The following is a 72,089-nucleotide window of genomic DNA, read 5'->3' on the forward strand; positions in this document are numbered from 1 at the left end:
TAAATGTCCAAAACCCCCCTCCAAATGTACAGTTTCCTCCCCCTCGTATGTATATATTTTCTGTTAGGATCTCTGTTTAACAGTACTGTATATTTGCATATCTTGTTTGTCACAAATGTAACAGTACTGTATATCTGTATGTCATGTATGTCATAAATGTCATGATATATATCTGTATATTGTGTATGTCATAAATGTCAAGACGAAAGTCTTTCTCTGGGTCTGCATCCCCTTAACAATTGTGTGCATTGAGATGTACTGTACTGTACCCATTCTGCAATCTGTTAATAAACTTTTCAATCAATCAATCAATGCATTGAGCTGTACTGTATTGTACCCCATTCTGCAATCTGTTAATAAAGTTTTCAATTAATCAATCTCTGAGGAAGGGAGCTGCCATTTTGTTTCGAGGAAGTGGCCAGCTTATCCAGCTAACTTAACTAAACCTGCGCTGGAGCAGGTTAAAATTTTTCGATCTGTTGCCATAGTGATTTAGCCAAACCTGCTTCGTGGAACCGAAAAGCCTGACTTATGTCAAGTTATCCTGAAGATTATCCGGCTAACTCAGTTAGCCACGTACGGGGAACGGAGCCTTGGTCCGCTTCCAAGTGAACCCTGGAGCGGTTCATTTGAGGTGTGAAAGCAACTGGACCAAAAGCAGGAAAAGACACAAAAAAAGCACACATTTATTGAAGCTGATTGGGCAGCTTTTGTTGACATTTCTCAGATATTTACAAACGTGCGGTTTTTCATCATCATAACATAGTATTTCATAACATTTGTGCAACAAGCCAAGGTGGAGACCACATGATTATTTTCTGGTCCTTAACACATTGGACGCCAACAACGTGATAATTCGTTATTGCCCGCCATGCGTTGAACGCCTCAATACTGCCGCCTGGTGGATGATCGGGCGATTTACACTCCAAGCCAAACCGGAAGTGGCGCTGGTGCATCGAGGAAATTCCTCTGGCAGTAATATCTTGTTACGTGGATCCAGACAAACACTCGAGTGCATGGGATCACTTTCGAAACGCAATAATCAATATGATTTCGGCGTTTATTGCGTCATACAAACGGGAAATGGATCTAGCAGATCGACGTCAAATAATTGAAATATAACGTTATTTTCGATTGTTTATTCATTTCACGGCAATTCATCTGATCAACATATCAACCCATACTAAATAAAGCCGTTACTGACGATCAAGGAATTATAAACGACCCCCCCCCCCCCCCTTTCCTTCACGCATGATGAAGCATAATGTATATATACATCTGGATTTTTTAATATAGCAAGAAACGCCAATCGATAATCTATCATATGCTTCAGGGCCTATAACACGCGTTTTTGGAATTACAGCAGAAAACCTTAAAAACATACGGTAGCACTTTATAATAACACCCTGTTATAATACATTTATAAATTTGTAGATAATGAACTAATCATGAACAAACCATTTATATACATTCATAAATGATTATTAAATCATTTATAACTATATTTTTATAACATTTACAAAGTATTTATAACGCATTAGTGGATAATGAACTAATCATGAACAAACCATGTATATACATTGATAAATGATTATTAAATCATTTATAACTATATTTGTATAACATTTACAGATTAGTTCTACATTATTTATAACTCATTATCAACATTGTTTGTACTTGATTTGTTCATCATTAAATAATGTTGTTTAATGTGTAGTAACACATTTGTAGATGCTTTGAAAACTAGCCTGATACAGCCTGAAAATACAAATAATTATTACTCTTGTGTGTCGTGTCATCATCACATACCGCAATATACTGAGCACTGAGCACACATTAGGAACAAATGTAACGTTAGCGCCCACCACATAAAGTACGTCTACACAACATATAAGAGTTGTTTGTAGGTTAACCTGCTCATACCTTATTAAAAGCGTGGGGCAGGAGCAGCACGGATAACTTGGTTCTGCATGTATCGTGCTTCCATTCAAACAGACGGCAACACACGTGACGTCAAGTCTCACTCGCGTGAGACTTCCTCTACTCAGGCGGCCAGCGTACTCCTGGGTCCTAGTGCCCCCCCAAGTTACACTATATGTCATGCACATGTATTTGATATGTTAATAAAATTGCATTTATCTTTAGTCCTAATTCTGTCACTGTTTGATGTCACAAAGAAGGGTGTATCCGAAAGCTGTTTACAACATTTGTAACATGTGATGAAAAAGTAAACAAATAATTAACTGTATTAGACATTTGTTAATGATGAATAGGCTTCACTTTAGATTAGGGCACACAATAGCATCTGCAAATGATTTATAGATGTTTTATGAATGTCTTAACAAATCATTTGTTGAACATGAAAAATAAATGGAGATACAGTATAGTCGTTTTTTCATATCCATTTTTCAAAGCATCTACAAATGTGTTACTACACATTAAACAACATTATTTAATGATGAACAAATCAACAATGTTGATAATGAGTTATAAATAATGTAGAACTAATTTGTAAATGTTATACAAATATAGTTATAAATTATTTAATAAGCATTTATGAATGTATATAAATCGTTTGTTCATGATTAGTTCATTATCCACTAATGCGTTATAAATACTTTGTAAATGTTATACAAATATAGTTATAAATGATTTAATAATCATTTATGAATGTATATAAATGGTTTGTTCATGATTAGTCCATTATCTACAAATACCTTATAAATGTATTATAACAGGGTGTTATTATAAAGTGCTACCAAACATACTTATATTCTTGACGATATTAACACAACAATGTATGAATGAAAAAATATAACGTTCCCACATCCGGAACGATAGATACCCGATGTTGAATGGGCCATAGTAATGTCGATATAGCTATAATATTTAAAAAGTTATAGCCCTGCAAAGAAGGTAAATATCTCCATAGGGTTACAGCGCTGGCAGACTGGGCATAAGGATGGGCATACTGCGTGGCAATCAAAGTGTTAAGTCCATACGTGCCAACACAGTTCATCTCCTGTTTACCCTTAATCGTTTTTAATTGAGTTGTATAGTGACACAAATTAAATTGGGTTTTGTCTGGGGGATATGTTTTGCCAGATTAGATTGAGAGACTAATCTCCCTCATAGACTACACTAAGTATTCCTAAGCAACCTGGATACCTTGAGGAAACGTAGGTCTACAACTTCAGTGCCTGTGAGGACAAAACCAAACTTTTCTCACTGCTTAATGTTGGCAGTTATGGGATTCAAATGTCCAGTAAAAGGCTGACCTGCGTGTTCACATGTTTAGAATGTTTGGTTAATTTGTGAATTGACAATGTGAAACATAACCAAACAAATAAAACTGTGTTCTTTATAATGCGTTCAGTAGAAAGCAGTTTTCGGCAAACACATAGGTCATCTGATCATATTAATCCAGTGTGAATCACAATCTCAGTAAGTCAGAGTCATCATTTCTTTTTTGGAGTAGCCTAGTATAATCAATACATGATTGATCTCTGCATGATTCCCTTTTTGCATAAAGCAGTGTTAGCTAATTCTGGTATCCCGTTCCCACTTTATCCAATTAGGAGAGAGAGAGCCCTAGATATTTTTAGTTTCTTTTTACTTATTTCAAGCAATATTGCCAAGCCATATTTGCTTACTGCACTAGCAGAGCATTTGACTAGTTTAAAGCCCATATTTTCTTAGAACTAGTTTTTATTCCTTATTTTTGTCAGACTCTATCTCCTAGATAAAACAGATTATGTATATACATTTGTATTGCAGATGTTACCAAAGTTTTCTGTTCGGGACATAATTTGCAGTAATACATTGCAATATATCACAATATCATGATATTACACTATTGTGACTCTGGTATTGTGATAATCAGCCCATATTTTCTTAAAACTAGTTTTTATTTCTTATTTTTGTCAGACTCTCTCTCCTGGTTGGATTAAGTGGAAATGGGATACCAGGAAATGTATTTTGTGTTTACTGCAGACTGCAGAGAGGAGGGACTGTGCGACCCATGTTACTGACCAAACACTCTATATCAGTAATGGCTGTTGCAGTGTAGAGCTATTATTTTTAACATGTAGACCACTTATTTTCACACAAGGAAATACCATTTACAGCCACTTTAAACAAACAAACAAAACCAAAAGGTAGCATGTCCATCCCCATCGCAAATGAAAGATGCTAGCTGACAAGTGGATGACACTGAGGTAGACCAGGAAGACAGAAGCATACCAGACATGGAGGAAGACATATTTAATACAGTTGCCCGTTGCAGCGATTTTTCATCCTTTTTAATCTACAGTACAATACATCCCTGACAGCCGATAACTTTGCAGTTTTAAAACTCTGATCTCTGAAAGAAAATAATGCGTAACAGTGCTACCCTAAATGGGCTGCAAATATACATCTAGGTTTTGGTACATCAACACGCCAGACATGAAAACATAATCAACATAAATAACTTTTTGACATGTTTACTCTGAATGAGAACAAACAATTATCATTTTTGGAATCATCAATATTTCTGTGCTGCAAATATAGCATGGTTCCATTCCATAAGGGACTTGTGCTAATAGTACAGCACCATGTAGCTTTCACTGATTTATGACAACGAGGATGAGAGTGAATTATGAGAATGAGGAGAATAGGATTGTCCAAAGGTTGTATGACTGGCTATGAGGTTGACCGATCTACAAACTACTGCTCTTTCTTAGGTGTTCCAGTCTAGCAGGATTTTTAAAGGCCAGCTGTAGTGTACTGTTAAGTTACGAGTTAAGCGGTGTGTGTGTGTGTGTGTGTGTGTGTGTGTGTGTGTGTGTGTGTGTGTGTGTAACCCTACAGCTAACAATTATCATCCTTGCAGTATTACATTCTACATTACATGTATACAAACCAATATGATGTTGCTATCACAATGTGTGCTTTTATGGTATTGCAATGTGCAGTGGTCAGCACTGTTGCCTCACAGCAAGAAGGTCCTGGGTTCAAACCCCAGCAGTGGTTAGCACTGTTGCCTCAAACCAAGAAGGTCCTGGGTTCAAACCCAAGCAGTGGTTATATAGCATACTTGGCCATCGCGTCCCGCTCTTAAGCCTATCGAGATATACCTCATCTCATGTACCTATTGTACTCCACCAACAAAAAAACAAATCCGCCCATCACCTGCCGGGTCCCGCCCCTATGGAGGCGTAGCCTATAAGACACTAGGCATGGTCATCAAACACTCTTCCTCTATTTCGTTTCCATCATAATGGTCGCAATGCGCCTTATGTAACTAGTTGTTATGAAAAGATTAGAGAAATTGCGTAATGTTGAAAGCTTACCGGAGGTTTGCTTACCCCTGGAATCTTCGGGGCATGTTTCAGCGACACGTCGGGCCTATGTTGATGTTTCCTCGTCTGGTGGCAGCAGACCAAGGAGCAGCGTGCAAGGTTTGGCTATCGAGCCGGCTTGTACACAGGTAGGCCCTGTGTCATCAGGCATTGATGTTGGTGTTAGTAATGCTGTGAAGTGTGTTTCGGCGCCAGGGCCGGGGTGGCTTGGTGAACGTTCCACTGCAGTGGACGATTTCCTGGCTGTCCTGGAGCATGCTGCTTACACTAATGCTACTAATGCTACTGCTAATGCTAATGTTGATGCTGAAATGGGTTGTTGTTCTAATATTCCCCGCCGCGGGACGTTGCCGCTTTTCCCTCCTCTTGCCCGGTTCATTGATGAAGGTCAGTCGGTTGCTAATGTGGGGGGTTTCGCTGAGTCTTATTTACCTTTTTTACGGGTAAAAGGGCTAACAACAGGGTGCAGGCCGGGTGTACCGTGGCTACGTAGCCAGGTAGCTTTGTTCCTGTGCCCCGGCGGGGATGAACGATGTCTCACCCGGCCGATGCTTGAGAGCGAATCGGCTCGGAGGGTGGCAGTATGGACGGATGAGTGGTATACTGCTGCAGGATGGTTTGTAGCGGCGGCCAGTGTTATGGCTCAGCTGGCTAGTTTCCTATCCACATTGGCGTCGGGTAGTGGGGCTATGTGTCCAGCCGACATTGTAAACATGTTGCATGTTTGTGGTGTTATAGAGATCTTGACTCAGTCGCAAGCTATAACTGCGGGGAGGATTAGGATGCTATCAACGTTTGTTGTTAGGCATGTTTGGTTGGAGCACTCTCCTCTTGGGGAAGAGGATAGGTTTTCTCTCCTCACAACTCCTTTTTCCACGGAAAGACTTTTTGGTTGTTTTGTGGAGGCGCAGGCGGTTGTTGATCTGGGTCCCACACCGCCTCACGCTGTGCAGCCAGAGGTGGGAGCACGGCCTCGTCAACGACTGTGGCGAGGCCCTCGACAGGCGGCTATGTTTCCCCCGCCAGTGGTGCCCTGGGTGGAGAGTCAACAGGGATCCACAAGGCCGACAGCCTTGGCGGCCGAGGGATCGGCCATTTTGGGTGTATTCGGCTTGGATAAAACAAGCCGTCGTCATTCTGCCGCGAGCAGCCCGCTCCCCGTTCAATCCTCTCTGGATGCTGTCCTTGGTTATCTCCAGTCTCTCCTTGGTAGACTGTCGGCTTCGACGGTGAGGGAATATGCAGCAGCTATATCCTCCTATCATGAGGGGTTTGAGGGGGATGTCTTGTTCAGCCACCCTCTTGTGAAGCGTTTCCTGCTTGGCGCTCGACGCGGTAAGCTGGTGCAACGCTCTTTGGCTCCGAGTTGGGATCTTCAATTGGTCCTCGTCAGTTGTCCTTGGCCCCGTTTGAGCCGCTTGAGCACGCGCCGTTGGGACAGCTGTCTTTCAAGACCGCGTTCTTGCTGGCTGTCACCTCCGCTAAACGCGTGGGTGAGCTCTGTGCTCTTTCGGTACGTCCAGAGTGCCTGTCTTTTCGTTCCGATTGCGGTGCCACTCTGCGGCCTAATCCTGCTTTCGTGCCTAAAAATATCCGGAGTTCCTTCCGCTCCAGGGATATTGTGGTTCAGGCGTTTCATCCGCCTCCTCACGCTAGTGAGTTAGATGCGGGCCTTCACCTGTCATGTCCGGTCCGTGCTTTGGGAATTTACCTCAGCCGTACTCAGGACCTCAGGGTTACGATCAGCTTTTTGTCTGTCACGGTGGTTCTCGTGCCGGTAAGGCACTATCGAAACAGCGCCTGTCCCATTGGTTGTGCGAGGGCATTGCCCTCTGCTACATGTTGGCCGGGCTGGATCCCCCTGGGGGCGTCAGGGCGCACTCCACTCGTGGGGTGGCTGCCTCTGCCGCTCTGCTGGGTGGGGCCTCGGTGGAGGACATCTGTGCTGCAGCTTCATGGTCCTCCTCGGGCCCCTTTGTAAGGTTTTACCTCATGGACATGACCGGGGGTTCTGTCTCCCAGGCGGTTCTGGGGTCTGTGGCCTTTCCTGCTTCCCGTCCTTTGGTAGGGTAGCAGGAGTGTGTGGGTATGGGCCACAGTGTGTTAGGTCACACGTGGTTCCGCCTGTGCTGTGTGTTCAAGGGGTTCTAGTTCCCTCTTGCTCGCACTCAGGTGGAGTTGACTGCGCCCCCCCTTCATTAGGAAGGATGGGGTGACGGGACTCCCCAACCCCTTGATGTGGGCTTACGGGTCCTCGGGGGGTACATCTGTCGGGCCTCGTGTCCGCTCTACCCCATATCTCGATAGGCTTAAGAGCGGGACGCGATGGCCAAGTACGCTATATAACGACAGGTTATGTATATAACCTAGTTATATGAGTACTGGCTAAGCGTCCCGCTCTTAGCGGCCCTGAGTTCCCTTTTGAGGAATCTTTTCCTGGAAACAGGTTTTTTGGCGAGGAAGAGTGTTTGGTGACCATGCCTAGTGTCTTATAGGCTACGCCTCCATAGGGGTGGGACCCGGCAGGTGATGGGCGTATTTGTTTTTTCGTTGGTGGAGTACAATAGGTACATGAGATGAGGTATATCTCGATAGGCTTAAGAGCGGGACGCTTAGCCAGTACTCATATAACTAGGTTATATACATAACCTGTCGTTAGCACTGTTGCCTCAAAGCAAGAAGGTCCTGGGTTCAAACAGGGGGGGCTTTCTGTGTGGAGTTTGCATGTTGTTTGCATGGGTTTCCTCCAGTACTAAAAAGACATGCATGCTGTTGATTCCTTGCCATCGCCCTTGACCAAGGTACTGGCTTCACAACTGGAGTCGGTCCCCGAGTCCTGCACTGTGTGTGGCTGCCCACTCCTCCTGAAATAGTTAGGATGGGTCAAATGCAGAGGACAAATTTCCCCATGGGGATTAGCCTAATAAAGGTTCAACTTAACTAACTTAATTTATCCTCCCTTGCATATTATTTTCTTTCTTTTTAAGTGGTTCCTCAATATGTATGTGAATCTGTATTCTACATGTTTCTGTTTTAGCATGTCATGTCATGTGTCTTGTGTCATTTGATGAACTTGAAGGGTGAGTGTTGGATGTTGAGTGTTGGATGTTGATGTTGAGTGATGGATGTTGATGTTGAGTGATGGATGTTGATGTTGAGTGATGGATGTTGAGTGTTGGATGTTGATGTTGAGTGATGGATGTTGATGTTGAGTGATGGATGTTGATGTTGAGTGATGGATGTTGATGTTGAGTGATGGGTGTTGATGTTGAGTGATGGATGTTGAGTGATGGATGTTGATGTTGAGTGATGGATGTTGATGTTGAGTGATGGGTGTTGATGTTGAGTGATGGATGTTGAGTGATGGATGTTGATGTTGAGTGATGGATGTTGAGTGTTGGATGTTGATGTTGAGTGATGGATGTTGAGTGTTGGATGTTGATGTTGAGTGATGGATGTTGAGTGTTGGATGTTGATGTTGAGTGTTGGATGTTGATGTTGAGTGATGGATGTTGAGTGATGGGTGTTGATGTTGAGTGATGGATGTTGATGTTGAGTGATGAATGTTGAGTGATGGATGTTGAGTGATGGATGTTGATGTTGAGTGATGGATGTTGAGTGATGGATGTTGAGTGATGGATGTTGATGTTGAGTGATGGATGTTGAGTGATGGATGTTGATTTGAGTGTTGAGTGATGGATGTTGATGTTGAGTGATGGATGTTGAGTGATGGATGTTGATTTGAGTGATGGATGTTGATGTTGAGTGATGGATGTTGAGTAATGGGTGTTGATGTTGAGTGATGGATGAGTGATCACTGACAAGGAATCTGTGTGAGAGGGTATATATATATATATCCATATATATACTGTATGTTAGGGGTTGGGAAACAATTTTATACAGCAATATATTGCAATATTTTGTCTGCCAATATTAAATCGTTACAGTATCAATATATTTTTTTTTAAATGAATGAGGTGAACAGACTGAATGTTATCTTATTAGATAAAACAGATTATGTATATATATTTGTATTGCAGATGTTAACAAAGTTTTCCGTTGGGGATATAATTTGCAGTTGAAAGGTAATACATTGCAATATATCACAATATCATGATATTACACTATTGTCACTCTAGTATTGTGATGATATCAGGGGGCCTCTGTTGATTCCCACCCCTAATCTATATATGTCTGTATGTGAGTGTGTGAGAGAGAGAGAGAGAGAGAGAGAGAGAGAGAGAGAGAGAGAGAGAGAGAGAGAGAGAGAGAAAGAGAGAGAGAGAGAGAGACAGAGACTGCGATACGTTTGATATTGGATATCCACATTCAGATTCTATGTTACAGCTCTTTCAGCTTATACTTTTTTTGTATGTGGGGGATGCGTCTTCATACCCAGGGTTAGAATGGAAAACAAATGGAAAGCAACCTGTCCTTCTTTTGATCACCTTTCTTGGGGTATGAAAACACCAACAGTATCATAATGCAAGAATCCATGTATTCTCCACTACAATTACTCACAATGTTTTGCTCCATAAATTACCAGTGGAATTGTACCTTCAACCCTAAGTATGAAAACACAGTGTTTCCATCCCCCCCACATGCAGAGGTATCAACTTTACCGTGGAGGGAGGGAGAGAAGGAGGGAGGGAGGAAGGGAGAATGAGAGGGACACTGCAAGAGAGAATGGGTGAGTGAGAGAGAGAGAGAGTTAAAAGGTTGTGTGTATGTGTGTGTGTGTGTGTGTGTGTGTGTGTGTGTGTGTGTGTGTACACATGTACATCTATGATATATGAGTTTGGGGGTGTGGCCCAGTCATTGGGTTTCACCATAGCTGTCGGTCTCTCTCACACATCAGACCTATTGGTTTTCACCCGAGGTCACCGATACATGTGTCCAAAGCAGTCACACTGTGTCAACGCCAGTACTGGGTGGTCATACCAACAACATCCTTTATCCTCCTGTCACTCATCCCGACACGTCTCCATTTTCTGACACCATGTTTCCATGTTGATCAACCCCAAGGAAGCGTAGAGTAGTTGGTTATCTTCACAGCAACTACCAAAGCTCTGGATAAACACTGGACTGTATCTCCTGTGACCTCCGCCTGGTTCAAAGTGTCGGTATGTAGACCCTGTTGGGCAGAAGTGCTAAAAGCCTAAGATCATGTAGACCCTGTTGGGCAGAAGTGCTAAAAGCCTAAGATCCCCTGCTTATCCAATCTACAGCATTATCCTTGTGTCGCGCAACTGTGCATATACAGTGAGTGAGCTGCGGTACATCACGGTTGTACAAAAGGCCTGGGAAATTGAACGGCTGTTCGACTGGCCGACTCCAGCAGAGAAACTGTGAATCAATTGCTCCAGAAATGTACCTTGTTATATCGTTCATTGCAGACATTGCCTAATACTACCACCGACCAATAGGCTTCACTGATGTCATGGGGACATTCCCAGTCCGGCTTGGTTGATTTTGTTTTCTTTTCATAGTTGAGGTGTTGCCACATAACATCAAGGCATCCCCGGTTGACTGCTATGCAGATGATGCTTCAAAGGTGCTCTTTGAGACATGGGTTTGAGTCCTGGGGCTTCCTCTGTGGCAGAAATAGATAAACCCCAATGTTTTCAACTCATCCTGAATTAGCACTTTGCCTTGCTAGCCAAAAAAATCAACTAAGTGTGAATGTCTTAACAAGCAACCCAGGACGCTGGATCCCTGTCACAACCCCCGTCAGAACCCCGTCACAACCCCGTCACAACCCTGTCACAACCCTGTCGGCTTTCCTTCCTTTTTGTTACTCTTATCCCGGCAGCACAGCACCGCCGCAACGCGAGGTAGTCGTCTCTTTGGCGACGACCTCCGTTGACCCCGTCCATCGGCATTTCACCTCTTAATGCGGCTCAGCTGCTCGCACATCATCGACAGGTACTGGGTCAGCTTCACCATGGCGATGATGATGGTTCCGCCAATCAGGGTGCAGGTGGGCCAGAATAGGGAGTGGAAGACGGCGACGCGGCCATAGATCTGGGTCATGATGGCGCTGTCCGCCTTGTCCGTGGGGTCGACGAAGCACACCACCGTCTGCTGGGTCTTGAGACGCTCAGAGATGTTCCGCACCACAGTGTGTGTCGCCAGGTAGTCCCTCCGACACTTTGGAACGTAGAAGCACTGCGAGGAGGGAGAGACAGAGTAAATGGTAAATGGCTGCATTTATATAGCACTTTTATCCAAAGTGCTTTACAATTTGTTCCTCACATTTTACCCACCAACGGTGGAGGCAACCATGCAAGGGGTCAGCCTGCTCATCCGGAGCACTGTGACACACTGCCTGGGAGGTAGAGCTGTCCCCAAGCCTGTTTTTGGGATTCGAACATTCGCCAGTGTTTTTTGAACGGACGTTTGAACCATGGTTTGAGGCAAAATATTTGCTTTTTCTGGTTCAGTACTGTCGAGTCTACTACCTACTTTCACGGGAGGCTTCAATAACGTTTGGATGATAATCCATTTTGTGAATACATTTGTTGAAACAACATCTTTGTTGACCGACGGCTCCTGCTATCTTAACGTTAGCAAGCTAAAGGGCTGCACTCTGCATAGCTTAATGAATGTGCATAACATACCTGTGTAACGTTAAGTAACTTGTGTTCCGCTGGGAAAGCATCAGTATCACTGCATACACTTAATCCAAACGTCCATTCAGAAACGTTGTATAATGAAATAAGACGGGTGAGCCTGTGAGTCACTCAACTCTCTCTTTTTTGCATGATTGATTCATTTCCTGATAATGTATGATGTATGATGATCGAGACTAGACTGTGTTGCTGTGACTTTCGAATTATTGTAAACACAACATAGTACTGTGATATTCTGATATATATCACATTCTGATATATATTTTTTGTTTTAAAAATGTTTTAAAGCGGAGGTTCGAACCCATTAATTAAGATTTGAATGCCAACGTAACGAACGAAGGTCAGAACGTTCGAACGTTCGAACGTTTGGGCTCAGCCCTACTGGGAGGAGCGGGAATCGAACCGGGAAACGGATTACCAGACGACTGCTCTACCTCCCAAATCGCTGCTCTACCTCCCAACCCCCCCCCCCCCATTGTCAGAGTGAGAATCAAGGGCTAGGGAATCTCAGCATGAGACGCAGAGGGTCTGGTTGTCTTCTATCTACTTAAAGAAACAAATTATGGAAGCGGATATGGACATGTGGAGGAATCCCTTTGTCTGTCCTAACAATAGCTTGAATCTCATCATTCACCAAGGACTTACGACAAAAAGGGCTTTCTCTTACGGCCATTTGAGACCTTTTCGGGATGATTTTGGGATTCACCAACCGTCCCAATAAAACATATATAATTAATATTATATTATAATATATTGTCTATATTTGTAACTGAGGGGTACAATTCCCTGACTGTATTGTTAGATATGATACTTACTACCACTACCTCTTGTACTTTAGACTCTGGCCACCCAGTACTAGGCATAAATAATTATGGTAAACACTCCCACGTAGATGAAACGATCCAACACAAATGTACCAAGTCGAAAGTCTGCGTTTAATAATAATTAATACATAGCAAAAGGTATGTAGAGCAATCACTTAATTACATTTATGATTTGAAATAGGATGCACTTTTATGGCAAATGAGTATTCGTTGGTATATCAATAGAGAACGTCCAATCTCTGGTGGCGCAGGCGGTAAATATACAACCTGGAATATTTAAGGAATAATAGCAATGATACTTTAATGATTATAGAACTGGATACACTAGGGGGGAATTCCGGTCGCTTGTAAGACAACTGGAGAAGGGGGGGGGGGGGGTAGAGTCTGGCTGTATCCGTCTGGCCGAGGGTATCCTGGGAGAACCCACGGTTGTGCGGCTCGGTGCCTCAGCGATCCTCAATCCACAGATGAAAGCAGTTGGACTCTCTGTGGGCCGGCTTCCTCCGGTCCACGATGGAGAGACGTGAAGCGACCTCGTCGTGTAGAGCGTCTCCTCACCTGTCGTCCTCTCCGGGGGGGGGGGTTTCCAACACACGGCAGTGTTGGTCTTTATCCATAGAATAATCACTGTATACAAAGCATAATCCGTGCCTGGGAAGGCGGGCTGTCGTCGGTAGAATAATCCGGTATGCAGGTCCACTCGCTCGTCGGCTATGGGGCTCCTCGGGTGCAGCCTCACATGGGGGTCGGCCACCCTGGATAAGCAGCCAGTTCTCTGCCCGAAACGATGGGGTACTGACTACGATAGTATTCTCACCGCACGAAGCACTACATATGAATAGACTATTATTAGCTTAATAGACTACGTCCAACTCGACGATATAGTGCCAAATATGACTATTCAAATATTAATATACACGATGTCTCAATACCGATGGTAGGCCAAACTTGGCCTTACTCCCACACGTGGCGTCGCGGGGAGGCTTTACGTCTGTCACTCTATTGGAGGGTAAGAAACTGGACTAAAAAGAAAGTCCTACTTTAGTAGCGCAGTATATATACGCACTATGAACAAATAGTACCGTTAGTGGTGCGGTAGCCAGATTCCTACGCGGAACTAGGACTTGTTCGTACATGTTGAGCGGTACGTTTGAACTGGGTCTGGGGGGTATGGCAGCCTGGCACCAAGGTCTCGACCAATAGTAGAATGGAGACTATTATGGGATGTTCAGTAGGCTAGAATGGATATTCAATGCATATTGTACAAGGAATATACAAGGGATATCAGGGAATATTAGAGAATATACAAATACAATTAAATATATATATATAATAAATATATATATTCGGTTTAATCTGGCCCTTCACAACAGCCACCCCCTGATTGGTCCCAGACCTAATCAGTTAAGCAGAGACAGATTAATCGCGTTGTCTATTTACACATAAGGGTTTGCTGTAGGGGTCAGTCAACTTCACAAAGTCATATGGTTATAGGGTCATGGTCATCATCGATTGTGTCTGGGAGTCGGGGCAGTTCTATGAGCCTCGCCACGGGACGGGTGTAAGTGCGACCCTGGACAAGCACTTCAGCTGCTCGGACCTTGCCGTCGGCACCGGTGATCACTTTGCTTACGCGGCCGGCCGGCCACATAGCTCTGGGCAGTGATTGATCAATAATCATGACGACCGTTCCTTCTGTCAAATTGTCTCTCTCCTTTACCCACTTCTGGCGGGTCTGTAGAGACGGTAGGTAGTGCAGTAGGAATGTCCTTTGTTGTGCACTCTCTATGGTAGTGCAATCATCTATGTTGGGGTCTGCGGAGATAACAGTGCTCAATCCACAGAACACAGGCTTCTTATTCTCAGCCTCCTCCTGACTGGCTTCCCTCGGGATAGGCGTGGGCCACTCTCCTTCCGGGAGCTTTAGGAATGCTGGGCCGTCACTGTAGACATTGCGACGGGTGAGGTCATCTAGGGGCATTCCCCGGGTGATGACGTCAGCTGGGTTCTGTTTTGTATCAACGTAGCGCCACTCTGTTTCTCCGGTTAACTCTTCGGTTAAGTCTTGAATCTCGGTGACTCTGACTCCCACGAAGACTTTGTACTTGCATGAGTCCGATTTGATCCAGGTGAGTACTGTCGTGGAATCTGACCACAGGATTGTTCTAGACACCGGTATGGTGAGCTCACGTTGGATGAGCGTGGCTAGGTGCGCTCCGGCTAGGGCTGCGCAGAGCTCTAGGCGTGGGATAGATTGTTGCTTGCGTGGGGCTATTCTCGAGCGGGCGAGGACAAATGCTGTGTAGATCTCTCCCCCCTCTTCTTGGGCCCGCAAGTAGGCTACTGATCCGTATGCGACCTCTGAGGCGTCACTGAAGACGTGTAAGTCCATTTTACATGTCTCTGGCCTCACCGTGGGTGGGAAGTAGCTTCGGCGCATATTAACGCCTGGGAGTGAGTGGAGCTCCATCTCCCACTCTCTCCAGGTGGATGCAAGGTGTGCGGGAATGGGGTCGTCCCGGCCCTGGTCCTTGTCCCACAATGCTCGTACAATCATTTTTGCCCTGGTGGTGTACGGTACATCCTAGCGGGTCATATTGTCGGGCGAGTGTTGTGTACACACTCCGTCTGGTGGTCGGCGCCGCCGCCGGCCTTCCCTGCTCCGTAGTCAGGGGCTTGTGTCTGTAGTGAAGCGAATCTGGTTTGAATCGCCACACCAATCCCAGGGTCATCTCCTGGGCTTCTCCCGGGATTGTAGCCATCCAGGTCTCGCTGCTGGCTGCCTTGTCCTCGGAGGAGAGGCTGCGCAGTACTTGCGGATCGCTGCTGGCCCACTGCCTGAGATCAAAGCCGCCTTTGATCAATGAGGCGCGGAGTTTAATCAGGAGAGCCTCGGCTTCTTCCTGGGTTGAAAGGCATTGTAGACAGTTGTCTACGTAGAAGCTGTTCTTTACGCTGTGTCGGACCTCTTCGTCCGCTGCTGGGTCCTCTGCTACATGTTTCTGTAGTGCAAATGTAGCACAGCAGGGGCTGCACGTCGTTCCGAAGGGGAGGACTTCCCATTGGTAGATGGCTGGGTGCTCATCTCCTGGCTTCTCTCTCCATAGGAACCGTAACAGGGGCTTGTCCTCCTCTACTAATCTCACCTGCAGGAACATTCCTTTAATGTCCCCGCTGATGGCCACCTTTTCCTGGCGGAAGCGGAGTAGAACGCCGAGTAGGGAGGGGCCGAGTGTGGGACCGGGCAGTAACTCTTTATTCAGATTTTGGGATCCGATCTGGTAGCTGCAGTTAAATACTATGCGGTTTTTACCGTTGTGATGGACCTTGTGGTGAGGCACGTACCACGATTCAGTGGTCTGGTCAGCCTCTTTAATGTCCATCTTTGTGACGTGTCCCGCTGTGATGAGTTTCTCAATCTCGGCGCGGTATACACTCTCTTGGGCGGGGTTCTTGGCTAAGCGCCGCTCCGTGTTCAGCAGGTACCGTTCTGTGGCGTCTGTCTTGGCGTGGAAAGTAGGCATTCCTTCTCGCCGCAGGAGTGGCGTGGCGTATCTCAACACGCCGTTGACCGGGACTCTCTTGGTCCCTGTCTCGAGGAGGTGAATGGCGTAAAGCGAATGTCTTTCTTTCCATTCTTAAAGGGCATTTGTTCCAAGGTCCATAGCCGCTCTACGTGTTGCAGGAGTGCGGTTTCTCCCTCTGTGACTCGGGAGTGGAGACATCTAGTGGCTGTACTTCGGTTGAGAGATTTGGCGAGCGGGCCTTGGAGAGTCCATCCCAAACGGGTCTCGACTGCTGCAGGACAGCCTCGGGGTCCGGTATGAACCCGGTCTATCGGGACAATGAGGTCTGCATGGTCGGAGCCTATCAACAGGGTCGGCATAGCATTGTCTATGAGCGGGATCGGTAACTTGCGCAGATGTGCATATTTCTCCATCAGCTTGGCGACGGGGTATGTGTACCGCGACAGTCCTATTTCTTGGCTGGTGAAAGCGTCTGTAATCTGGTACCGTCGCTCAGGCTGGCCGCTTGCTGCGATAGAGAATGAGACATTCTCGCCCTTTATCGTCTTCAAATCTCGTCTTATTGTCCGAATTGTCATTTGGGTTTCGCTTCCCCGCAGCCCTAGCTGGGCCGCAGCGGAGGCGAGCAGAAGGGTCTTCTCTGACCCGTCATCGAGGACGGCGTAAGTGTCCAGGACTTTATTCTGGTAGCTTAGTGTCACACGCACTACTTTTAGGAGTACTCGGGCTCCACTGCTGCTGGCGGGATCGATGTACATGACGCTCGCTTTGCTGCTGGATGGTGCGGGTGAAGGGCGCCGTCTGTTACTGTCGTGAAGTATGTCCAGATGGGCTCCATCGCACTTGGTGCACCTTTTCTTTAAGCGGCATTCGGCTGCCATGTGTGAGCGCGCACAGCGAAAACAGCGCTTGTTGGACTTTATCCATTGACTTGCTTCCTCCGCGTTCAGCTTGGGGAAGGAGTCACATTGCGCTAGCCAGTGTTCTTTCTCACAGTAGGGGCACACTATCTTCCACTTCTCCGTTCTGGAGGGGGTACTGTGGCTCCTGCTGCTCGGTACTGACTCCGATTGGTGCATCACAGTCACCGATCTTCTTCCATCATTTAGTCGTCTGGTTCCTTCTCTGGAGCCAGGGGTGCTCCGTCCGAATGTATCTAGCCGTAGGCTGCTGACTTCTCTCGCCAGGAAGTCTGCTAGATCGAGGAGGTTCGGTTCGGGGCCATTCGGGTCTCGGTGGTCTCTCTGCCGCCTAAAACGCTCCTGTCGAGCGGGCGGCAGCTTCTCCAAGATCCTTTCCACATTTGAGTTGGCGTAAAGTTCATGCCTCCCCTTCTCTCTCTGCGCTCCCAACATCCCTACCAGGGACTGCACTCTGATGGACAGGTCGTCCAGTGCTCGATTGTCTATTGCTGGGGGTAAGCGGTCGATGTGTCGGATCTCCTGGATCACGTAATCCCATATGCGCCCATACCTCTGGTCCAATGCTACCAGCGCTGCTGTGTATGGGGTGGTGGAAGTCGCGTAGGCGAGCGCTATATTATGTGTGCGGGGTACCTTTAAGTGCTTCAGTAGGATGGCGTATTTATGGCGTTCATCCAATACATCCACCAACATGGTCTCCAGACACATGCGGAGTTCTGTATACTGGGCCCGGTTCTCTTGGGTGAAGTCGGGTACCATAGGCGTGCCAATGTATGACGCTGACTGTGGATACATCGGCGAGCGTTGGGGGAGAGGCCTCCTAGGCGAGTCTCCTCCCGCTCCTTGGTATGGGCTGGTACCGGCAGTGTACCATGGCCCGCTTGTCCAGGTGCTGTTCCTCGGTGCGGGTCGTGCGTCGTGCTCACCCGGGTATAGAGTCGGGGGTCTGTAGCGCAGCTCCGCGGGAGTATAGCCTGGGCTGTACCGGACCTCCTGGTCCGGTAGAGTACTGTGCTGTCGTCGGGCGTGGTTCTCCTCCTCTTCCTCTTCGTCTTCAGTTAGGTCATCCAGTGCTTGTAGTCTCTGGTTTAGCCTCTCCACAGGATATGCTGCTCCTTCCCGGTTGCTAGGTCTCGCTTGGACCGGTGGGGGGAGGTGGTCTGTGGGGGGTATAGACCTCGTCTGTTGGTCAAGTTCAGGGTTGTTTACTCGGCTAGGGGATGCCGCCCTGGAGGTGTGTCTAGACGAGTTCCTGGAGCCTCTGGCGGAGGGAGAGGGTGTTGTCCGTCTGATCAGCTGTTCTATTAGTTGCGCTTGCTGTCTGTCGCGCTCTGCGTCCCGTAGAGCACCAGCAGCTGCTCGCTGGCTGTCTGCTCGGTCTCGGGCCACATTCTCTTCCCTCTGAATGCGTCTTATTTCTAGACGTATATGCTCTTCTTCGCTCCGCTGCTGGATCTGCAGTCGGTCGCGTTCAGCAGCGGCGTTCAGGCTGATGAGGAAGGCCTGCTGTAGGGTCCTCTCTGCCTCGCTGGGAGAAGGCGGTTGTATAGGGGAGCCTTCCCTCGGGGTACTCCTTGCGGAGCCTTGGAGCTCTATCTCCACGGTGCTCTCCCCGTCTTCTTCCGTGCCGAGTTCTCTCTCGGTAGCGTTGTATTCCTCCCGGGACTCATCGGGGACTACTTCTTCAGTACTGGCGGGGTGTGAAGTCATGTCTGGTTCCCACTGGTCCCCACCGTGAACTTGGTCAGTTACATTAGAACCCGTAGGGGCCTCTATGGTCGGGGTAGTCTGGGCGTTGGGGTTAGACATACTTTTACTTTCTAGTTTTACCGCGTTTACTGTTAGTAGAAGACTAGGTTGTTGACTGACAGCGTAAGCCTCTAAGTACTGAGGGGGCCGTCGTTCGCGCTGCGGGCGTTGGTTAGGAGGATCGTTTCGTGGAGTGTTCATCATAGGCCATTTCAATATTAATAACACTATATTAATATTACACTAATTACCATCCGGCTCGAAGGACCAATTGTAACTGAGGGGTACAATTCCCTGACTGTATTGTTAGATATGATACTTACTACCACTACCTCTTGTACTTTAGACTCTGGCCACCCAGTACTAGGCATAAATAATTATGGTAAACACTCCCACGTAGATGAAACGATCCAACACAAATGTACCAAGTCGAAAGTCTGCGTTTAATAATAATTAATACATAGCAAAAGGTATGTAGAGCAATCACTTAATTACATTTATGATTTGAAATAGGATGCACTTTTATGGCAAATGAGTATTCGTTGGTATATCAATAGAGAACGTCCAATCTCTGGTGGCGCAGGCGGTAAATATACAACCTGGAATATTTAAGGAATAATAGCAATGATACTTTAATGATTATAGAACTGGATACACTAGGGGGGAATTCCGGTCGCTTGTAAGACAACTGGAGAAGGGGGGGGGGGTAGAGTCTGGCTGTATCCGTCTGGCCGAGGGTATCCTGGGAGAACCCACGGTTGTGCGGCTCGGTGCCTCAGCGATCCTCGATCCACAGATGAAAGCAGTTGGACTCTCTGTGGGCCGGCTTCCTCCGGTCCACGATGGAGAGACGTGAAGCGACCTCGTCGTGTAGAGCGTCTCCTCACCTGTCGTCCTCTCCGGGGGGGGGGTTTCCAACACACGGCAGTGTTGGTCTTTATCCATAGAATAATCACTGTATACAAAGCATAATCCGTGCCTGGGAAGGCGGGCTGTCGTCGGTAGAATAATCCGGTATGCAGGTCCACTCGCTCGTCGGCTCTGGGGCTCCTCGGGTGCAGCCTCACATGGGGGTCGGCCACCCTGGATAAGCAGCCAGTTCTCTGCCCGAAACGATGGGGTACTGACTACGATAGTATTCTCACCGCACGAAGCACTACATATGAATAGACTATTATTAGCTTAATAGACTACGTCCAACTCGACGATATAGTGCCAAATATGACTATTCAAATATTAATATACACGATGTCTCAATACCGATGGTAGGCCGAACTTGGCCTTACTCCCACACGTGGCGTCGCGGGGAGGCTTTACGTCTGTCACTCTATTGGAGGGTAAGAAACTGGACTAAAAAGAAAGTCCTACTTTAGTAGCGCAGTATATATACGCACTATGAACAAATAGTACCGTTAGTGGTGCGGTAGCCAGATTCCTACGCGGAACTAGGACTTGTTCGTACATGTTGAGCGGTACGTTTGAACTGGGTCTGGGGGGTATGGCAGCCTGGCACCAAGGTCTCGACCAATAGTAGAATGGAGACTATTATGGGATGTTCAGTAGGCTAGAATGGATATTCAATGCATATTGTACAAGGAATATACAAGGGATATCAGGGAATATTAGAGAATATACAAATACAATTAAATATATATATATAATAAATATATATATTCGGTTTAATCTGGCCCTTCACAACAATATTCATGTCTTGCCCGAAAATTTCTCAAATGGCCCTAAGAGAAAGCCCTTTCTGTCGTAAGTCCGTTGGAGAATGAGACCCTTGTCCCCAAACCTCCCCCCTAACCCCCACCCTTCTCTATCCACAAGAGAGCTGGATCCCCTTCTCCACCTCAGTTCAAGTTCAAGTTCTTGTCAAATACACAACAATACAGGGGCATTGCAGGCAGGGGCGTAACTTGCGGGGGGGTCCCCGGAAAATGTCCCCTGCATGATTTCAGAATGCAGTATTTGTCCCCCCCATGTTTTTACCCCCAAACCGCTGCAACTGTGCGGCCTGGCGGCCAGCACTGTGACTCGCTACTACACAGTGCCGGCACTGCAGATTTACCCTACTCTTGGAATTCATTGCCAGATCCTCAAAGTCATACATAGGGGCGCTGTCTCGATAATGCAGTGTTATTAAAGCAGCGTGTAGCCGACGCATGAACCAGTTGGGATTCGAATAGACGCGGCCTGGAAGCATCAACGCGGAACTGGAAATCCGTTGGTAAAGAAATAGCGGCCTGGAATCATTTTTGGGACGCTCTCAATTCGCAGTAAAGGAATATATCTGCGGTTTCCCTGGCGGATGGCGAACAAGCCAGCCGATTCTACTATGAGTCATGACATTTGACATAGTCTATGACATCATACTTAACTTAAACTTGAACACGGAGGCAGTTACAAGAACTATCCGAGCCCCCGGGAGGGTGGTCGAATACCTTTTGCGATGTATGCAGGGAACGAATTGCAGAGGGAAGTGGAGAGCTGCCTGTCGCCCATTCTAACGCAGGAGTCCTGGACCCCCGACAGGTAAGGTAAGCGATTTTAGATGTATCACTTTAAGTGTGCGGCTGTTATATTAGTATATTGTTATACTAGTGAATATTGAAAAATAAAGGCATGACATTTAGAGATGTCCCCGTCGTAGCGTTCTGGTGCGGGGATATGGGTCTCTCTGTGCGGGGGCGCAACAGCAACAGGTGGGGTAGGCTGGGCAGAGATGTATGCATCAAAACGATTACATTGTTTGTCTCGCATACATTCGATTTATAATGCGAGCACCTGCATTACAATCAAATGACTGATCTGTTATGTGTTATGGACCCGAGTCTCGAGAGGCACTTTATAATAGAAAAAAGACAGTGCAAACATGTATATGTCGCTTACAGTTTATTATGCCTATGCAGCTCGTTTATTTTGACAGAGTTAAAAAAAATTCACTAGTATCATTATATTAAATTAGCGGACGTGCAGCTGGACAAGCCCGGGCTCCACGATGACCACTTCTTACAAGAGGCTCCACCGCCTGGGAAAATGCGTATTGCACCCCTGCGACGTCACTGACCACGCTCCCTAATATGTCCCCCCCCACCGCTAGGTACAAAGTTCCGCCACTGATTGCAGGTAATGCAATTTTTGTGTTTCTAAGCTCAGACTCAACAGTGCACAATTAAGAAACAACAATGAATACAAGAATGGTAACAATAAGTAGTAGTAGTAGATGGTGGCCACTGGAAAACACTCCTCTCAGCAAAGCTCATTTAACTTACATGTACTTTGTACTATGTTTTTCACTATTAAACCAATATTGATCATGAAGATCGGTCTACGATCATAATTGATGAGTCCGGTTCCACCACAGAACACTAGCCTAGCGTAAAACTCCGGGAGAGGTGTTTTTCGCCAGCAGCTAGGCTAGCTTGTCCATAGGCCTATCCTCTTCCACTAATTTGTGCTAAACTAAGCTAGCGTGCAGCCGGATGGCTTTTCTTTTGAACGCACAGAGAGGAAATTCGTATCTATCTTATACTCTGGAGAAGATGGTAAGCACATTTAGCATTTTGCATAATGTTGGCGTGTTCCTTTAATGTAGTAGTTACTTGATTAGTAACCATTCCAAGTTATTCCTGACAAAAAAAAAAAAAACATAACCGCGGGCATTTGGGCCATTTCCGTCCCTGGTTCTATCCCTCATGCGTTTCCATTCTCTCTGCAGGTCAGTTATTTCTAGGAGGGGGGAGGAGCCTCGGGAGTCATTGAAGGTAATGTTGTGTAGCTTGACACTCTTATCACGCAACAGCCCGCCGGCGGGACGTTTTTAGGGCGATTTGCCCACCGGCACTTTGGCGACCCCTAGTGGCTCGGGTGTGCATATTTTGTAATACAATATATATATCGAATTGAAGGCTTATTTGTTGCCTCTCGAGAGGGGCGTAACTTGCGGGGGGGTCCCCGGAAAATGTCCCCTGCATGATTTCAGAATGCAGTATTTGTCCCCCCCATGTTTTTACCCCCAAACCGCTGCAACTGTGCGGCCTGGCGGCCAGCACTGTGACTCGCTACTACACAGTGCCGGCACTGCAGATTTACCCTACTCTTGGAATTCATTGCCAGATCCTCAAAGTCATACATAGGGGCGCTGTCTCGATAATGCAGTGTTATTAAAGCAGCGTGTAGCCGACGCATGAACCAGTTGGGATTCGAATAGACGCGGCCTGGAAGCATCAACGCGGAACTGGAAATCCGTTGGTAAAGAAATAGCGGCCTGGAATCATTTTTGGGACGCTCTCAATTCGCAGTAAAGGAATATATCTGCGGTTTCCCTGGCGGATGGCGAACAAGCCAGCCGATTCTACTATGAGTCATGACATTTGACATAGTCTATGACATCATACTTAACTTAAACTTGAACACGGAGGCAGTTACAAGAACTATCCGAGCCCCCGGGAGGGTGGTCGAATACCTTTTGCGATGTATGCAGGGAACGAATTGCAGAGGGAAGTGGAGAGCTGCCTGTCGCCCATTCTAACGCAGGAGTCCTGGACCCCCGACAGGTAAGGTAAGCGATTTTAGATGTATCACTTTAAGTGTGCGGCTGTTATATTAGTATATTGTTATACTAGTGAATATTGAAAAATAAAGGCATGACATTTAGAGATGTCCCCGTCGTAGCGTTCTGGTGCGGGGATATGGGTCTCTCTGTGCGGGGGCGCAACAGCAACAGGTGGGGTAGGCTGGGCAGAGATGTATGCATCAAAACGATTACATTGTTTGTCTCGCATACATTCGATTTATAATGCGAGCACCTGCATTACAATCAAATGACTGATCTGTTATGTGTTATGGACCCGAGTCTCGAGAGGCACTTTATAATAGAAAAAAGACAGTGCAAACATGTATATGTCGCTTACAGTTTATTATGCCTATGCAGCTCGTTTATTTTGACAGAGTTAAAAAAAATTCACTAGTATCATTATATTAAATTAGCGGACGTGCAGCTGGACAAGCCCGGGCTCCACGATGACCACTTCTTACAAGAGGCTCCACCGCCTGGGAAAATGCGTATTGCACCCCTGCGACGTCACTGACCACGCTCCCTAATATGTCCCCCCCCACCGCTAGGTACAAAGTTCCGCCACTGATTGCAGGTAATGCAATTTTTGTGTTTCTAAGCTCAGACTCAACAGTGCACAATTAAGAAACAACAATGAATACAAGAATGGTAACAATAAGTAGTAGTAGTAGATGGTGGCCACTGGAAAACACTCCTCTCAGCAAAGCTCATTTAACTTACATGTACTTTGTACTATGTTTTTCACTATTAAACCAATATTGATCATGAAGATCGGTCTACGATCATAATTGATGAGTCCGGTTCCACCACAGAACACTAGCCTAGCGTAAAACTCCGGGAGAGGTGTTTTTCGCCAGCAGCTAGGCTAGCTTGTCCATAGGCCTATCCTCTTCCACTAATTTGTGCTAAACTAAGCTAGCGTGCAGCCGGATGGCTTTTCTTTTGAACGCACAGAGAGGAAATTCGTATCTATCTTATACTCTGGAGAAGATGGTAAGCACATTTAGCATTTTGCATAATGTTGGCGTGTTCCTTTAATGTAGTAGTTACTTGATTAGTAACCATTCCAAGTTATTCCTGACAAAAAAAAAAAAAACATAACCGCGGGCATTTGGGCCATTTCCGTCCCTGGTTCTATCCCTCATGCGTTTCCATTCTCTCTGCAGGTCAGTTATTTCTAGGAGGGGGGAGGAGCCTCGGGAGTCATTGAAGGTAATGTTGTGTAGCTTGACACTCTTATCACGCAACAGCCCGCCGGCGGGACGTTTTTAGGGCGATTTGCCCACCGGCACTTTGGCGACCCCTAGTGGCTCGGGTGTGCATATTTTGTAATACAATATATATATCGAATTGAAGGCTTATTTGTTGCCTCTCGAGAGCGACAAAATCAGACAAAATCCGCTCAGCGGTTCTCGAGTTACATGCCGGCTTGTGCAAAGTACACGGTATTGCGCAAAATACCTCTCCCAACTCTTGGTGCAGTAGTTCCGTCAATCTAGATCCGATCTCGAAAATTATTGTGGAGGTGGCTTTCCAATGAGTGTGGCTTTCCAATGATACCCCATCTGGGGATGTATGATCTAGGATCTAGGTGAAAAACTAACGAGCAAAGACAGGAAGAGAATGAATTAAAGTCTATGAGAAAACGTAAGGTTATGTATATAACCAAGTTCTATGAATTATGGTGACGCTCAGCATCATCTGCACGCACTTCACTTCGTGCACGAGCACTGAATAAAAAATTCCACAATGTACCTTTACATCCCAACATTCGTCTGGCCACACCCCTATCCGCTTACCTTCATAAGCAGGTGTGTGGTCACCTACTCGCCTCCTTCCCAAACTTTCACCACAAGGCGAGCGGCGTCCTGATGCTGAGCGTCACCATAATTCATAGAACTTGGTTATATACATAACCTTACGTTCTATTTCATTATAGCTTACGCTCAGCATCATCTGCACAAGAGGAGCTGAGCGGGAGCCAAAGCTCGACAAATGTACCCCGCTGAGGCCCCCCACAACCATCAGACTGGGGAGGACCGAGCCCCCCGACCCTCCCTAATGGAGGATACCCTCCCTATTGGAGGACGGGAGGGAGACGGATCCGACCGTGCGAAGAGGAACTCAAGCAACTCAACGCACAGGGTGAGCAGACCGTGGCCTGACCCCACGGCTACGCACACGCACAACCCGCATGCCACCAGGGAACGAACGGAAGGAACAACCCTCGTTACTGACCCCAGAATCACAGGGTCAAGAGCAAACTCAACCCCGTGGCAAGGCCGTAGCAGCGGAGCGCGAAGGAAGACCCAGACCCACTGAAGGGACTGGATCCCCTGGAAAAAGGGGGCCCGGAGAGGTCAAATGACGCCAGGCATCAAGACCCCACCAGACGGTCACTTAGTGACACCGCCCCCCACATCGCCAGCGTATTCGGCTAGAGCTTCTCCAAAAGCGGGCCCTTACCCCCCAATAGTACACCGCCTGGCACACTGACCCTGCAAAACAGGCAGTCAGTATGGCCGTAAAGCACTCAAAAAAGGTTAACCAACGGAAGCAGGCAGCGCACCGGGGAAACCAGGCAGCAGGCTGTAGACCTGAGCCTGGAGCACTGCGGACGAGACAGGCGCCAAAGGGGTCAACTGAAAACAGCCCCCCCCCGGCGGAAGGGGCGTATGCTGGCGTTGTTGAGCACCATGACAAAGCCTCTATCAAAAAAAACCCACCCAAAGGGGTCGAGGCAGAGAAGGCTGACACGATTGGCAGACGTCATGAACGTGCAGGGGCACACTCAACCGGATAACCCGGGAGTTGACTCTGCTCCAACACACCAGGGAATCAACCACCCTCTTGGTACACAGACGGTGGTCGTTCCTATAACCCCTCAAGAAAAAACTCCAAAACACACCTGCGGGTATACACCAGCTATATCGCAGTACAAGTGTTTCAGTTTCCAACAGGGTTATCCCAGGCCTACGGTGTCAACGAAACATTACTTCGGACCGGGCCCGGCGGCTCGGGAAGCACACAGGGTTACCAGAGGAGGTCCAGAAGACCACCCCAACAGCCCCCTCTTCACCATGCGTGAGAGAGGAGCGAAAGAAAGGAGAACCAGCCACTTATAATAGTGCCAGGTACAAACTGTACCCAACAAGGGTCTCCATAACGCCCAACCCCGTGACACCCGGGCCGACCCGGCATTTTTCCCCCTGAAAAAAGCACAAGTCCCTCAGGGTACCAGAACAGCAGATCTGCATCCCCGGCGGACAACGGGTTAACTGACCTGGACCAGCGTGACCAGAACCAGTCCCGTGCCCTAACCACGCCGACATGCCTACTCCAAGGGAAGGGGCAGATATGCGTGTTGATCTAAAACATGAAAAGAGGGCGCCACCCAGACGGTCCTGTTTATACCGCGCTCAGTGGCCCACCCAAAGGGCGTGAGACCCCTCTACCTATGTTCTGATCTATTCCGTTAACATCCCCCAGATATGAACGAGAATCCATCGAGACCTAGTATCAGGCTCTCGGAAGAGGAAAGAATCCCCCATCCCAGTTGCTTTATAAAAACGCTGTTTTAATAACAAGCAACCAAGGCGTACTAGCCACTCGCATGATTCTTAACAGAAAACACCCCGAGCCAGTACTATGTATGCGTCGGGACCCAAAAACACATCAATGGACAGTCTAACCAGACCCCACATTGATCCTTCAAGGCGCCTGGGAGAACGACAAGAAGGTTGTCGTGCTTCATATTCTCCACTCTTTTTTATTAAAAAAGAAAGAAACACCGACTGACATGAATCCCACGTGACGCAGCCGAGGGTAACATTTTTTTACATTTTTACAGTCCGTCAACCTCACCATAGAGGAGAGACGGAACCCCTCAGAGAAACGTCCCACGTGAGCCACAGATTGAAAAGTCACGGTAACATTGAGTCACGTGACTAACCGACTCAAGTTACACGTATATCGAGCGTAGTAGAACAGTAAGTTCCTGCGCTCTGCCCCGACAACTCGACAATAACAGACCCTACATACGGGTCTAAACTCACGGAAGTCATCGTCCAATAGCAACGTGCCTAGTGACGTGTGCTATGACGGGGGGAAACCCAAGACTCAAATGCCTGTGATAGGCGCAGAGTCTGGGAAACCATCCCCCCCCCCTCCTTGCCAAGCCGCCTAACAGCTTGGCCCAGACTGAACGAAGAAAGTCCTATAAACCCCCTGACCAATCAGAAGAGGGAAGGAGGGGTTTATCCGGCACCCCCTCACAAGCCCAGTCCGTGCATACAACAACAACAATAGCCATATGATACCTTTAGTAGCAATGCTAACGAATAGCGTAAGCTAATTCACTGCACGCTAACCACAGATACATCTGTGAACAGGGTTTATAGCAAGACCAAGTTGTGTGTGTGTGTGAACCCGACACCCGCATCCATGTTGTAACACAGAAAACATTGATAGAGAGAGAGAGCGGCTGAGCCGCGGTATGTTTTCATACGAGCATTACTGCAACCAACACAATAGTGTTGCAGCTCAATATCACTGTTTAAGCAACAGAGCACACAACTAACCTCTACCTTTATGTGGAGATACAGGTCGAGGCAGAAAACCCTTTTTCAACCGAGTGTAGGCTGCAGGCCTTGCTTAAGCTCTAACATGAAGAACACCTAGCCCTCCTATCAACCCATACTAGCGAAAGATTCACATGTTGCAACCCCATCATATGTTTGGTGAATAAACACATAGTTTGTTAACAAAAAATACAGTCCCCCTTTAGAGGGGACTTTTTTATTTCTGAACAAAAAACATAGAGGGGCCGGGAAGGGAACATGGGGAGGGAACCACAGAGGGAAAAAGTCACTGTAGTCTCTAGCGACGCCTGCCACGAGCCGCTCGGAGCTTTCCACCCCGTGGAGCCACGGAGGGACGGTAAACGATCGGCGGCTGGTCTCGACGATCCCTACCGTCACCTCCGGGCGTAGATGGGCCGGCTGTAGTGGCAGAGGTGCCCTCTCTCCTCCTGGCCTTCTTCGCTGAAGGTCCAGCAGTGGCGGTGGTGGCAGCGGCGGCCACGGCGGAGGATCCTCGACGACGTGGCGGCCGTCTGACTCCACCAGACACAGGGCGGGGGGAAATGAGGCTGGAGCACGGAGCGCTCCTCCTGCATTTCCCTGCAGGTTGAGGTCATCAGCTGCAGTGCCGACCCGAATAATCCAGCTTCGGAGAGGGGTGCCGTCAGAAGGGGAGTCCTCTTCTTCTCCGGCACACGCGCCTGCTCCAACCAAAGGTGGCGCTGGATCAGAGTAGCCAGGGCGCGCACTTTCCCAGCGGCTATAGCCTGCGGCTGAATCAGATGCAGGATGGCTCCTGCCAACTGGGCGAGCTGATCATGTTGTAAATCAGTCAGCTCCGTGCCGCCCGTTAATATCCCGGACATGAATCTCGCCAGCTGCGCGACGTTAGAAGTGGCAGCTAGAGATTGTGTTACGGTAATAAATAACTTGTCACTCCAAAATGCCAACCGCCTCGCCGGTTTCCCTTGGGGAACCGGCTTCCATAACGGCTCCCACACCACCTCAGGACAAAGGAGCGCTGCCATCGGCCTATCAAGCCGTGGCACGCCCTCCTTCATACCGTCTACCAAACCCACCACCCGCGTGACTTGCACGTAGGCGGGGGTAAGGCCCATGATGTGGGAGACCACCTGGCCCTGACGGACATAGGCCGCCATTGAGGGGAAAAATGGGTAGACAACGTCCACCCCTCTCACCGGGCGACGCTGCCATAGATGACATATGCAATCATCAGGGACAGGAACAGGCAGTGGCTGCGGCAGCGGCACGCCGTTTGCGACTGCCGCCGCCGCCATGAGCTCGGGGAACAAAGCACGCAGTTCCCCCTGCATACTTTCCTCCTCCGAGCCCGCGTCCCTCACATATAGCAAACTACTGGTCAAGGAGCCACATTCTGATGTGGCTGATAGCAGGGCATCCCGCCGCAGAGTCGGAGGTTCTAACCCAACATCTGCGGACGAGGAACCCCAAGGAGACATCTCCCCCCTCTCCAGTGTTACCTGGACAGGCAGGGGACATGTCTCCACCGGGCCTTCGAACAAGAACCCGTCCGCCTCTATCATGTAGTCCTCTTCTGTCTCCATCAGGCATGTAGAGACCGACGCATCCTCATCCGTCTCCAGCAACTCACCAAAACCGGACCGTTCGCGTCTGCAAGCCACCATCTTGCGACGGGAGCGAGCCGACGCAAAAGGTTTGCGTCTCAAATCCCCCGCAACCAAAGGAGCCGGCCGCCCAACAGCGGACGACTCCCCGGAAGCAGAGGTACCAGAGCCGGAACCAGGCCATCGCATAGGCGACGGCACCAGTGCATCAGCTCCTTGGAGAGGCAAACTACCCATCGGACGCCTACCGGGCGTGGCTGCCAACCACGAGAGAGGCCTCAACTCCGCTCCAAGACGTACGACGGAGGCGGAAATGGAGAACCGCTAGTGAAGAGTGGAGTTGCGAGCGCGACTCTCCGAAGTAGACATTATGACTTAGCTTTTTTCTTTCGAAATATATGAGAGAAGAAAAAAGCAAGAACATTTTTTAACACGTCTCAACTTTCTTCAGCTAACAACCTCGTCAAGTGGGGATCTACCGAAGGCACTTCCTTGTGGTGGAAGTGAAGAAGGAGGCGAGTAGGTGACCACACACCTGCTTATGAAGGTAAGCGGATAGGGGTGTGGCCAGACGAATGTTGGGATGTAAAGGTACATTGTGGAATTTTTTATTCAGTGCTCGTGCACGAAGTGAAGTGCGTGCAGATGATGCTGAGCGTAAGCCATAATGAAATAGAACTGAGTTTTTCATTGTACACAGTTTACCAAAATCACTCCTAATTTCTGAACTCATTTCTGAATGGATCTTTATGAAATCGACATGTACTACATAAGGCTCCAGGCTATGGGTCCGTCTGGATTTGTAAGCCATTCCACCTTCTGGGGAAATACTACCTCTGGACTACTAACTTAACTACTACAGAAAAACTTGAGTAATACGTTTTTCTACAACTCAAGTTCAGACCTATGTTACTCTATTACGTTAGCACTCAAATAGAATTAGCTTTTTGGAATCAGAAACTTCAGAATGTCATCTTTCAAAAGAGACCAGGCTCATGCATGTGCTATAAGTATAAAGTATGTTGTTTTGGTTTGTAAAAAAAGTATGCAGTCCTCAAAAATGAAAACTAAAAAGGCCACTTTTGGGGGCGCAGGTTAAGCGTTTAAAATCAAATAAAATTAACACTACGGCCATCAGTCATCAGCAAATCATTACTCCAGCCCAGTCTCTGCCAGAACCACAAGCATCAATGTCATTAACAGTGATGTAAAGCTGTCCTTGGTGTCGCAGTGAACATCCTGTCTAAATAGCCAGCTAAATTCAGTTCCTCAAGCCATTTGGATAAACTCTATAATAATGAGTCACGGACTCTCGTTGTCGTGAGTCACCTCGTTGTGAGAGATTCTAACATCTAGCTGGGGTCAGCAACCTTTTTGATACAAAGTGCCATTTTTAAATGTTCTTGTTAATCAGTGTGCCATATCAACAATAAGGTTAACATTAAGTTTAATTATGACACCACATCAAAATGTAAATCTCCAACAGATCTATTGAAATTCTATTGCATCCATATAGGCAACGTGCATAGTGTTATATAAAAATTATTATATGTTTCTTCCTATTAAATCATTTGTATAGCTTACTGGGCCTGTTCATAGCTCTGTTTAAATACATATTTCTCTGTACAAAGCATTAACTAGTCAAGACACTATTTGACAGTCTGGCGGTGTTCTTAAAACAACTTAAGGGTCAGGACAGCTTGACTTAGATATCACATGTCCAAGAAAATCACATCTTGTTATTATATAGAGGGGGGCGCAAAAAAGAGGGGGGCGCAAAAAAAGAGGGGGGCGCAAAAAGTTTTGGCGCCCCCCTCTATATCTGCAACCATTATTTTTACATCTTCGTAGTTCTCTAACGTTAGTCGTTCTTTCCTCCCATGCTCAATTCTATAAACACTTGACCGATACCCATCAATGCACAGCGCTCTAGCATGTTCTGACTGTGAACACCTAAAGCTGAGGCTCAGACCGACCGACTGTTTTAGATTTTTGGCTCATTTCCCCTTATGTTAGAATTTTTTTTATGTAAAAATAATGGTTGCAGATATAGAGGGGGGGCGCCAAAACTGCACAGAGAAAAAAAAATTAAAATAAAAAAAATAAAAAAATATGTTTTTTTTTTTGTTTTTTTTTGGCGCCCCCCTCTGGGTGGCGCTCTAGGCGACCGCCTATATCGCCTGTAGGAAGGTCCGCCCCTGTGACCGCCCCTGTGTGTACTCATGTTAAAGTGGCTGCTAGTGTGTGCGCGTGTAAAGTGTGTGTGTTGTGTGTGTGTTGTGTGTGTGCTCATGTGTGCTTGTGTGTGGAGAGTTCAGTGTTCAAGGCTCTGATGGCCTGGGGGAAGAAGCTGAGCCGAAGTCTCTCTGTCCTAGTTGCTGCCGGTGTTCGCAGGCGTTTGCCTGACCGCAGCAGCATGAACAGCCTAAAATACATAACTAAGTAAATGGAATATTGCTCCACTTCTACAAGGTCCATTTGCATGTTCTTGGTATCTAGGGACATCTATGGACCTAGGTGAATGTATTCCCAGTGTCAGAAATATTGTGTCTATTACTAGGCTTGCTTAAATTGTGATGAAACAAAGGAGAATATGAATTATGATTTTTGACAGTGATTAACACCATGCTAAAAATGGCCAGACATGGAAAACTGCCACTGCTCTCGTTCAGTACCTTCTCGAGATCATGTGTACAAAAGATCTAAGGAAATGAATAAAGGGAAGATGATTAAACAGAAGGTTTTGTAGATACAGTACTGAATTCTCCCATCCGGATCAATGCAATTTGAAATATTATTATAGAATATAGAATAGCAGGCTTATAAATGAAATTATTATAGCCAATTTGCACATTTATGGATTGTGCCAAATCTTATATTTCAAATGCCCGAGTTCAATTTGGATTTAATATCACCAGGCGTGCATACGAACAGATAATGAAATCTACTGTATTTACAGTAGGTTTCTTATTCTGGCCAGAGTGATGCCATTTTGAAACTGATTTCAAATCTGATTGTTGCTCAATGCTAAAAATAGGGGAGACAAACTAACTGCGCTCCAATATATGTCAATAACATTAAGGTGTGTGGTATTATTATCCAGAGTAATAAGAGATAAGAGATATTAAAAAAATGCATACAGAATCCATTTGCTTTTTTTGACCTAGAGGCCTGGGTTGCGTGTTTCTGAAAAATTCCAACGCTCATTGAAAGCTCTCGATGTCCTCTTCAAAAATACAATTACAGACGGAAATTTTTTTCTAATAACACTTTAACCTATTGGTAAACTAACGTATTGATGATAATATACATTATAAATGCTGTTGTGACATGGTTATGATGTTTATACTTGAATACGTTTGACAAAAAAACTATAATTTTGTCAGACAGTCTGCAGAACTTGATTTATGACGTGATGTCATTTGCGGTCCGCCCCCGGAAGGGTTAAAGTCCAAATCTGTTCTTACCCAGGTGTGTTGAATGATGAATCCCACTCATTCTTAAACTGAAAGTTCTGGGTTTTTAAAGTCGTATTTGGGGGCAATTGACCAATGGTAGGCTTTTTTTATAAATCTTTTCATCTGGGTAAGCGTTTCTTATCTGGGTAAGAGTGCTCTCGACCACTCTTAGAATTTGATCTTGCCTAAGAGAAAAGCAAAAATAAGAAAACATTGCTGAATCCCAGGTAAGAACAAAATAAGAAAAAATGCTACTTAAGAACAAAATAAGAGGAACTCTGTTCTTATATCACTTGTGAATGAGGCCCAATGTTTGGCAAACAACCACAGACTGACCCTCCTGATTGGCTCTGACCCTCAAATATCCCGGGTATATCAGTCAACCTACCATAAATAACTGTGCAACTGCCAATGGCTGTGAAAGAGGTAACTCGGCATGGGGATGAGAGGACACCTCTCTACTTGCTAGTGTGCCTAAGGTAGCTGACCCCTGCAAGCCACAACGGCATCATTTACAACATCAGCATCAGTAGAATGAGCTTGGATTCTTGTATCACCATCATAACCACACACACACCATGCACACTGAGGAAGAATCACAGCCCCATCAGTTGTCTGAGATATAAGAAGCACAAAAACTAGCAATGGAATTTGTGATAAGCATTTTGGCTGCCAGAAGACCCTAATTTCTACTGCTTTTTGCTGTGTGGATGTGTGTTTTTACCTGAGCACTGTATCCATTATCTTTATAATAATAATAATAATAATAGTAATAAACGTTATTTATAGAGCATCTTTCATACAAGAACTGCAGCCCAAAGTGCTTTACAGCAGTGATGTAAACACAAAATAGACATAGGCATACAATTTGCTTTGTCTGGATAAATTGTTATTCTGTATTATTATTGTTTTTGTTATTTTCTTGTGAAGTTCTATGTATTGTGATTGTGTTTAATGTGTTTTGTTTCATGTGAATAATAATAAAAAAAATTGATCAAAAAAAAAAGGCATACAATTTGCATAACATTGGCATAATTATAGCGAGGCATAAAATGAGCAGAGAATTTACATTAAAAAACTCCCGAAAGATATTTAATAGATTTCTGTCATTAAAATCAATAAGAAATATCCTGTCAAGACAGGATACCAAACCACTTTCAATCCCAGTAAGAATTGGGATATAGATTTTCCTATGAAGATTCCAATCCATCTATAATTTGCTGTGTTCCAACATTATCAACAGCTCTAAACATTTGAACAGTACAAGTACAAGCTTGAGCAGCAGCAGTGTACAGTATGTAGTATCACTAGTATGTACACTAACAGTATCTCTTAATGGTATGTTCAGCCGGTCCTTGTAAAGTTTACCACTGGGAAGTCTGCTTGCAAATGGCAGACCACGTTGTAAATACAAGTGGTATAACTCAGGCTAGTTTACTAGTTGTGACGTATCACCGACCTTTAGCCTTTTGTGGTTTAAAAATGAATCGTCTGGGCTCTAGTTTCCACGCCGGCTGCCGTTAAAGGCCTGAGAATCGGGTGCCCCCCCCCCCCCCCCCCCCCCCCCCGTACCTCAGGGTTGTCATCCTGGGTCTCTTCATTGTGCGACAGACGCACCACTTTGCCCGAGGAGTTCAGGCTGACGTAGACCTGCAGACACGGGTAGCGGGAACTCTTCCAGCACTCGGTGCCACAGCTGTAGGAGCAGTTCACGTCCCACACGACGGTGGAGTTCAGCACCGTACAGTTAGACTCCACCGTCCACACGCTAGAGGGAGGAGAGTTTAGTCGGGTGTTACAAATTGGTTAGGTCAAATAGGAGATGGGAGTTAGGCTTGAGAGGACCCAACTGGACGTCCGTGGCCTGGGGACCTAAGAGCTTCACCATGTACTCTTCCGTGGGGTGGGGCCAGGTAACCAGGTGTGAGGGGGTGATTTACACACTGTTGGAAGGGATATTATTAGCTTTCTAATGAATAATATCCATATTGTCTTTCTACTCCACATTATATAATGACTGTCACCCATGCCATGATATTTGAGGAAGAAGGCCTCCAAAGTTTGCGGTACATATTTTTTATCAAAAAGACAGTTGTATTTGTTGACCCTTCGGGCAACAGGCTGATGACAGGTCATGGATTATCAAAGGACATAAAGGTCTGTCCAAGACTGTGGGAATAATGCCACAGAGCAGGGAGGAAGGGGCGGTGGGATCCATGGCTGTTGTAATGACGAGGCCTATTGACGATGATGAGGAGGAGTAGGCTAAGCCATGTTATAGGGCAATGCATGAGGGAATGCATTGCCTACAAATACAGTAGATACACTGTTTGCTGGCAAGAGGTTTAACATTCATGCTTTTTTGTGTCTAAATATTTTGGCATATTGTGCTGTGTGGTAGTTGGTCAGTTATAAATCCTACCTAACTATGTTCTCAAACATAATGTAGTGTATGTGTTTACTATATGCAAACAATATCATTATTAACTACCTACCTCATACTATAGTCATAGTAGTCAACCCATATAACTCGGTATGATAGCATGTACAATAATGCTGTATTAACCGTAACTAACATACCGTAATTAACTTACCTACTCATACTAGCTGCTGTCCAATATGACTTACTACTAGGGATGTCCGATATTATCGGCCTACCGATATTATCGGCCGATATCGGCATTCAAATGTGATATCGGAAAATATCGGTATCGGATCATTTTTTAATTTTTTTTTTAATTTTTACATTTCTATAACCTTTATTTACCCAGGCAAGCAAGTAAGAACAAATTCTGATTTTATTTATTGTCAAAAGTATGCATAATGTTGTGTTAATTCCACAACAAGAGATATGTAATGTTAATTACCTGAAATTATTAAAAAAAAAATGGGGGGGGGGGGAAACCCTGCATATATCGGTATCGGTTGATATCGGTATCGGAAATTAAGAGTTGGACAATATCGGTATATCGGTATCGGTAAAAAAGCCAATATCGAGCATCCCTACTTACTACCATAGTGTCTTTATACATGTATCACTGTACATATTAATACTACAACCCTGTACATACATCTGGTACTATTACTCAGTAGTACTAATTTATATATTTTATACCCAGTTCATTAACCTGTACATTGTATATTACTACTGCACTTTACTGTTACATTCGCACGTGATGCCTACCTGTCTGAGTAGGAGCGCAGGATGGTGATGCCCAGGACGAAGTACATCATGATGGAGCAGAACACCATGCTGAGCCCCAGCAGGATGGCCCGGTCCTCACCCGCCCTCAGGGCCGTGACCGTCTTCCTCTTGTCCAGGACCTCATACTCGCGGATCTTCTGGTAGAAGGACCTGAGATCAGTGGAGGGCCGTTAAACGCATAATCAAATCTCAAAGGCAAATATCACTGACACATTGCACATTTCTCATTTCACATCCAAGGTAATATTGTCTTTTAATTAGATTAGATTAGATTAGATTCAAATGTATTGTCATCATACAGCACAAGAACAGTACAACAAAAATACGTTTTGCATCCAACCAGAGTGCAAATGTAACAGTAAAGTGCAGTACTAATATACAATGTACAGGTGATTCAACTGTATATATATATATTGTGACGAGCCTGGTGGTGTTCAGACTTGTCATGGTTCAAAAACAAACAAATTCAAATGTCCACACAAGTGCAACATCAATCAATAAGAATATTTATTGATTTCAGGCAGAATATAGTTCAATGGGCAAATAGAATGGTCGTAATACAGTCCGATGGTCAAAACACAAAACAGGCTCTCATACAAAAAAAGGGATTGTTCAATACTCAGAGTAGTCGTCCGTTCCAGGGTCAGTACACAGTTTCTCAGCCAGTCTAGGGTCCAGTACACAATGAACACCTTCTTGCCTTCACCTCACCTTTCCTCTCACTACCTCTCACCTCACAAAACTCTGAATATAACAATCTCTCTCTCAATGCAACAACTCCAACCTCACCTCCACTCAACTCACCTCTCACTAACCTAGTGTACCAGGTCTTGCTCGAAAAAGAGATCATTGATCTCAAGTGACTAAAGGTTAAAAATACCGGTGTGTTCTATCAGTTCTATCAGCTACCTAATTGTTTCAACTCCTTACGTGGCAGTAATATCTCCCATCCTTCACATATCCATGAGAGGGGGGGTGATATCTGCCATATATATATATATTCTATCCTTCCTACCTGTAACTATAGAATAAATATAATATATATTTTAAAGCAATACAGAATGCCAGAGAGGTTTACTGCATTATATTCCATTATATTTGTTTCAGCGGGTACCTGAATGTTGCTTTTCCTTATAATAAATAAAAGTTACGTTTTTGACGTTCAAGATTTCTTGGGGGAGGACTGTTGAAACCAAACCTATGCCCTTGCTCACTGTACTGTATATTTGTATATCTTGTATGTCATAAATGTCTGGATGTAACAGTACTGTATATCTGTATGTCGTGTATGTCATAAATGTTATGATGAATTGAAAATGCGGGACACTGATGTAAACAAGACAAGCTCACATAGCAAAGCTAAGGCACATCAACAATAATAATTACAATAATAATAACACAACAATAATAATAATAATAATAATAATAATAATAATGAACCTACGTAATAACAAATATACATAATAACTAGTGCTGTCAGGCGATTAAAAAAAGTATCTAATTAATTACAGGATTTGTAATTAATTAATCTAATTAATCGCATTTTAATCGCATAACCATTTTAGGCCTGATATTCTGTTAGGGTTCGGTGGTGGTGTGGACCCAAAATGCAGAACAGGACGAGGATAGAGAGACAGGCAGGACACGACGGGGTGTAGTTCAACGAAAAGACTTTAATTGTCTTTATTATTGTCAAGGCAGCAAACAGGTACACAGAAACAGGTTCACAGGATACAGGAAACAGGTCAACATTGATAACGAACCGGCAGGGGAGTAACAGGGAAGCACAGCATATATAGGGAGACTAATTAACAACGAGACACACATGGGCGAAGACACAAGCTGACAAACAAAGTGACACCAAATACATGACAGGACTCAATAACAATACATACAAAAACAAGAGACAACACACTAGACCAGACCAGGAAACAGAGTGGGCAACATGAACGACATGACAGAGATTACATTGAACATTAAAGACATGTTGATAATACAAACATGAATAGACACCAATAGTGGCAGTAGCGGGAGAAGTCCAATAGATGGCGACACAGGCTTGGGGATGGGAGCAGGATGAGAAGGGAGCTGTCCACGAGAGGCTGAGGGAAAGAGGGGTGCCGGGAAGGGTCTCTGAATTGGCGGGGGGACGTGGCCAGGCTGAACAGGCAGATTGTGACAATATTCTATATTCTATAATCATATTTCAAATTGCATGTGTCCGGATGGCAGAATTCAGTACTGTATCTACAAAACCTTCTGTTTAATCATCTTCCCTTTATTCATTTGCTTAGATTTTTCAGGTCTGGTCAATTTTAGCATGGTGTTATTCACAGTCAAAGATAAAAAAATATATATATATATTTGAATTGATATTCTCATTTGTTTCATTACAATTTGTAACAGACACAGTATTTCTGACACTGGGAATACCTTCCCTGAGATCCATAGATGTCCCTAGAATCAGATACCAGGAACATGCACATGGACCATTTAAAAAAAATTCTATAAATGTTTATTCTACGTGCTTATGGAATGAATGAGAAAAAAAAAATAATAATAATAATAATTAATTAATCTAATTAACGCGATAAACTGACAGCCCTAATAATAACATAACATTATAATAATAACATATCTGTAGATACTGTAGATACTATGTCTTTATACCTGTAGCACTGTACATATTATACTACAACCCTGTACATATTGATCTGATTATCACTATTGCTCATTAGTACTAATGTATATATTTTATACCCAGTTTAATCATCTGTGCATTGTATATTACTATTGCACTTTACTGTTACATTTGCACTCTGGTTGGATATCAAACTTATTTTTGTTGTACTGTACTTGTGCTGTATAATGACAATACATAATAATAAAGGTAATTTATACAGAGCTTTTCTAGAACTCAAAGTGGCTTTACACTGTGTTTATGCTGTGTTTTACAGAGCAAAAACGTACAGTACGTATTAGGAATGTCTGATAATATCTGATTATATTGTTTACACTGTTTATTTTTCTCATATTCTTATATGCAGGTATTTCTTCTATTACTCTGCCCATACCTGTACCTCCCCTCCCCACTCCCCCATGTTGTTATGATGAATTGTCATAAGGAGATCAATAAAGGAATGTATTACGTTAGCCTCATAGGATAACTGCCTAAGTAATTTTTTGGCCAAATTGATATTTTTGCCTAACTCTACTCTCCTCACACTGCTGCACCACCCTGGCTTAGTGGCTGTGTCCTCAGCCAATCAGAACAGACCAGGCTGCAGAAACAAATTAGTGGGGGGGCATAACATTTTCCCGGGGGGGCACAATGGTTTTTCAACACAGGTTCCCTTTTATACGTTTCAGCTGGGACAACTGCGCTGTGGCTTGCTTGGCGCTGCCCACGGTGCTGAACTAAACAGCAGAAAAAAAATCTAATTTCTCTCTATCTTAAGAACATTCACTTATACAAAAACATACTGAACGGATATAACAGACCTGCTGGGGCAGCGGACTGAGAGCAGGGGACACAAACAGGCTGGATAAGATGGTCAGGAAGGCCAGTAGCGTGTTTGGGGTGGAGCTGGACTCTAGTGAGGGTGGCGGAGAGGAGGAGCCTTGCTAAGCTCCAGGCCATCAGGGAAAACCCCTCCCACCCACTATACACAGACTTGGCTGACAGGAGGAGCATGTTATAGGCTCACACTACCTAAATGCAGCACTGAACGGCACAGGAAGTCCTTCATTCCGACAGCCATCAGACTATACAATGCATCACTGTGCCTCACTGCATCACTGAGCACAGAGTGACAGTTACCATCTTCCTGGACTCTTACTTTTTAAACAGCACTGTGCAATATTACACCTACTGTAGACTTCAGTATATTTTTACTGTATTTATTTACTGTATCTTTTATTCTATTTTTATTCTATTTCATTTTATTCTATTCTTAGGCCATTTGTTTTGTTATTCTTATTTGTGACTTGTCTAAATGTTTAATGTTGAGTGATTTGCAGTGTCAAATTTCCCTCAGGATAATACATTTCTATTCTATTCTATTCTATATCTTTGAAAAGTCTCCATGTATTCAACACTTCTGAATTCACTGACAAACTGAACTGAACTGACAAAAATAAGGTGCATAAAAAAATTCCTCCACAGGCTACTCACCATCATTAGTAGAGCGGAAAGCGGCGTTTGGGGACCGAGTGAAATCTTCTTAAAACACTGCCCCTCCAACAACTTTTTTGTTAAGTCCTTCTCAAATGCCAACTGAATTAAATTGGCCTTGCTTCGATGAAGCATACTAAGGCAATGTTCTGTAAAGACGTTCTTGAGGGTAGAAAACGAATTTTCACAGAGTGCCGTGCTAGCTTCAGTAGTGTTGTTGTTGACATCAGTGCCCACTAGGGCTGTCCCCGACTAAGGATTTGGATAGTTGACTTTGATTGACAAAAAAAATTAAATATTTTTTTTTACCAGGGTGGGCACAGCTGACTCAGTGGGCGGGCCCGGCCCCCTAATGCCCGCCCATGGCGCCGGGTCTGAATCAGAACCTTGTTATTTTAAAAATGTCTTTCTGCCTAACTCACTCGTGTGACTTGTGTGAAAATTAGTTTTTTCTTCTTTCCCGAAAGTCTTGAAAAATGATGACTTAGGCAGTTATCCTATGAGGCTAACGTAGAGACGGTGCAGCAGATCGCTCTACCTGTTTCTGTACTTTTCGTCTAGTTCTACGTTTCTATTGTACTTATTTTTTTCGTTTTTATTTAAGTCTTGCCCTGCTAAACACGCAGTTTAGAAGGGTTTTGTCCGTCTGGCTGATGGTGGAATCACTTTTCAAGTTCACAGGCGGACAACAGCTGATTGGAGCGTCTGGGTCCTTTGTTTACACGAGAGATCAGCTGTTGTCGCTACGCAACCAGACGGCGCTCTACAGCCTGCAAACCAACCCTGATTTAACAAACATAGTCCCGGAGCAGCTGATAAGGACAAATGGTGGCTTTCGTGGATGTTGAGGTCGTGGGCGACGTGCGAGACAGAAGAGGGCTGAAGAACGGAGAGAGAGAAGGAGATACAAACCATACCTCCCCTCCGTCGTCATGGGTAACGTGAGGTCTCTGGCCAATAAGATGGGTGAGCTTGCCGGTAGTCAAAAGGAATATCGTGAGTGTAGCATTATGGGTTTTTCTGAGACATGCAGATATTCCTGACAGCAATGTCTCTATAGACGGGTTTCAGATTGTACGCTCTGATCGGAACCGCGTGAGTGGCAAGCGGAAAAGAGGGGGGCTTGCTCTTATTATTAATAAGAGATGGTGTAATCCCGGCCATATTACAGTCAAAGAGCGACACTGTGACCCGGATATAGAGATGTTAGCTGTAGGACTCAGACCATATTATTTGCCCAGAGAGATCCCCCACATTATCCTGATGGCGGTTTACATCCCCCCCCTCTGCAAACCCGACGCCATCCATGACGCTATTGCACGTCTCCAAACAAAACACCCGAAGTCTCTAATCCTCATCTCAGGGGATCTTACTCATGTAAAACTGGACAAATCGCTACCAAATTTCACACAGTGTGTCAGCTGCCACACCAGGGAAACCAGGGCCCTGGACCTGCTGTATGCCAACATCAAGGAGGCATACAGCTCCTCACCACTACCACAGCTGGGCCGGTTGGATCACAACCTGGTTCACCTCAACCCCTGTTATGTGCCTCTGGTCAAGAGAGAGCCTGCAACCAAAATAACTGTGAGAAGGTGGTCTGAGGAGGCCCAAGAGTCACTACCGGTCTGTTTTGAGGTCACAGACTGAACGAAAAGAAGAGAGCTTTCAACGCAGGTAACAGAGAGGAGGTGATACGTACTGTATACTATACAATACGTCACATGGTGCGAAAGGAACCGCCTCCAGCTAAATGTGACGAAGACCAGGGAACTGGCTGTGGATCTGGGGAGGAAGAGGAGTACATCTGTAACCCCCGTTTCCAGGGGGGTCGATGTGGACATGGTTGAGGACTACAAATACCTCGGAGTCCATATCGACAACAAACTGAACGGGTCAAAACATGCAGAGGCACTCTACAAGAAGGGCCAGAGCTGACTCTACTTCTTCAGAAGGCTGAGATCCTTCAACATCTGTAGGATGTTCTACGAGTCTGTGGTGCCGCCTTCTTGTGCGCCTTCTTGTACGCTGTGACCTGCTGGGGCAGCGGACTGAGAGCAGGGGACGCAAACAGGCTGGATAAGCTGGTTAGGAAGGCCAGTAACATGGTAGGGGTGGAGCTGGACTCTCTAGCGGAGAGGAGGAACCTTGCTAAGCTCCACGCCATCATGGACAACCCCTCCCACCCACACATACTTGGCAGATACTGTAGAAGGAGCATGTTCAGTGTTAGACTAAGACTCCCAACATGTAACACTGAACGGCACAGGACGTCCTTCTTTCTGACAGCCATCAGACTTTATAACACATCACTGTGCCTCACTGCATCACTGAGCACAGGGTGACAGTACAGTCTGGCATAATCTTCCTGCACCTTTACCTTTAAATCGAGACTTTACAATCTTACAATCTTACACTTACACTTATTACTGTACATTTTACTGTATATTTCTGTATCTTTTTGGCTATATATTTTATATTTTAGAATGTATATACATACCAGAATGCATATCCCGGACCATACTATTCTCTATTCTTATTTTTATTCTTATTCGTGACTTTTGTTTTTGACTACCTAAATGTTTACTGTTTACTGTGAGCGATCTGTAGTGCAGAATTTGCCTCCTGATAAATAAAGGATTTCTATTCTATTCTATTCTATTCTATTCTATTCTATTCTATTCTATTCTATTCTATTCTATTCTATTCTATTCTATTCTATATTATCTTATCTTATCTTACTTATCTTATTATCTTACCTCCGGTCACTTCCTCCTTGTGTTGGTTTACCCCCGGCCCAGAGGAACATCCTCTCAGAGGACTTTGAGAAGCGTACTCCACTGCCACTGCCAGAGGGGCTCACGCTTGGCCGCTTCAACAACCTGCCAGGGACACAGAGACCACAGGGCCCATAAACCCATGAAAAGGGGGGCTGATGCTGACAGACAACCATGCTGATCTGTAGAGTCGCGGTAAATAGTGATAAACACTCAATCAAAACACGTGGCCAATAGTAGCAACAGCATCAAACCTTCACCGGAGACACCCTGTTTCACCTGAGAATAGTCCCCACATGACTACTAGCAGGAGAATAGTCCCCACATGGCCACCATTCACTAGCAGGAGAATAGTCCCTGCATGGCCACTGTAACTGAGGGGTACAATTCCCTGACTGTATTGATAAGTATGGTATCATTAAACCACTACCGCTTTATGTACTTTAATTACTGGCCATACAGTACATGATATATAAATATGATGAACACTTCCCACATTGAATCGGTTCCACACAAAGGTATAATCAAGTATTTATTGCAGCAAAAGGTACATAATATACGTCTCTATTATACTTTGGATGCGCTTATAAGGCAAAGGAATAGGCGTAGGCAAATCAATAATGAATGTCCATTCTCTGGTTACGCAGGAGGTAATTATACAACCTGAATCTTAGGGAATTATATCTATGGTACACTAGTAATATATAGCGGGAGATACTGGAAGGGTCCCCCCGGTTGTAAGCCAGCAGGGGTAGAGGATCTGTCGGTAGTAGAGAGTCTGGTCAACGATGACTAAGGAGACTCCAAGTACAGGAGACGGTGCAATAGCTTCTTGATCCACAGACGAATACAGCTGTTCTCCGTAGACTGTAGCTCCACAGTGAAGAAAGCTAGCCGGCCTCAGGCTCTCTGAGGCGCGGACTCGACTTGGCTCCTCACAGGGTAAATCCAACACGTGTAGGCGTCGGCGATTCTCCGCTCCATAAATCACAGGACCAAAACAAATATAATCCAGCCGCAAAGGGCTATGTAGTCGTCGGGTAGATTAATCCAGTGTACATGTCCACACGGTTCTCGTCTAGGTCTCCTCGGGTGAAAGCGCCATGAAAGCAGCCCAGCCTGGATAAGCACTCTAGCTGATACGAGGAAGCGTTGGTGATGCTGGTCACTGTAGAACTTTAGCCGCACGATACACTATACACAAATAGACTATTACTGACTTAATAGAAATATGTCGCACTCGACGGTATAGCGCCAAACTCTGACAATTCAGTTATTAATTCGCACGTGGTCTCAATGCTCTATTCTGGGGCCAAACAGGCCATACTTCACCGCACGGAGTATCGTGGGTGAGGCTTCAACTTATTGGGTAACTCTTGACTTCTGACTAAGTGCTTCTGTATTCACCTGCGCCATATTTATATGCACGGCGAACAAACTAGTGCCAACCTCATTTCTGTCTCGTAGCCCTGGGCAGGGCCGGGCATGTTCAGACATGTCTTGACGGTGACTTTGAACCTGACTCCAGAGGCATGGCTCTGGCGCCTGTGGACCGCTGTCCAATAGGAGAATGAAATATTATGGTCTGGGCTAAAAGGATATTCCGTGTATATGTACAAGGAATATACAAGGGATATCAAACGATATACAAATACTATGCAATATATATCAATCAATAAATATATATATTCGGTTTAATCTGATCCTTTGTAACAGCCGCCCCCTAATTAGTCCCACCTAATTAGCTAAGCAGAGACAGATTAACCGCACTGTCCACTACTCAATGTCTGTTGTGTGGGGTCGGGCAGTTCACAAAGTCATGGGGTCATGGTCGTCATCGATAGTATCGGGGAGCCTTGGCAGTTCTATTAGCCTCGCCACGGGTCGGGTGTAGATCCGTCCTTGGACGAGCACTTCGGCTGCTCGGACCTTTCCGTCGGCACCGGTGATCACTTTGCTTACGCGGCCAGCCGGCCACATAGCTCGGGGTAGTGACTGGTCGATAATCATGCCGACTGTTCCTTCTGTCAAATTGTCTCTCTCTTTCACCCATTTCTGGCGGGTCTGTAGAGACGGTAGATAGTGGAGTAGGAAGCTGTTCCAAAACTTGTCAGCCAATACTTGACTGTACCTCCACATTCTTCGGCCGTTCGCTTCTTCAGGCCTGTACATTGTCTGTGGTAGCGCGGGGTCCAGCCGCCCCATCAAGAGTGTGTTGGGGGTGACTGGGTCGACATCTGCTACATCACTTGAGACGTAACCGAGGGGCTTTGAGTTCAATACTCCCTCGATCTCCGTGAGGACTGTCATTAGGACTTCTTCCGCCACGGTCTGGGCCCCAAGCACGGCGTACAGGGCTGTCTTTATTGAACGTACTTCTCGTTCCCAAGTTCCACCGAAGTGAGGTGCGTTCGGGGGATTAAACTGGAAGTCAATCTGGGATGGAGCGAGGTGGGTCTTAAGTTCTGGGCCCATAGCTTGGAAGCTCTCTCTCAGCTCTCTTTCTCCGCCTTTGAAGTTTGTCCCGTGATCAGACAATAATATAGACGGTTTGCCTTTCCGCGATGTGAATCTTCGGAAGGCCATAAGGAATGAGTCTGTGCTCATGGTTGGAAGGAGTTCTATATGCATCGCTCGGGTGGTCATGCATTTGAATACAATACCCCACCGCTTCTCGGTTCCTCTTCCTTTCTTTATATACTGCGGGCCGAAACAGTCCATACCGGTGGAGTGAAAAGGCTTGTCGCCGAGTCGGAGGCGACAGGGAGGTAGGTCAGCCATCCGGGGTATACTGGGCTGCGCTCGCCACTTACGACAGTCTAGACAGGTTCGCTGGAAGCGCCGCACTGCTTCTCTCCCTTGCAGTATCCAATAACGACGTCTGATCTCCGCGAAGACTCTCTCTGCCCCGGCGTGATGCACATCCTCATCGTATTTCTTTATGATCAGCTCTGTGACCTTGTGTCGGCTGTTTAAGACTATCGGGTACTTGACGTCATCCGGTAAGTCTGGAGCTCTCCGCAGACGACCACCCACTCTGATGAGACCATGGGCGTCGCTCTCGGGGGCTAGGTGGAGCAGTCTGCTGTCTGATGGGACGGGCTTTGCTCCCTGTAGACAGTCTAGCTCATCGGGGAACGAGTCTCTCTGGGCTCGTTGTAGTAGAAGAAGTTCTGCTTCTTCGTAGTCAGCTGCTGTAATGTCAGTAGTGAGCTGAACCTCTGGGTGGTGCCACAGGAATGTCTTTAGCTGCGCACTCTCTAGGGTGAGGCAATCGTCTATGTCGGGGTCTGTGGAGACGAGTGTGTTCAATCCACAGAACATAGATTTCTTGTTTTCGGCCTCCTCTTTACTCGCTTCCCGTGGGGTGGGTGTAGGCCACTCTTCTTCCGGGAGCTTGAGGAACTCTGGCCCGTCACTGTATAGGTTGTGACGGGTGAGGTCATCCAGGGACATTCCCCGGGTGATGACGTCAGCTGGGTTGTGTTTTGTGTCCACATACCTCCAGCTTGCTACTTCTGTTAAATCTTGAATCTCTGTGACTCTGACTCCCACGAAGACCTTGTATCTGCACGAATCAGACCGGATCCATGTGAGTACTGTCGTGGAGTCTGACCACAATATTGTTCTTTGCACCGGAATGGTGAGTTCACGTTGGATTAACGTGGCGAGTTGCGCTCCTGCTAGGGCTGCGCAGAGCTCTAGACGCAAGATAGATTGTTGCTTTCGTGGGGCTATTCTTGAGCGAGCCAGGATGAAAGCAGTATGTATTTCTCCTCCCTCCTCTCGGGCACGCAAGTAGGCCACCGAACCGTAGGCTACTTCGGAGGCGTCGCTGAAGACGTGCAGGTCCATCTGGCACGTCTCCGGCCTCACTGTGGGTGGGAAGTAGCTGCGGCGTATGTTGACACCTGGGAGTGAGCTGAGTTCCGTCTCCCACTCTCTCCATGTGGATGCAAGGTGTTCGGGTATGGGGTCGTCCCAGCCCTGGTCCTTGTCCCACAACGCTCTTACAATCATCTTTGCCCTGGTGGTGTAAGGTAGAATACATCCCAACGGGTCATATTGTCTGGCGAGTGTTCTGTATACACTCCGTCTGGTGGTCGGTAGTGCAGTCGACCTTCCCTGCTCCTTGGTCAGGGGTGTGTGTTTATAATGGAGCGAGTCTGTTTTGAAGCGCCAGACTAGTCCTAATGTCATTTCTTGGGCTTCTCCTGGGATGGTCGCCATCCAGGTCTCGCTGCTTGCTGCCTTGTCCTCGGGGGAGAGGCTGCGCAATACTTGCGGGTCGCTGCTGGCCCACTGCCTGAGATCAAAGCCGCCTTTGATCAGGGAGGCACGGAGCTTGAGTAGAAGGGCCTCGGCTTCTTCTGGCGTCGAGACGCTTTGCAGACAGTTGTCCACGTAGAAAATTTCCTACACTTTGTCGGACCTCTTCATCAGCTGCTGGGTCCTCTGCGACGTGTTTTTGCAGTGCAAACGTAGCACAGCATGGGCTGCATGTGGTTCCGAAAGGGAGGACTTCCCATTGATAGATGGCTGGTTGCTCATCCCCGATCCTCTCTCTCCATAGGAACCGCAGCAGGGGCTTGTCCTCCTCCACTAGTCTCACCTGCAGGAACATCCCTTTGATGTCGCCGCTGATGGCCACCTTGTCTTGGCGGAAACGTAGTAACACGCCTAGTAGAGAGGGGCCGAGTGTTGGGCCGGGCAAGAGCTCTTTATTCAGATTTTGTGATCCGATCTGGTAGCTGCAGTTGAACACAATACGATCCTTGCCGTTGTGGTGGACTTTGTGGTGCGGCACGTACCATGATTCGGTCGTCTGATCGGCCTCTTTAATGTCAATTTTCTTTATGTGTCCCGCTGTGATTAGCTTGTTAATCTCAGCGCGGTACACCGTCTCTTGAGCGGGGTCTCTGGGTAGGCGCCGCTCTGTGTTCAATAGATACCGCTCCGTCGCTTCTTTTTGGGCGTGGAAGGTAGGCATACCCTCTCGCCTCAGGAGTGGAGTTGCGTATCTCATCACTCCGTTGACTTTGACTCTCTTTGTCCCTTGCTCGAGGAGGGCTATAGCGTAAATGTCTTCCTTGGAACGAATGTCTTTCTTTTCGTTCTTAAAGGGCATTGTCTCTAGTGTCCATAGCCTCTCGACATGCTGTAGGAGGGTGGTGTCTTCTTCTGTCACTCTGGAGTGGAGGCAGTTAGTGGCTGCTGTTCGGTTAAGAGACTTAGCGAGGGGGCCTTGTAATGTCCATCCTAGGCGGGTCTCGACTGCTGCAGGACAGCCTCTGGGCCCTGTGTGGACCCGGTCTATCGGGACGATGAGGTCTGCATGGTCGGAGCCTATCAGCAGGGTCGGGGTGGCACCGTCTATGAGCGGTATAGGTAGTTGACGCAGGTGCACATATTTATCCATCAGCTTGGCGATGGGGTAGGTGTACTGCGACAGGCCTATTTCTTGGCTGGTGAAAGCATTAGTAATCCTATACCGTCTCTCTGGCTGCCCGCTTGCTGCGATAGTGAAGGAGACATTCTCGCCCTTTATCGTCTTTAGATCTCTTCTTATTGTCCGAATCGTCATCTGGTTTTCGCTCCCCCGCAGCCCCAGCTGGGCCGCAGCGGACGCGAGGAGAAGGGTCTTCTCTGACCCGTCGTCAAGGACGGCGTAAGTGTCCATGACCTTATCTTGGTAACTCAGTGTTACGCGGACCACCTTTAAGAGCACCCGGGCGCCCCCGCTGCTGGCGGGGTCAATGTACATAACACTTGCCTTTGTGCTGCTTGAGGGTGCAGGCTTTCTTCTGTTACTGTCGTGTAGGACATCTAGGTGGGCTCCGTCACACCGACTACACCTCTTCTTTAAGCGGCAATCGGCTGCCATGTGACTGCGCGCACATCGGTAACAGCGTCGGTTGGACTTTATCCATTGACTCACCTCGTCGGCGGTCATCTTCTTGAATGTGTCACATTGTGACAACCAGTGTTCCTTTTCGCAGTACGGGCACACCATCTTCCACTTCTCTTTCATCGAGGGGGTACTGTGGTTCTTGCTGCTCGGTACTGATTCTGATTGGTGCATGACGGTCACCAATCTTCGGCCATCGTTTGCTCTCCTAGGTCCCTCTCTGGAGCTTGGGGTGCTCCGCATGAACGTATCCAACCGTAGGCTGTTGACTTCTCTCGCCAGGAAGTCGGCTAGGTCTAGAGGGATGGCTCGGGACCGCTAGGATCACGGTGGTCTCTTTGCCGCCTGAAGCGCTCTTGTCGGGCGGGCGGAAGCTTCTCTAAAATCCTAGGCGGTCAATATGCCTTATCTCTTGTATTACGTAGTCCCATATGCGTCCATATCTTTGGTCGAGTGCTGCTAGAGCCGCTGTGTATGGGGTAGTAGAGGTGGCATAGGCCAGCGCTATATTGTGCGCTCGGGGCACCTTGAGGTGCTTCAGTAGGATAGCATACTTGTACGGTTCATCAGCTACATCGGACATCATTGTCTCTAAGCACATTCGTAGCTCCGTGTACTGTGCTCTGTTCTCGTGGGTGAAGTCCGGAAACATCGGTGTGCCAATGTATGATGCCATGGGTGGCTGGCACATCGGTGAGCGTTGGAAGAGAGGCCTCCTAGGCGAGTCTCCTCTTACGCCTCTTGGTGGGCTGGTACCTGCTGGGTACCATGGCCCGCGTATCCAGGTGCTGTTCCTCGGGTCTGGTCGTGCGTCAAGCTCACCCGTGAATTGAGTCGGGGGTCTGTAGCGCAGAGCCGCGGGGGTAGAGCCTGGGCTGTACTGGACCTCCTGGTCCTGTGGAGTACTGTGCTGCTGTCGGGCTTGACTCTCCTCCTCTCCCTCTTCTTCTTCCTCTGGCAGGTCCTCTAGATCCTGTAGTCGTCTATTTAGCCTCTCCGCGGTGTAGACCGTTTCTTCCTTGTAGCTGGGTCTCGCGTGGACCGGTCGGGGAAGGAGTTCGGAGGGGGGTATAGGCTCTCTCTGGTGGTCGGGCTCAGGGTCGCTTGATCGGGTAGGGGAGGGTGCCCTTGACCCTTGTCTTGACGAGGCCCTGGAACCCCGTGCGGAGGGAGGGGGTGTTGCCCTGGTGATCAGCTGCTCCATTATCTGCGCTTGTAATCGGTCGCGCTCGGCTTCGCGCTTGGTGAGAGAGAGGTCGCGCTCTGCTTCTCTTTGGGCACCGGCAGCGGCGCGCTGGGCTTCGGCGGCGGCGCGCTGGGCTTCGGCCCGGTCCCTTACCATATTCTCTTCCGTCTGAAGGCGTCTAATCTCTAGACGTATACGATCTTCGTCGCTCCGTTGCTGCGCCTGAAGGCGTTCTCTTTCCATGGAAGAATGTTCGCGCTCACTAAGCGTCTGTGCTTGGAGTCGATCGCGCTCTGTTGAGGCTGCTAGGCTGGCGAGGAATGCCTGTGCCAGCATCTTGTCCGCCTCGCTGGGGGAAGACGCTGGTTGAGGTGATCCGCTCCTGGCAGTACTCGTTGGAGATCTGTTCTCCTGTGGCGAGTCCTGGAGATCCATCTCCGGGGTGCTCTCCTCTTCTTGTAGCGGGTAGAGTTCCATCCCTGGAGAGCTGTCTTTATCCTGGAGCTCTCCGGGGACTACTTCTTCGGTCTTGGCGGGGGGTAAAGTCATGTCGGGTCCCTCCTGGTCCCTACCGTGAGCTTGGTCAGTTACGTTAGAACCCACTAGGGCCTCTATTGGCGGGGTAGCCTGGTCGATAGGGTCGGACATAATTTTACTATCTACTTTTTCCGCGTTTACCATCTGTAGAAAGCTAGGTAGTATATTGGCAACGTAATCCTCTAAGTACTGAGGTGTCTGCCGTCTACGCTGCGGGCGATCTACTTTAGGAGAACCGTTTTGTGGAGTGTTCATCATAGGCCATGTCAATATTAATACCACTATATTAATATTACGCTAGTTACCCTCCGGCTCGAAAGACCAATTGTAACTGAGGGGTACAATTCCCTGACTGTATTGATAAGTATGGTATCATTAAACCACTACCGCTTTATGTACTTTAATTACTGGCCATACAGTACATGATATATAAATATGATGAACACTTCCCACATTGAATCGGTTCCACACAAAGGTATAATCAAGTATTTATTGCAGCAAAAGGTACATAATATACGTCTCTATTATACTTTGGATGCGCTTATAAGGCAAAGGAATAGGCGTAGGCAAATCAATAATGAATGTCCATTCTCTGGTTACGCAGGAGGTAATTATACAACCTGAATCTTAGGGAATTATATCTATGGTACACTAGTAATATATAGCGGGAGATACTGGAAGGGTCCCCCCGGTTGTAAGCCAGCAGGGGTAGAGGATCTGTCGGTAGTAGAGAGTCTGGTCAACGATGACTAAGGAGACTCCAAGTACAGGAGACGGTGCAATAGCCTCTTGATCCACAGACGAATACAGCTGTTCTCCGTAGACTGTAGCTCCACAGTGAAGAAAGCTAGCCGGCCTCAGGCTCTCTGAGGCGCGGACTCGACTTGGCTCCTCACAGGGTAAATCCAACACCCATAAATCACAGGACCAAAACAAATATAATCCAGCCGCAAAGGGCTATGTAGTCGTCGGGTAGATTAATCCAGTGTACATGTCCACACGGTTCTCGTCTAGGTCTCCTCGGGTGAAAGCGCCATGAAAGCAGCCCAGCCTGGATAAGCACTCTAGCTGATACGAGGAAGCGTTGGTGATGCTGGTCACTGTAGAACTTTAGCCGCACGATACACTATACACAAATAGACTATTACTGACTTAATAGAAATATGTCGCACTCGACGGTATAGCGCCAAACTCTGACAATTCAGTTATTAATTCGCACGCGGTCTCAATGCTCTATTCTGGGGCCAAACAGGCCATACTTCACCGCACGGAGTATCGTGGGTGAGGCTTCAACTTATTGGGTAACTCTTGACTTCTGACTAAGTGCTTCTGTATTCACCTGCGCCATATTTATATGCACGGCGAACAAACTAGTGCCAACCTCATTTCTGTCTCGTAGCCCTGGGCAGGGCCGGGCATGTTCAGACATGTCTTGACGGTGACTTTGAACCTGACTCCGGAGGCATGGCTCTGGCGCCTGTGGACCGCTGTCCAATAGGAGAATGAAATATTATGGTCTGGGCTAAAGGGATATTCCGTGTATATGTACAAGGAATATACAAGGGATATCAAACGATATACAAATACTATGCAATATATATCAATCAATAAATATATATATTCGGTTTAATCTGATCCTTTGTAACAGCCACCATTCACTAGCAGGAGAATAGTCCCCACATGGCCACCATTCACTAGCAGGAGAATAGTCCCTGCATGGCCACCATTCACTAGCAGGAGAATAGTCCCTGCATGGCCACCATTCACTAGCAGGAGAATAGTCCCTGCATGGCCACCATTCACTAGCAGGAGAATAGTCCCCACATGGCCACCATTCACTAGCAGGAGAATAGTCCCTGCATGGCCACCATTCACTAGCAGGAGAATAGTTGTTGCATGGCCACCATTCACTAGCAGGAGAATAGTCCCCACATGGCCACCATTCACTAGCAGGAGAATAGTCCCTGCATGGCCACCATTCACTAGCAGGAGAATAGTTGTTGCACAGCTAGTTTAGCGTTATCTAAAAGATAAAAACAGCAGTTTGTGTGCATTTCCAAATTGTGCCAACAACATATCGCTTTGCGTAGCGCTCTCCGCTCATAGACTAGTAGTAGCGTAGTGTACTTTGCGTAGAGGCCATGTAATTATTAGAAATGGTAATCCAATGACTGACAAGCATCAGGTATATTGCTGGGCATTGTTTTGTCCGCGGAGCGAGACATAATAAAATCTGTAGCGCACGTCCAGTATGTGACTCTGAGCAACATCTTGTTATTGCTGCTGCCATACGCTTTAAGATGCGTTCTAAAAATGTATTTCCCTAAACAATTACTTGTACACTACTCAAGTAATTTGTGCGAGTACTCAATCTTGGAAAACATTACTCCTGCCCATCCCTACTAAGAACTAAGAAGGAAAAGCCTGAGTCCAGGAGGGAATTACTATCTCATCAGAAGCCCAGCCACCACCCACAGAGCTAGCAACCACAACAGAACCCTGGCACCCACATAACCTCTGCAACAGGTCCTGCATTATTATAGCTAGCAATCACAACAGCATCCTGATAACCACAGAGCTAGCAATCACAAGAGCACCCTGCGCAACCAGCTAGCAACCACAAGCGCACCCTGGCACCCACAGAGCTAGCAACCACAAGAGCACCCTGGTATAAGCATACAGGATTTACCTGTGATTAGCATCCCATGAATGAATGAATGAATGGCAGCCTGGGCCACTTGTAACATGAAAGACAATGTCTAGCTGACACTGGCACGGCATTAACACATACTTACACTACAGCCTTTAACACTCGCTAAGGCTGTTACAGTATTTTCAACAAGAGGTGCCAGGTCAGATCGTGTGATCCAGGGCATCAACCAGTATCAGAGTATCTGCAGGGTATTACAAGTATTAAATTCATAATTATCAATGCAAGGCCAAAAGTCTTACATTTAATTTGCACCGGTATTAAAATATTTTTGGGGGGTAGCCCCAATGGGATGAAATAATATTAAATATATGAAATGTTTTTGTATTCAAGTCGTTGTTTTTTTGCGGGGCTACCGGGAGCTTGGTGTGTCTGGTGAGAGCTTGTATGAAACACGCAATAATTCTAATTGGAGTGAAAGTGCCACAAATACAGCTGCCAGTTCAGAGTCACTACGTGTTTTTTTTCTTTTTGCTAGTATGGTTGTGGATTTGGCATTCATTTGTATTTTGCTGTATGTGCTATTAAAACGGTCTTAAAAAGTCTTAAATTGAACTTGTTGAAACCTGCAGATACCCCAATTATGGTGGCTATGTTAATAAGAGGAATGGAAGGGAGGTTGGTAGATGGTTGTTATGTTCTTGTCATATTAATGTTGCCTGCATTGACCTCAATGATACATTAAAGCTCACTCTGTAACAGTGGTGCATTAATACACAGCTAACACTGCGCCTCCTCACTGTCACTGTGTATTTACCTCAACAACTACCGCAAAGCTAACGGCGCTAAACTGCTGAATTCTAATGGATAAAGCAGAGATACTAAAGCTGACCATGACGCTCAAATGAATGCTAACGTTGCTGTTAAATACCAATACCAGTGCTGCCCAAGTTTAGCTTAGTGACATCTTAAAGCTATATACAGTATGGTAACAGGAGATGCCATTAGTTTCACTAGACTTCAGAATGGGATAGGTTGGTATATGGTTGGTATCAGTGGAGGTTTCTCTATGACAACACGTGAAATACAAATTCACTCATAATTCACAATTATTATTAATTTACATATACCTATATATATATTTTTTTTTAATTATTATTATTATTTAAATTTTTTATTATAAATGTTTTCCTCTGTAAAAAAATGCCAGTGAATTTTTTTTCTTCAAAAATGGCCAAAATTGACCGCTCTGAGCAGGCCTGCACTGCAGTAATTATTCGTGCAGAATATCTGCACAGGTTGACCAGGGTTAAATAAATAATAAATAAGAGGCAATCAAAATAGGCTATTAACGTCATCTAAGCACGGTCTGTGCAGTTAAACTCTTGCCATTGAATGGATAGCAAGGCTGTCAATCATTCAATCCACCAATCAGCTAATGGTTTCTCTTTTGCTGCTCTGCGGCTCTGCAGCTACAGTAGCATGATTGACAGCCTTGTGGCCCAATCAGATAATGGTTTCTCTTGTGCCGTACTGCAGCTCTGCAGCGAGCTTGTTTTCAAAATAATTTTTATCTCAGTTTAAGAAGATAACTTGTTGGAGCTAACGTAGCTAAAGGGCTACCACCACAGCTATCAGGCCCAGGGTGGAGTGTTTTGTTATTGTTCATGAACTTATTGTGCATTGTTTGATGATATATATATACACCTGCGATAAAAGCTAAACGTGACAACAACAACAACAACGTCATCGCCTCGCGGGCACTTTGAATTCTCTAGTACTGTAGATAGCGTTGCAATGGAGGAAGGAGATATTGTCGACTAGCTTGCTTGCTAGCTAACGTTACGCAAGTCTTGTGAATGTCTAAACAGGGCTGATGGCATTGATGAAGATGATATCAATAACAACAATGCCTCTCCATGGCCCTATCTGGAATGAATGAATGGAAAAGATGACGTTGGGGCGGCGCATACTAAGGTAAGGGACAATAATAATGTTGTTGTCTAAACTGCCGCCGTGCAGTTGTAACGTTATGCAAGTCTTGTGAATGTCTAAACAAACGGCATTGTTTGATTGATTGATTGAAAACTTTATTAATGACGCAATGAAGCATATAGCACTAGTTAGAGGGGAAATTCGGATTCCTCTCGGATTCATTCATTGAGCAGAACTGCAATTCGCTCAGCTGCAGAAACGTTGAGGAGACAATACCCACAGGACTTGGAGGATAACTTTGTTTTCACTGTCTGTCTATTGTCTACACATTCTGCCGTGAATTGAATTGAATTGACTTGTAAAACTTTATTAACAGATTGCAGAATGGGAACAGTACAGTACGGCTCAATACATACAATTGTTAAGGGGATGCAGACCAGAGAAAGACTTTCGTCTTGTTTACATCAGGGTCCCCCATTTTCAATCCATCATGACATATATGACATACAGATAGACAGTACTGCTACATCTATACATTTATGACATGTACCAGACTTGCAAATACAGTACTGTTTGTGATATAAAAATAGTCCAGAAAAGGGAGTATATACATTTGACGTAGAAACTGTACATTGGAGGAGGTTGGGTAGGGGGGGGGGGGGGGGGGGGGGGCTGTACATTGGAGGTGGGGGTGGGGGACATACACTGTACAACTGTACAAACAAAACTGTACATTGGAATATTGACAAAACCATATTTGGTCATTTACTGTACATTGAGGGGGTTGTGTTAGGACATTTACAGGGGCCAGTCATAGCATACTGTGTTATTTTTTGATGGGCCCGAGCCATACTGTACATGGTCTGCTTGGTTTGATCAGGGGCTGCCGAGCCACTGTATACTGTACATGGTCTGCTTGGTTTGATCGGGGGCCGCCGAGCCACTGTATACTGTACATGGTCTGTTTGGTTTGATCGGGCCGCAGAGCCACTGTATACTGTACATGGTCTGCTTGGTTTGATTTAGGGGAGTGGTCTGCCCTGCGGGGGGGCCCCGACATATTGCGCAACGCCACTGCATACCATTGACTCAGAATGGTCTGTCTTATTGAAATCGTCACAGCAGTATAGTTTGTTTATACTTCAGAAGGATGATATTTAAACATGGTCCCCAAAATGAATGGAAGCGAATGAGGAGCCTGACACCTGGGAGGAATAGGGGTGTTGCAGCGTTGGGGATGTTTAAAAAATATAATTTAATATATAATATAATAATTTGTGCTTCACCTAAAAATTTGGTCAGCAGCCTCCACTGGTTGGTATAGTATTTGTGTGTGTGTGTGTGTGTGTGTGTGTGTGTGTGTGTGTGTGTGTGTGTGTGTGTGTGTGTGTGTGTGTGTGTGTGTGTGTGTGTGTGTGTGTGTGTGTGTGTGTGTGTGTGTGTGTGTGTGTGTGTGTGTGTGTGTGTGTGTGTGTGTGTGTGTGTGTGTGTGTGTGTGTGTGTGTGACTGACCTATTGTGTGTGGGTGACCTATTTTGCACATTATTATATGTTTCTATTTTTTATTATTGTACTCCACAGAGCACAATAACTCTGTTCTCACAAACACCTACATTTCTGCAAAATAGCAACTTGGTTATCTCTCCCCCTTGCAGCTGGCATTCCATAAATGATAACATTGAAAACTATGTAATCGACACACTAATGAAAACTCACTTTTCTGTATAAGAACTGAATGCCCCTGAAGAAAGGTGTTCATTCTCTGTTGCACTGTGTTCATGTAATTTGTGAACTGCTGTTTTGAACCTGAATGCATTCGCTTGAAATAAAAAAGAGACTTCGGATAACACTCAAACTCTAGTGTTCTAGTGTCAAACTCTACCAAAAACAAATGCTCTGAAAAAGACAGCAATGTATAGAGCAGTTACTTATTGGAATAGTATACCGAGAAATATAACTATGGTAAGGAACAAATTTATGTAAAACAAAAAGTAAGAAATTGCGCTCAGGAATAACGAGATACATTTTGACTTATTATGGAAATTAGTATGGAAATATAAAGGTAATCAGTGACTTGAGACAATTTATGCTATATTATTAGTTAAAATCATATAAACGATTTTATCTGTTTTGTTCTTATGGACTGATTATGGAATATGTATTCTATGGTTGGAGAATTGTGATATTTGACTTATGAATATTGAGTGAGCTTTGATTCACTTGTTTTGTTTGTTTTCTTGTGAGTACTTCAATGTTTGTGGTTTTATATTTTTATTTAAAAAAAAAATTGTGTTTGTATTTTAAATGTTTGGACCCCAGGAAGAGTAGTCTCACCTTGGTGTAGACCAGGGGTCAGCAACCTTTTTGACATGGAGTGCCTGTTTGAAATATAGTTGTAACTAGTGTGCCTCAACAATATTCCATGCATCGTCATTTTTTTTTCTCATAATCAGGTATTTTTAATGAAAATGTTTACATTATTACATCATTATTGTTATTGTTATTATTAACAATATTATTATGATGGTTGCATCAACCCTAAATCTGAGTTGGGGGGGGGGGGATGCAATGCAGACAAACAGCTGCATACAGTGCGACCATTTCACTCACATTTGCCCATTCATTTTTGGACACATCACACACCATCGGTGTGTGTACTGTACATGTGCTGTCATAGCTCCACCTACAGGCCTAATGGAGAACACCAGGAGAACACCAGGATGTGAATGGAGGGTGAATGTGAGGTATATCGTGTAAATAAGTTTTGATTGATCGCAAGACTACACTGTAAAAAAAAAATTATTAGTTACCAGAACTTAAAAATATTGAGTTCAGTTACTGTGCATTAAGGTTTTCAGTTTTCAATCCATAATAAGTTAACAGAAAAATAAGTACACAACCACATTATTTCAACCTAATAAAACTATGTTTATTGTCATTGTTTTAAGAACACAAGTTGACTTGGTAATACTCACATTTTGAGTAAAAAAATGGCTTTTAACATGTGCAATGTTCAATGAAATTGAAAAATAAATAATACAATTTGTTGATTAATCCCACTGGTCACAATGGTGACCGTAATAATGTTTTTGTTATAAGGCTCTGCAAATGTTACTGAATGATGTAGCAATGTATTTCCAGCTAAATTGAAATAATAAACAAATAAAGGGTCTCAATTAAATATGTGGAAGTAAAAATAACCTGTGGGAGGATTTCAACAAGATAAATGCGACAACAGTGCAAAATAGTTCACTATAATATTTCAAAGCAAAAAAAAAATATTAAAAAAAAAAAATTAAATAATATTTTTAATTTTTTTTTATTTATTTATTTATTTATTTTTAGTGCTGCCCCCTGTGCCTATGCAAATGCCCCCGCGTGCCTATGCAGGCACGCGTGCCTAGGGTTGCCTACCCCTGGTGTAGACTAATGGGGATCCACAATAAAACAATAAAACTCAAGAGACAATGATTAGCCAGGAGGGGGGGGGGGGGGTATCTTGGTATATACTGTAAAATGTGCTTTTTTAATATCTAAGCTGATCAACATGCAGTGTTAGAAAAAGCTGTTCTCTGCTGTTTACCTTGCCTTGTTGATGTCGTTAAGCATAATGTCACACTAGATTAGCTGTGTAATTATCTGTTAAAAATATGAGAGGTGAGGCGGGAGGAGGGCTAGTTCATTAGCATTGCTATTGAATGTGGCAATGCTAATAGACTCTATGGGGCACTGTTAGTTGTGATGATGAGGAGCTGTGTTAAATCATGGATGATGGCTGTGTATGTTGTGTGGCTACATGGTAGATGGATTTGTACTTTGGGCATACAGATATAACCAGATAGTGTTTTTTTTTATTATTGGGACTCGGCTTGTAAATTAAGTTTTACGCTGGTCTATCTATAATTACCTGCACATATTGTCTACATAACAGCCCATCTTCCCACTGATTACACTGAGTACATTGCTGTTCATCATGTTTATATTTGTATATCTATTGTAATAGATATATTGTATAAGGTATATTTCTATTCTCCTTTTTATATGTTTCCTCTATGTATCTGTTTCTACTGTATCTGTTATATATGTATATGTTTCTATCTGTTATCTATGTGTCTGTGGTGATGGTGTGTGTGTGTGTGTATGTGTGTATGTGTGTGTGTGTGTACACTATGTGTGTGTGTGTGTGTGTGCGTGTGCCCATATGTGCATACACGATATACTATATGTGACGTGTTTATGTACAAGTTTGTATGTGTTTATGTGTTACATACTTACACACATCAAATATCTTTGTAAACCAATGCGGGGAAAGACTCCTAGCAGTGTATGGACACGCACCGCATGCACAGAGACAAACACGCACATGCCTACAAAACACATATCTGCCATTCCTCCATGGTTTAAAACCTCAATGGAAAACACGCTCATTTAGAAGCGCTGACATGTTGAAGGTTGCACATCTCTTTGTTGTTGTCATGTTGTTAAGTTGTTAAGTTATATCTTTATTAATCCCCTTGGGGAAATTCGTCCTCTGTATTTGACCCATCCTAACTATTTAGTGACAGTGGGCGGCCACACAGTGTGGCGTCTGGTTGTGATGCCAGTAACCTGGTCAAGGGCGACGGCAGGAAATCTGAGCGGTGTGAGCGAAGAAGGGCCCCTGCGGGGAGTTGAACCCAGGACCGTCTTGCTGTGAGGTAACAGTGCTAACCACTGCTGGGGTTTGAACCCAGGACCGCCTTGCTGTGAGGTAACAGTGCTAACCACTACTGGGGTCTGAACCCAGGACCGTCTTGCTGTGAAGCAACAGTGTTAACCACTGCTGGGGTTTGAACCCAGGACCGTCTTGCTGTGAAGCAACAGTGTTAACCACTGCTGGGGTTTGAACCCAGGACCCTATTGGTGTGAGGTGACAGTGCTGACCACTGTGCCACCGTGCCACACTAACTTTAACCCTAGTCGGTCTTGATTGCCTAATTTAAGGTCACATATTATAGGAAGAAAATAGGTCTGAAATGTTATTTCAGGAGATTGCTGCTCCTTGCTCTCCTGCTGTTAAACCTCCAGATTCAGAACTGGTCCAGCCTCATAATGTGGAAACAACCAATCCCAGGGGAGATGCTAGAAGATTTAACATGATGCATCACAGCCAGCCCCAGGGGAGATGCTAGAAGATTTAACATGATGCATCACAGCCAGCCCAAGGGGAGATGCTAGAAGATTTAACATGATGCATCACAGCCAGCCCCAGGGGAGATGCTAAGATTTAACATGATGCATCACAGCCAGCCCCAGGGGAAAGGCTAGGAGAAGACCAGGTAAGACATAAGATGTCGTATGACAATGTTTTACAGCAACCATCTCCACACACCACTCTAAATCACGTCCATTTGAACCGGAGTATATAGGACAGCTCCCGGGCCCAAATGATACAGGGTCCAGTGTTTCCTGGGCCCATGTGGGTCTGGGTCTGTTTTTACAAAAATATTGATAGGTCTTCTGCACGGAGCAAAAACTCCACACAGAAAAAATTGTCTGACAAAAGTAAGTATGTGCTTGAAACAAGTTAATAATCAGCTAATTTGGCTTGGCAAGATTTCTTTAAATATCTAGGGTTCTCTCTCCTGATGGATAAAGTGGGAAGGGATACCAGAAAAAATGACCAAACACTCTATATTAGTGATGGCTGTCAGAATGTAGAGCTATTTAACACTTATTTTAACAACAAAATACCACGTACAGCACCCATAACCCTTACATATAGCCTATCAGTACGATCCACCCATGGAAGTGATTCAGTTGAGAGGGGTTAAGCGACTAAGAGCGAAGGAACGTGTGGGCTGAAGTTTTCATCAATAGCCTGGTTTGGTTTGTCTCTAATTGAGAGGGGCTGGGAGTGAGCAGAGACTGCTCTATTACTAGCCGGAGAAGGTTTGTCTTAACTGGAAGGGTGTTTGGTGGAAAATTTCGGAGGGTGTAATTTAGTGTGCTGGCTGGGGGAATGGGGTGTGCTTGACGAGCAGGTGCTGATACTATTTGCGTGTCTGTAGCTGTTGGTTTTTCATTGCTATGGGTGGTTTTAAAGCTACCATATTATTAACACGTATACTGAACCTGAACCTATTATTGTGTTATCCTGGTATAAATGGTAAATGGTGCATTTATATAACAACTTTTATCCAAAGCACTTTACAATCCTCACATTTTTACCCATTCACTCACACATTCACACACTGATGGCGGAGACAACCATGCCAGGTTCCAACCTGCTCATCGGGAGCAATTAGGGGTTAAGTGTCTTGCTCAAGGACACTTCGAGGAGCGGGAGGTGCGGAAATCTGCCTGGGAGGAGCGGGAATCTAACCGGGAACCTCAGAATTACCAGACTACAAAGGATATTAATGGTTTAATTTTTTTTTACGTTTGTCAAAAAACCTAGAAATCTAAAAAAAACAACATGTAAATGTTACATTAGGATTAGGTACAGGGGCATGTATTTCCATCTCAGGTAATGCAAATAAATCACGTCATGGCAGACCAGGGTTCAATTCCCTGTATCGGTACCTCCAGCTTGGTCAGGCGTTCCTGTTAACACAATTGGCGCTGTTCACGGGTGGGAAGCCGGTGAGGGCATAGTTGTTGCAACAGCAACTCCTACTGGTCCTACTGTTCAGCGGGGATGGAATCTGGTGGTGAGAGCGTGAACCACTGCACACGTTACGCTCTCCCAGTGAAATTCCTCGTTGTCAGGTAAAAAGAAGCGGCTGGCGGTTCCACATGTATCGGAGGAGGGACATGTAGTAGTCTAGATCCTCCCCAGACTGACAGTAGGACAGTGCAATGACCAGGACCGTAACACACACAGGGAATTGGAATAAAGACTAAATTGGGGAGAAAATGGGGCGGAAAAGGTATGAAACATATTAGGTTGGTATGAAACATTTTACTGTGCTCTTTATATCAAATCTAAATGTGATTTGATCTACCCGTAAAGTTGCTGTTTAAAGTATAAAGTAAAGTGTGCCAGTCATAATTCTTACAGTTCGGATACAATTTGGATAACACTTTGCACCTGAATTCAGCCCCCGAAATATAACACCTGAGTGCTAGTTCTAAAGTGGCAGAGGAGCAGCAGAAGGGCAGCAGAAGGGATCTGAATTTTCAGTGCTGCATCTGTACGTATTGTGTAGTCGTGTTTTAAATAATTGTTATCCTATTATTTTATTATGTTTTTAGATTTGTTTTGATTTTTATTCCTTGGTTTGTAGTGATTTTATATTGTACGTCTTTGATTTGTGTTGTAAATTGTTGACGGTCCCTTGATTTCCCCAACAAACTGTGTTTTATCTGTCACACAGGTGTGCTGATGACCTGCCCCTGTGTACAGTATACAAACCCTCACCTTGTGAAACAGCAGAGCAGTTGGATGTTGGTCCAGTAGAGGACACCTTATCGTCTTGTGGTTTGTTTGTATCTTCTTGTGTTTCTTTGGGTTTGTGTTCCTACCTGTGTTGGACCAACAAGGTATGTGAGTCCACTGCCTCATTATTGGGCATTTTAAGTTGTTTTCATTTGGTTTTTTTTTTTTTTTTTTGTCTTTTTCCCCCTCCATTTTCCTCCGATTTTCTCCCATCCCAATGTTAGTCGTATGCCAATTCCCAGTCCCTTCCTGATCGCTGCGCACTTACCCCCCACAGTCAGATCATCTGGGAGAGTGGAGGCTACCACGTGCTTCCTCCGACACACGTCCAGCCAATCACCGCTTCTTTTCACCTGGCAGCGCGGATTCTCATTGAGAGGGCGTAGCGTGTGGGAGGACCACACTATCCCCCTCACGTCCAATCCGCGCTTAGCAGGCGCCCCGACCGAACTGTAGGAGTCGCTGTTTACAACGACCCGGACCCACCCCGCCAGCTTCTCCCACCCTCTGATACAGCCAATTGTATCAGTGCAGACGGCCAGCCAAGCTGGTGACAACCCCGGAGCTGTGAGCTGGATTCGAACAGGCGAATCGAGCTCACAGCTCCGGGGCTGGTGACGAACGCAATCTCCGCTCGGCCACCTAACCGCCCGGTTTTCATTTGGTTTTAAACATAATAGTAAAAGGAAATTATAGGCTTGAGACTCTTGGCATATCAAATACAATTGTAACTTTGATTACTGGTGTCTGTTATTGGTTGCACACTAGTCCTATAGTCCATATCGGTTTGAATATACCTGTATATAATCCTTCTATATACCTACTTATACACCTGCATATAACCCATATAACTCTATATGATAGCATGTACAATAATGCTGTACCGTATATATTTATTCTTACCGTATATATATATCTATATATATATATCCACCATACAGTATCTGTCTGTCTGTACATACCTGCATATAATCATTTTTAAATATCTGTAGATAGATACCATATCTATATCTGTACATATCCCTTACCCACTCTTACTAGTTATGCTGGATCACTTTTGTAACTGAGGGGTACAATTCCCTGACTGTATTACTAGATATGATACTTACTACCACTACCTTTGTACTTAATATTCGGCCACCCAGTACACGGCATAAATATATTATCATGAATACTCTCACGTAGATGAAACGGATCCAACACAAATGTACGAATTAGAAACAGGTCTTTATTTCCTACACAGCGATGGTGTGTAGAATAAGCACTTAATCACTTAATTACATTTATGAATTGAAATAGTATGCACTTTTATGGCAAGGAGTATTCGTCGGTATATCAATAGATAATGTCCAATCTCTGAAGGCGCAGGTGGTAAATATACGACCTGGAATAGTTAAGGAATAACAGCAATGATACTTTAATGATTATAGGCTGGATACACTAGAGGGGGTTAATCCGGTCGCTTGTAAGCCGACAGGAGTAGGAGGGGGGGGGGGGGTAGAATCCAGCTGCCTCGTCCGGCCAAGGGTATCCCAGGTGAACCCACTGTAGTGCCGTTCAATGCGCCGGCGATCCTTGGACCACAGATGAAAGCAGGTGGACTCTTTGTGGGCCGGCTCTCTCCGGTCCACGGGGGAGAGATGTGGAGAGACCTCGTCTTGCAGAGCGTCTCCTCACCTTGCGTCCTCTCCAGGGGGGGGGGTTCCAACACACGGTAGTGTCGGGGGTCTTTATCCATAGAATAATCAAAGTATCCAAAGCATAATCCGTGCCTGGGAAGGCGGGCTGTCGTCGGTAGAATAATCCGGTATACAGGTCCACTCGCTCGTCGGCTCTGGGGCTCCTCGGGTGCAGCTTCACATAGGGTCAACCACCCTGGGTAAGCAGCCAGTTCTCTGCCCGAAACGATGGGGTACTGACTACGGTAGTATTCTCACCGCACGAAGCACTATATATTAACAGACTATTATTAGCTTAATAGACTACGTCCAACTCGACGATATAGTGCCAAATATGACTATTCAAATATTAATATACACGATGTCTCAATACCGATGGTAGGCCGAACTTGGCCTTACTCCCACACGTGGCATCGCGGGGAGGCTTTACGTCTGTGACTCTATTGGAGGGTAAGAAACTGGACTGAAAAGAAAGTCCTACTTTAGTAGCGCAGTATATATACGCACTATGAACAAATAGTCCCATTAGTGGTGCGGTAGCCAAATTCCTACGCGGAACTAGGACTTGTTCGTACATGTCGAGCGGTACGTTTGAACTGGGTCTGAGGGGTATGGCAGCCTGGCACCAAGGTCTCGACCAATAGTAGAATGGAGACTATTATGGGATGTTCAGTAGGCTAGAATGGATATTCAATGCATATTGTACAAGGAATATACAAGGGATATCAGGGAATATTAGAGAATATACAAATACAATTAAATATATATATATAAATAAATATATATATTCGGTTTAATCTGGCCCTTCACAACAGCCACCCCCTGAATAGGTCCCAGACCTAATCAGTTAAACGGAGACAGATTAATCGCGTTGTCTATTTACACATAAGGGTTTGCTGTAGGGGTCAGTCAACTTCACAAAGTCATAGGGTTGTAGGGTCATGGTCATCATCGATTGTGTCTGGGAGTCGAGGCAGTTCTATGAGCCTTGCCACGGGACGGGTGTAAGTGCGACCCTGGACGAGCACTTCAGCTGCTCGGACCTTGCCGTCGGCACCGGTGATCACTTTGCTTACGCGGCCGGCCGGCCACATAGCTCTGGGCAGTGATTGATCAATAATCATGACGACTGTTCCTTCTGTCAAATTGTCTCTCTCCTTTACCCACTTCTGGCGGGTCTGTAGAGACGGTAGGTAGTGCAGTAGGAAACTGTTCCAAAACTTGTCGGCTAATACTTGGCTGTACCTCCACATTCGTCGGCCGTTCGCTTCTTCAGGCCGGTACATTGTCTGGGGTAATGTGGGATCTAGCCGCCCCATCAGGAGTGTGTTGGGGGTAACTGGGTCGATATCCGCCACATCACTGGAGACATATCCGAGGGGCTTCGAGTTAAGTACTCCCTCAATCTCCGTGAGGACTGTCATTAGGACTTCTTCCGCCACAGTCTGGGCCCCAAGTACTGCGTACAGGGCTGTCTTTATGGAGCGCACTTCTCGTTCCCAAGTGCCACCGAAGTGGGGTGCGTTTGGGGGGTTGAATTGGAAATCAACCTGTGCTGGAGCGAGGTGGGTCTTAAGTTCTGGGCCCATAGCTTGGAAGCTCTCTCTCAGCTCTCTTTCGCCGCCTTTAAAGTTTGTCCCATGATCGGACAATAGGGTAGACGGTCTTCCTTTCCGTGATATGAATCTACGGAAGGCCATAAGGAACGAGTCTCTCTGGGCTCGCTGCAGTAGAAGCAATTCTGCTTCCTCGTAGTTAGCTGCTGACATATCAGCGGGGGACTTGCACTCCGGGTGGTACCGCAGGAATGTTCTTTGTTGTGCACTCTCTATGGACGTGCAATCGTTTATGTTAGGGTCGGTGGAGGCTACGGTGCTCAATCCACAGAACACAGACTTCTTAATTTCCACCTCCTCTGGACTTGCTTCCCTCGGGATAGGCATGGGCCACTGTCCTTCCGGGAGTCTTAGGAATGCGGGGCCGTCACTGTAGACATTGCGACGGGTGAGGTCATCCAGGGGCATCCCCCGGGTGATGACGTCAGCTGGGTTCTGTTTTGTATCAACGTAGCGCCACTCTGTTTCTCCGGTTAACTCTTCGGTTAAGTCTTGAATCTCGGTGACTCTGACTCCCACGAAGACTTTGTACTTGCATGAGTCCGATTTGATCCAGGCGAGTACCGTCGTGGAATCTGACCACAGGATTGTTCTAGACACCGGTATGGTGAGCTCACGTTGGATGAGCGTGGCTAGGTGCGCTCCGGCTAGGGCTGCGCAGAGCTCTAGACGTGGGATAGATTGTTGCTTGCGTGGGGCTATTCTCGAGCGGGCGAGGACAAATGCTGTGTAGATCTCTCCCCCCTGGTCTTGGGCCCGCAAGTAGGCTACTGATCCGTATGCGACCTCTGAGGCGTCACTGAAGACGTGTAAGTCCATTTTACATGTCTCTGGCCTCACCGTGGGTGGGAAGTAGCTTCGGCGCATATTAACGCCTGGGAGTGAGTGGAGCTCCATCTCCCACTCTCTCCAGGTGGATGCAAGGTGTGCGGGAATGGGGTCGTCCCAGCCCTGGTCCTTGTCCCACAATGCTCGTACAATCATTTTTGCCCTGGTGGTGTACGGTAGAATACATCCTAGCGGGTCATATTGTCGGGCGAGTGTTGTGTACACACTCCGTCTGGTGGTCGGCGCCGCCGCCGGCCTTCCCTGTTCCGTAGTCAGGGACTTGTGTCTGTAGTGAAGCGAATCTGTTTTGAATCGCCACACCAATCCCAGGGTCATCTCCTGGGCTTCTCCCAGGATTGTAGCCATCCAGGTCTCGCTGCTGGCTGCCTTGTCCTCGGAGGAGAGGCTGCGCAGTACTTGCGGATCGCTGCTGGCCCACTGCCTGAGATCAAAGCCGCCTTTGATCAATGAGGCGCGGAGTTTAATCAGGAGAGCCTCGGCTTCTTCCTGGGTTGAAAGGCTTTGTAGACAGTTGTCTACGTAGAAGCTGTTCTTTACGCTGTGTCGGACCTCTTCGTCCGCTGCTGGGTCCTCTGCTACATGTTTCTGTAGTGCAAATGTCGCACAGCAGGGGCTGCACGTCGTTCCGAAGGGGAGGACTTCCCATTGGTAGATGGCTGGGTGCTCATCTCCTGGCTTCTCTCTCCATAGGAACCGTAACAGGGGCTTGTCCGCCTCTACTAATCTCACCTGCAGGAACATTCCTTTAATGTCCCCGCTGATGGCCACCTTTTCCTGGCGGAAGCGGAGTAGAACGCCGAGTAGGGAGGGGCCGAGTGTGGGACCGGGCAGTAACTCTTTATTCAGATTTTGGGATCCGATCTGGTAGCTGCAGTTAAATACTATGCGGTCTTTACCGTTGTGATGGACCTTGTGGTGGGGCACGTACCACGATTCAGTGGTCTGGTCAGCCTCTTTAATGTCCATCTTTGTGACGTGTCCCGCTGTGATGAGCTTCTCAATCTCAGCGCGGTATACACTCTCTTGGGCGGGGTTCTTGGCTAAGCGCCGCTCCGTGTTCAGCAGGTACCGTTCTATGGCGTCTGTCTTGGCGTGGAAAGTAGGCATTCCTTCTCGCCGCAGGAGTGGCGTGGCGTATCTCAACACGCCGTTGACCGGGACTCTCTTGGTCCCTGTCTCGAGGAGGTGAATGGCGTAAATGTCATCTTTAGAGCGAATGTCTTTCTTTCCATTCTTAAAGGGCATTTGTTCCAAGCTCCATAGCCGCTCTACGTGTTGCAGGAGTGCGGTTTCTCCCTCTGTGACTCGGGAGTGGAGACATCTAGTGGCTGTACTTCGGTTGAGAGATTTGGCGAGCGGGCCTTGGAGAGTCCATCCCAAACGGGTCTCGACTGCTGCAGGACAGCCTCGGGGTCCGGTATGAACCCGGTCTATCGGGACAATGAGGTCTGCATGGTCGGAGCCTATCAACAGGGTCGGCATAGCATTGTCTATGAGCGGGATCGGTAACTTGCGCAGATGTGCATATTTCTCCATCAGCTTGGCGACGGGGTATGTGTACCGCGACAGTCCTATTTCTTGGCTGGTGAAAGCGTCTGCAATCTGGTACCGTCGCTCAGGCTGGCCGCTTGCTGCGATAGAGAATGAGACATTCTCGCCCTTTATCGTCTTCAAATCTCGTCTTATTGTCCGAATTGTCATTTGGGTTTCGCTTCCCCGCAGCCCTAGCTGGGCCGCAGCGGAGGCGAGCAGCAGGGTCTTCTCTGACCCGTCATCGAGGACGGCGTAAGTGTCCAGGACTTTATTCTGGTGGCTTAGTGTCACACGCACTACTTTTAGGAGTACTCGGGCTCCACTGCTGCTGGCGGGATCGATGTACATGACGCTCGCTTTGCGGCTGGATGGTGCAGGTGAAGGGCGCCGTCTGTTACTGTCGTGAAGTATGTCCAGATGGGCTCCATCGCACTTGGTGCACCTTTTCTTTAAGCGGCATTCGGCTGCCATGTGTGAGCGCGCACAGCGAAAACAGCGCTTGTTGGACTTTATCCATTGACCTGCTTCCTCCGCGTTCAGCTTGGGGAAGGAGTCACATTGCGCTAGCCAGTGTTCTTTCTCACAGTAGGGGCACACTATCTTCCACTTCTCCGTTCTGGAGGGGGTACTGTGGCTCCTGCTGCTCGGTACTGACTCCGATTGGTGCATCACAGTCACCGATCTTCTTCCATCATTTAGTCGTCTGGTTCCTTCTCTGGAGCCAGGGGTGCTCCGTCCGAATGTATCTAGCCGTAGGCTGCTGACTTCTCTCGCCAGGAAGTCTGCTAGATCGAGGAGGTTCGGTTCGGGGCCATTCGGGTCTCTGTGGTCCCTCTGCCGCCTAAATCGCTCCTGACGAGCGGGCGGCAGCTTCTCCAGGATCCTTTCCACATTTGAGTTGGCGTAAAGTTCATACTTCCCCTTCTCTCTTTGCGCTCCCAACATCCCTACCAGGGACTGCACTCTGATGGACAGGTCGTCCAGTGCTCGATTGTCTATTGCTGGGGGTAAGCGGTCGATGTGTCGGATCTCCTGGATCACGTAATCCCATATGCGCCCATACCTCTGGTCCAATGCTACCAGCGCTGCTGTGTATGGGGTGGTGGAAGTCGCGTAGGCGAGCGCTATATTATGTGCGCGGGGCACCTTTAAGTGCTGCAGTAGGATGGCGTATTTGTGGCGTTCATCCAATACATCCACCAACATGGTCTCCAGACACATGCGGAGTTCTGTATACTGGGCCCGGTTCTCTTGGGTGAAGTCGGGTACCATAGGCGTGCCAATGTATGACGCTGACTGTGGATACATCGGCGAGCGTTGGGGGAGAGGCCTCCTAGGCGAGTCTCCTCCCGCTCCTTGGTATGGGCTGGTACCGGCAGTGTACCATGGCCCGCTTGTCCAGGTGCTGTTCCTCGGTGCGGGTCGTGCGTCGTGCTCACCCGTGTATAGAGTCGGGGGTCTGTAGCGCAGCTCCGCGGGAGTATAGCCTGGGCTGTACCGGACCTCCTGGTCCGGTAGAGTACTGTGCTGTCTTCGGGCGCGGTTCTCCTCCTCTTCCTCTTCGTCTTCAGTTAGGTCATCCAGTGCTTGTAGTCTCTGGTTTAGCCTCTCCACAGGATATGCTGCTCCTTCCCGGTTGCTAGGTCTCGCTTGGACCGGTGGGGGGAGGTGGTCTGTGGGGGGTATAGACCTCGTCTGTTGGTCAAGTTCAGGGTTGTTTACTCGGCTAGGGGATGCCGCCCTGGAGGTGTGTCTAGACGAGTTCCTGGAGCCTCTGGCGGAGGGAGAGGGTGTTGTCCGTCTGATCAGCTGTTCTATTAGTTGCGCTTGCTGTCTGTCGCGCTCTGCGTCCCGTAGAGCACCAGCAGCTGCTCGCTGGCTGTCTGCTCGGTCTCGGGCCACATTCTCTTCCATCTGAATGCGTCTTATTTCCAGGCGTATGTGCTCTTCTTCGCTCCGTTGCTGTAGCTGCAATCGATCGCGTTCACCCTGGAGTCTATCGCGTTCAGTAGAGGCTTTCAGGCTGACGAGGAATGCCTGCTGTAGGGTCCTCTCTGCCTCGCTGGGAGAAGGCGGTTGTATAGGGGAGCCTTCCCTCGGGGTACTCCTTGCGGAGCCTTGGAGCTCTATCTCCACGGTGCTCTCCCCGTCTTCTTCCGTGCCGAGTTCTCTCTCGGTAGCGTTGTATTCCTCCCGGGACTCATCGGGGACTACTTCTTCAGTACTGGCGGGGTGTGAAGTCATGTCTGGTTCCCACTGGTCCCCACCGTGAACTTGGTCAGTTACATTAGAGCCCGTAGGGGCCTCTATGGTCGGGGTAGTCTGGGCGTTGGGGTTAGACATACTTTTACTTTCTAGTTTTACCGCGTTTACTGTTAGTAGAAGACTAGGTTGTTGACTGACAGCGTAAGCCTCTAAGTACTGAGGGAGCCGTCGTTCGCGCTGCGGGCGTTGGTTAGGAGGATCGTTTCGTGGAGTGTTCATCATAGGCCATTTCAATATTAATAACACTATATTAATATTACACTAATTACCCTCCGGCTCGAAGGACCAATTGTAACTGAGGGGTACAATTCCCTGACTGTATTACTAGATATGATACTTACTACCACTACCTTTGTACTTAATATTCGGCCACCCAGTACACGGCATAAATATATTATCATGAACACTCTCACGTAGATGAAACGGATCCAACACAAATGTACGAATTAGAAACAGGTCTTTATTTCCTACACAGCGATGGTGTGTAGAATAAGCACTTAATCACTTAATTACATTTATGAATTGAAATAGTATGCACTTTTATGGCAAGGAGTATTCGTCGGTATATCAATAGATAATGTCCAATCTCTGAAGGCGCAGGTGGTAAATATACGACCTGGAATAGTTAAGGAATAACAGCAATGATACTTTAATGATTATAGGCTGGATACACTAGAGGGGGTTAATCCGGTCGCTTGTAAGCCGACAGGAGTAGGAGGGGGGGGGGGGTAGAATCCAGCTGCCTCGTCCGGCCAAGGGTATCCCAGGTGAACCCACTGTAGTGCCGTTCAATGCGCCGGCGATCCTTGGACCACAGATGAAAGCAGGTGGACTCTTTGTGGGCCGGCTCTCTCCGGTCCACGGGGGAGAGATGTGGAGAGACCTCGTCTTGCAGAGCGTCTCCTCACCTTGCGTCCTCTCCAGGGGGGGGGGTTCCAACACACGGTAGTGTCGGGGGTCTTTATCCATAGAATAATCAAAGTATCCAAAGCATAATCCGTGCCTGGGAAGGCGGGCTGTCGTCGGTAGAATAATCCGGTATACAGGTCCACTCGCTCGTCGGCTCTGGGGCTCCTCGGGTGCAGCTTCACATAGGGTCAACCACCCTGGGTAAGCAGCCAGTTCTCTGCCCGA

The 72,089-nt window shown here is 46.4% G+C and overlaps 1 protein-coding gene across 1 annotated transcript; it reads right to left on the reverse strand.

The window, feature by feature from the left end:
- Positions 1–11,225: 11,225 nt before the first annotated feature.
- On the reverse strand, positions 11,226–43,409 carry LOC311225236 (calcium-activated potassium channel subunit beta-2-like; the record flags this gene model as incomplete). Its single annotated transcript, XM_084310453.1, has 4 exons — positions 11,226–11,510; positions 34,794–34,989; positions 36,406–36,576; positions 43,360–43,409. 4 exons carry the CDS (start codon positions 43,407–43,409, stop codon positions 11,226–11,228), a joined length of 702 nt encoding a protein of 233 aa, XP_084166579.1.
- Positions 43,410–72,089: the final 28,680 nt, after the last annotated feature.

This window comes from Notolepis coatsorum (genome assembly GCF_963971535.1).
Source record: "Notolepis coatsorum genome assembly, chromosome: 3".
NCBI classification, from domain to species: Eukaryota; Metazoa; Chordata; class Actinopteri; order Aulopiformes; family Paralepididae; genus Notolepis; species Notolepis coatsorum.